This window comes from Lactuca virosa, chromosome 1 (genome assembly GCF_052849685.1).
Source record: "Lactuca virosa cultivar CGN04683 chromosome 1, Lactuca_virosa_CGN04683_v6, whole genome shotgun sequence".
In the NCBI taxonomy this organism is placed as follows: Eukaryota; Viridiplantae; Streptophyta; class Magnoliopsida; order Asterales; family Asteraceae; genus Lactuca; species Lactuca virosa.
In genome coordinates, this window is record NC_136426.1 from 210068107 (window position 1) to 210140195 (window position 72089).

At 37.0% G+C, this 72089-nt stretch overlaps 3 protein-coding genes across 7 annotated transcripts; all 3 read right to left on the reverse strand.

The window, feature by feature from the left end:
* Positions 1-30262: 30262 nt before the first annotated feature.
* On the reverse strand, positions 30263-34929 carry LOC145164413 (TMV resistance protein N-like). 3 transcript variants are annotated; one of them, XM_079083146.1, is made up of 6 exons: positions 34531-34929; positions 33533-34453; positions 33292-33457; positions 32860-33213; positions 32656-32724; positions 30263-30947 (listed from the first exon to the last, which is right to left on the reverse strand). In XM_079083146.1, exons 1-5 carry the CDS (start codon positions 34819-34821, stop codon positions 32657-32659), a joined length of 1800 nt encoding a protein of 599 aa, XP_078939272.1. In that variant the 5' UTR covers positions 34822-34929; the 3' UTR covers positions 30263-30947; position 32656. The 3 variants fall into 3 exon arrangements, with proteins under 3 accessions (XP_078939272.1, XP_078939259.1, XP_078939266.1); XM_079083133.1 differs by having other exon boundaries at positions 32860-33457; XM_079083140.1 differs by having other exon boundaries at positions 30263-30965; positions 32860-33457.
* LOC145164429 (disease resistance protein RUN1-like) lies at positions 34855-45322 on the reverse strand. 3 transcript variants are annotated; one of them, XM_079083156.1, is made up of 3 exons: positions 45169-45322; positions 38529-39182; positions 34855-36073 (listed from the first exon to the last, which is right to left on the reverse strand). In XM_079083156.1, exons 2-3 carry the CDS (start codon positions 39059-39061, stop codon positions 34855-34857), a joined length of 1752 nt encoding a protein of 583 aa, XP_078939282.1. In that variant the 5' UTR covers positions 39062-39182; positions 45169-45322. The 3 variants fall into 3 exon arrangements, with proteins under 3 accessions (XP_078939282.1, XP_078939277.1, XP_078939280.1); XM_079083151.1 differs by having other exon boundaries at positions 45115-45322; XM_079083154.1 differs by having other exon boundaries at positions 45089-45322.
* Positions 45323-50269: 4947 nt separating this feature from the next.
* Positions 50270-52237, reverse strand: LOC145126987 (PKS-NRPS hybrid synthetase cheA-like). Its single transcript, XM_079062248.1, has 6 exons — positions 52205-52237; positions 52058-52115; positions 51764-51913; positions 51069-51449; positions 50539-50979; positions 50270-50460 (listed from the first exon to the last, which is right to left on the reverse strand). Exons 1-6 carry the CDS (start codon positions 52235-52237, stop codon positions 50270-50272), a joined length of 1254 nt encoding a protein of 417 aa, XP_078918374.1.
* Positions 52238-72089: the final 19852 nt, after the last annotated feature.

Sequence of the window (72089 nt, forward strand, 5' to 3'; positions counted from 1 at the left end):
CTATGCTTATGCCTATGTGACATCCCCATTTTCACGGCCAGAAAAGACCGATTCTGTTTATGCTTTATAAAAATCAGAGTACCTCTTTTAATAAAAATGTTGTGGAATTTGTTCCCAGAAAAACATGATAAATATGTTATCAAAGCATTTCTGAAGAAATGTATTTTTATTCATTTTAAAACATTTGGGATGTCATCGTCAATACAAAAACATATGGATAAACAGAACTTACATTCATTATCACTAGTGATTTATATCTCCTTAATCTCTCAGTGTAATGTAACTTCATATCGACACCTGTGATATAGATAAACTTGAGTGGGTCAGGTTGGGAAACCTGGTGAGTACATAGGGATTTCAATCCCACAATGTTATATCATATATATAATTTAGATCTCACAAAATATACAGCTTCTCCATATATATAATCAACTCTTACCCCCACCTCGTCAATCCTCACAACGAGACTATCCATACTCTCAGACCATAAATTTTACCTCTTATTCCTGGATCTAATCCACGCTCTCGGATCTATGATTGTGCCCATTCCATACTCTCAGATTAGGGACAATTGTCTATGTCTAAATCCATACTCCCGGATTAATGACAGATAACTATGTCATGTCCATACTCCCGGACTAAGGACAACTGACTATGTCTTAATCCATACTCCCGGACTAGGGACGAATAATTATGTCTAACCCATGCTTTCAGATCAATGACATGTTTAAGGGTTCTATTCCTCGTGTATATCTCACTCGTACTCATAAAGGAGGAATTACCCAATATTCCTCATAATTAATTTTAGGTTTACTCTTTAACCTAAATCATTATAAATAACCAGGTATGTTCTTTACCACGTAATTCAGGAAACATCAAATAACTCGCACATAAACATATATTTAATACTTCAACAATACTTGTATTAAAATCATGTTCGTGAAAGGGACTATGCACTTACCTGATAAGGTGGTGATTCTGAATTCAGACAGAGCTTCGCTTCTTTAAAAATAATTTCCTTTGACGAAACCTAGTATTATTACCACTAGAGTTTAGTCTAATACTCACCGAGACTAACTAATAGTCTTGCTATTATTACTATTATATAAGCGTTAACAAAATACTTTTCACCCACTATGTATATACAGGGGTGGACATGAAACACCGGAGGGCAGGATCATTTTGGCATATAACACTTCTGAAATCCAGCAACCCAAGCGGCCCTTCAAACCGGATTCCCCGTACCGCGAGTGGTTAAAAAGATATTATAACGACACTTATATAAACCCTAATAATAGCCCAAATAATTATTATAAGGTCCTAATAACGTTACTATATTTAAATAAAAGCTATATTAAAAATAGCGTAGGCGTAGCTCACTTACAGCGGGTTTTTATTAAAAACCGGGCTTCGCTGGCCCAGCGTTTCCGAGCCGAAAAGCTCTTTTTCTCGGAGCCTTCGGGAGCTCCGGGGCTTCCTTCGGGTGCTAGGGGGTACCCTAGGCTTTGGGGGGTTGGGGCAGGTTTAGAGAGATGTTAGAGAGAGAAATAGAAGTTGGAAAGGTGTGGAAAATGAGCTGCCTTCGTAGCCTTTTTATAGTCGAGCGAGGCCTCGGTACGCTGGGCTTACCTCGGACCTACACTGGGCGTAAGGGGGCACGCGTCATGATTCGGATGGAGTAACATGGCTAGGCTTCAAACCGCATACGAAATAGACCGCACAGCGTACCATATTCGTACGCGAGGCGTACTTTGGTACGATGGGCGTCCGATGGTACGCTAAGCGTACCCCTCGCACCAGCTTCGTGTTTGCCATCCCTACTTCAAAAATTCATAACTTTTGCATACGAGCTCCGTTTTTGACGTTATTTATATACACGCGTAGGCGGGACCGTACTCTACAACTTTCGTTTAGAATCCGTTGGCTAATTTTGATTTTATTTTTAAAGTTATATTTTTAACAGGCCGGGACATGAATAGTCCGTTAAAAATTCATAACTTCTTCATCCGACGTCAGTTTTCGTCTGTCTTTTTACCGTTATCCTACTATTAATGAGATGTTCGATTCTCATTTAGGTTGTGTCGGCTAAAATCGATCGATCTAATATTCGAACTCCGGGCTGTGTACCGCTAAGCCGAAACATAGAAAAATCATAACTTCCTCATACGAAGTCAGATTTGGGCGTTCTTTTTATGCATGCTCTCGATTTAATGAACACTACGACTTTCGTTTAGATCGCTAAGGCTAAAAATTACTCTATCATAAATTCACTATTTACGTCCCGTAGTGTCGTGCCGGTTCTGTCGCGAAACTTCGACATGTCATAACTTCTTCGTTATAACTCGGATTTCAGCGTTATTTATATGTACGAAACCCATGTGACATATTCTACAACTTTTATTATGATTATTCATTCTAAATAATCGTCTATCAAAAAGTCGTTTTCGACACTTATTGTCTCTAAATTAACTACCCAGATTTACGGGCGTTACAGCCTATGCCTAGGATTGAATGTCCTAGCTTCAATATCCAACGAGATCGCATGATCAAAACCAAACTCCCCCTCAAAATGATATCGGTCTTCAAATGCGCAAATGAAGACCCGAAGCTTCAAATACACAGGCTTCATTCTCCCCCTTTTTAAAATCAAAAAATGATTATAAAACCAATTAAGGGTGAAAAGCGCCCGAGGAATAATCTTCACATAACTCCCCCTTGATGTGTGCCAAAAATGAAAACATGAAAAACTTGCATTGAAAAACAATCATGAAAAAACTTTGAAAAATTTCCAATTTGTGAAAAATTTTGACTTTTGGGTGAGAGTTGCAAAAATTTACAAAAACCGGGTAAAAACTGTCACTTTCAGAATTCTGCATGAAGCCGTTGCGCCAAAAACAGCTTAAGATGCGAAACTCTACCCCATTTTCAAAACTGGGCATAAAGTGTAAATTCGCATTAACTGCAGCGGATGAACTCGTAAAATTCTCCATTTCTCAGCATTGTTAGCACAATTTCGAAGTTGGGTAATTTCTGACAAAATATCATAATTGCAGGACTAAATGAGAAACCTTCGGTCCTCTTTAAAAAATTTTACTCCAAAGTCAAAGTTGGACCATTTATGCCACTTCGTCAAAAGTGAAGGGACCAAAATCAAAACTTGTTTGTTTTCTTCCCCAATTCACTTCGTTATACAAGTAACGAATCCTACACGCTTTGCTTTTAGTTTCAAGAATTCGTCAACGAAGTGGGTATTTTCCTCAACAACGAAACGCCTTCTTAACCAGTCAGAGGCGAAGCCATTCGAACACTGAATAGTTTCTAAAACATTCAGCTTCGTTCTTCGCTTTTCATTACAGTTTGACTAGCCATCGACATCAAAATTTTGAGACTCCAAAAAGGACAAAATCGAATAATCGATCCTTCGCTTTTAGGCTAAGAGGAGTGGAGATGTTAAAAGCATCGCTAAACTCGCTAAGTCAAAATGCATACCACCCCCTAGCACTCGCTAGGGGGGAAGATAATATAAGTTCCTCAAAATTTTAACGAGAGAGGAGAGAGACAAACTCCTTTTTTTTATTGGTCGAAATTCTTCAAAGTGGATTTACAATTCAACAAAATTCAATCAGCCCTCCTCCTTTTTATTAATAAATCCGATTTTTACCCTAATTTAATAAAAATTCAACTTGTTACTAACCTTTTTTTATTAATAAATCTCATTTTTACCCCAATATAGTTTATATTATATTAATTGTTTGTGGTTAAAAAAAATAAAATGCGCTTAATATTTGTGCGCAAAATATATTAAAATAAAATAATTTAATTAAATTAAAATAAAAAAATAAAAAAAAATAAAGTGCTAGGAGTGTTACCACTCCCTACCAAATGATAAGATTAGTTGTTAAATGTTCAAAAATGAGGTGACACTAAAAAAAATATGACATGGCAAGGTGTTAGGAGTGTTACCCCTCCCCCCTTAGCCCTTAGCCTTAGCCTTCAATCTTTCACAGACTTCGCTTTTCAGTAACACAATCTCATGTCGATTTCAATTTTACAACTTCAGCCATATACACACACGAACAACTTCAAGCATATATGACATTGACGAACCATCGACTCAGACCATCTAGCATCGAACCATCGACAATCGCTACGGTCTTCTCAATTCAATTCGTTAACAAAACATCAATCAAACTGACCATCGATTCGTTATTCTCTATTCGTTCCCAACTATCAACAATCGACTTCAAATCCTTGAAATCAAAATCAACTCAATGTCTCGAATCAATAGTAAGGAGCCCACGATATCGATGTTCTGTAAAGGACTTCCAAAATCAAGCTTACGACCATTGATTAAAATCAACATCGACAACGAAAATCTTTGGCCTAAGAACACCCATCGACCAAAATTGGCATCGCAACTTCAAGCGATTCGACCATCGACCAACAACCAACAACCAGAATCAAATTCGATTTCCAGAACTTCTTCCAATTTCAAAGGATTCGACCATCAATTCGTCATTTATGTTCGTCACCTTGACATAAAAAACAACAATAGATGCGAACTTCAAAAACAAGCAGTCCAAATCACTTCGACATCAAAGTTCGATTCCACACTAAAATTAACACAATATGTTGAAATCCATTCTTCTCAACATCAAGACTCCATATTTTGAAATCATTGTTGACCACACAAAGACTTCAATTTCCAAATCGACACTCAAGTATCGAACAACACTCATCTATTGTGTTGGACATCAAGAACATCGAATCAACCAATTTTCGAAATTGAATCCCAAATCAGACTTGTTTTTTACATCCATAACCTCAAAACAACTTGTATTTAACCAATTTCAGCCTTTAATTCACAAAATCATCACTTGAACATCGACTTTGTGTAACACCCAAATTTTCAAATAATTTTTCACATTTAAAAACACACTTTCATTCATAATTATTATAAAAATATCATTGTTTCACATAATCAATTCATAACATCACATCCCAAGATCATAATATGTAAAAGCTCCTCATGTGTGTACTGATCAAGCCGGCGCCTTCCCGCGATCCTCACTGGTACCTAAAACACATAACACAACACTGTAAGCATAAATGCTTAGTGAGTTCCCCAAAATACCACACACAACACATATTAGCCACTCGAGGCTATAACTTTTTTTGACCCTCTGGTCAATGTGTCTCAGTGGGACCCTCCAGTCCCATAACTCTGTGGGCCCTTTGGCCCTAACTGTGTGGACCTTCCGGTCCTAACTCTGAAACTCTATAACATACATAGCACAAATCACATAGAAATCACATCATGCAAAAGCTTACAAAATACTCTGTCACATAACTCTAATTACCACTCTAGGTAAAGTATAGTGAGAAGACTCACCTCGGGTAACTCGGTAATCTTGAACTCTGTAAAATCTGGTCTAGCATCCGCCTAATCATATGAAATAAACACTCTAAATCAATACATCTCTCAAGGCTAGACTATTCCCTCTCTTAGTACTCTCAGAAGGGTAAAAGACCATTTTACCCCTCTCATGGCTCAAAGACCCTAAAGTTGACCAAACCCTAAAAGTCAAAAAAAGTCAACTCTCCGGGTTACGCTGCGCGTACCAAATATGTACGTTGGGCGTACCCGGCGTCCTCACAAAAACGGGGTGCACGACCCCTTACGCCGCGCGTACTGGGATTACGCCCCGCGTAACTCCCAGTTTCAGACTCTAAGCTCTTGAGGTCTTAAACAGTTAAGACCCACGTCCAACTTCTAGATCTGACCCTTTCTAAGCCTCTTAATCCATAAAGTTGGTGACTTTAAGCCTTTGCATGGCTGGAAAAGTCACTAACACCCATAACATTCCATTTCCCAACTCTAGAAAGTTCATAATTCAAGCATGACCTCATAACAACGACCAAGATGGAATTTTTATGGATCTATAACACAAATAGCACTGAAATGGGACAGATCTAGGTCCATGGAGTACATTACACTCATAAAGTCTCCACCTTTGGGACTTTTAACCCTAGAAATGGTCCATGCAACATTAAACCAAATAAAGAGGAAAGTTTTGAACTTTATACCTCTAGATGAAGCTCCTTTCTCTGAAGATCTCAGATCCAAACTTGCACTTCAAGCCCTAGCCTCCACAAGCTCTTCTCCTTTCTCTGAAGATCTCAGATCCAAACTTTCACTAACACACCAAGACACTTTTAGCTCCAAAACACATACACTCAAGCTAAGGACGATGGAAGGCTCTCTCTTAGGGTTTCTCTCTGAGGGATGGTGGCTGGGGGCAAGACCATCTCATTCCTTTTATAGCCCTCAAGCCACAATTAGGGTTTTGCACCTGTGCCAACTACGCCCAGCGTAACCTGGGTACGCCTAGCGTACCTAGGCGAGTCCGCGTCGAACATAAGCGCATGAGTACGCCCAGCGTACTCATTTGCTACAATTTCCACTCAAGGGCTAATCTTGACAACTTGACAAAAGAGAAGGGTTAAATAGCTGTACCTGAATTTCGGGATGTTACAATTCTCCCCCACTAGAACCAGACTTCGCCCTCGAAGTCTCATGCTGTAAACAACTCCGGATGCTGCTCTCGTATCTCTGACTCTGTCTCCCAAGTCAGCTTAGACCCCCTCCGATGTTGCCACTGAACCTGAACCAGGGGCACCTCCTTGTTCCTCAGAACCTTGATCTTTCGATCCACAATCGCGATTGGCCTCTCAGCATAATTCAGGCTCGCATCCACCTGAATATCCTCCAGTGGTACCACTGCCGACTCGTCGGCTATACACTTCCTCAACTGAGACACGTGGAAGGTATCATGAATCCGGCTCAGCTCCGCAGGTAGCTCCAACCGATATGCTACCTTGCCCACCCTCACGGTCATCCTGAATGGACCGATGTACCGGGGCCCCAGCTTGCCCCTCTTCCTGAATCGGATTACTCTTTTCCAAGGGGACACTTTCGGGAGTACGAAGTCCCCCACCTGGAACTCCAGCTCGGATCGTCGCCGATCCGCATAACTCTTCTGACGACTCTGAGCCGTCAGTAACCTCTGTGTAACCTGATGTATCTGCTCTGTCGTCTGCATCACTATCTCAGTGCTACCCATCACACGATGCCCTACCTCTCCCCAGCAAATGGGAGTCCGACACCTCCTCCCGTACAACAACTCGAAGGGAGGCATACCAATACTAGAATGGTGGCTGTTGTTGTAGGAAAACTCAGCCAACGGTAAGTACGTGTCCCAACTTCCTCCGAAGTCCAACACACATGCTCGAAGCATGTCCTCGAGTGTCTGAATCGTCCGCTCACTCTGCCCGTCCGTCTGTGGGTGGTAGGCGGTACTGAAATGCAACCTCGTACCCAACTCCTCGTAGAACTTCTTCCAGAACCTGGAAGTGAAATGCACATCTCGATCCGACACAATCGAGATCGGTACTCCATGACGCGATACCACCTCCCTCACATACAACTCTGCCAGTCTCTCTTCAGAAGAGCTCTCACTGATAGCAAGAAAATGCGCGCTCTTCGTCAGCCGGTCGACGATCACCCAAATTGCATCGACACCCCTCGCGGTCCTCGGCAATTTGGTGATGAAATCCATGGAAATCTGTTCCCACTTCCACTGGGGAACCTCAAGCGGCTGCAACTTGCCATGCGGACGCTGGTGCTCGGCCTTAACCCTGCGACAGGTCAAGCACCTCTCAACAAACCATGCTACATCCCTCTTCATACAGGGCCACCAATAGTCCTTCTTCAGGTCCAAATACATCTTAGTGGCCCCGGAATGGATCGAGAACCTCGATCGGTGCGCCTCCTCCATCAAAGTGGTGCGCATCCTGCCTGCATACGGCACCCAAATCCGACCCTGAAAGGTCATAAGACCACGACTATCGGTAACAAACTCAGGCACCTATCCAATCACCCGCTCTCTCTTGTGGTTCTCCGGTCTCATGGCCTCTACCTGGGCCTCCCGAACAGTGTCCAACACCGGAGTCATCACTGTCAATCGCATACAAGTGTCTCGAATCGGGGCACTCTCCGCCCTACGACTCAGCGCATCAGCTACAACATTAGCTTTGCCCAGGTGGTACAGGATCTCACAATCGTAATCCTTTACCACATCCAACCATCTCCTATGGCGCATATTCAGGTTGGGCTGATCCATCAGTTACTTCAAACTCTTGTGGTCCGTGTATATGGTACACCGAACCCCGTACAGGTAATGGCGCCAGATCTTGAGGGCGAACACCACTGCCCCCAACTCCAGATCGTGGGTGGGATACCTCGTCTCATGAGGCTTCAGTTGCCTCGATGCATATGCTATCACATGCCCTCTCTGCATAAGCACCGCGCCCAACCCTGATATCGATGCGTCGCAGTACACCACAAAATCCTCCATTCCCTCTGGAAGGGATAACACCGGGGCTTCGTACAACCTCTGACGAAGAGTCTCAAACGAGGCTTGCTGCTCAGGACCCCACGAAAAAGTAATGCCCTTCCGGGTCAACCTGGTGAGAGGCACGGCGATCTTGGAGAAATCTTTAATACATCTCCTATAATAGCCGGCCAACCCCAGAAAACTCCTGATCTCGGTGGGGGTTCTCTGCACCTCCCAACTCATCACCGCCTCAATCTTGGCCGGATCGACCAATATCCCATTCTGATTAACGAGATGTCCCAGGAACTGGACCTCTCGTAACCAGAAATCACACTTGGAGAATTTGGCGTAAAGCCTCTCCGATCTCAGAACTCCAAGGATCTCCCTCAAATGCTCCTCATGCTGCTCTCTGGATCTCGAATACACCAATATGTCATCGATGAACACGATCACCGATCGATCCAACATCGGCCTACACACCCTGTTCATGAGATCCATGAACGCTGCCGGTACATTGGTGAGCCCGAAAGGCATCACCACGAACTCGTAATGCCCATAACGAGTCCTGAACGCCGTCTCCTGGACATCCTCATCTCGCACTCTCATCTGATGGTATCCAGACCTCAGATCAATCTTGGAGAACCAAGACGCTCCCTGTAACTGATCAAACAGATCATCAATCCTCAGCAGTGGGTAACGGTTCTTGACCGTTAACTTGTTCAACTCCCGGTAATCAATGCACATTCGGTGTGAACCATCTTTTTTCTTGACAAAAAGGATTGGCGCTCCCCATGGCGAGCTACTCGGCCGTATAAACCCCTTTCCCAGCAGCTCCTGAAGCTGCGAGGATAACTCCTGCATCTCTGGAGGTGCAAGGCGATAGGGCGCCTTGGCGATAGGCGCTGCCCCCGGAACCAAATCGATACGGAACTCCACCTGCCTCTCGGGAGGCACACCCGGCAACTCCTCGGGGAAAACATCTAGGAACTCACGCACTATCGGGACCTCATCGACCGACCTCGGTCTCTCTGCACCTACCCTCGTATCCACCACATAAGCCACAAACCCACTACAGCCCTGCTGTAGACTCTGCCTCGCTCTCGCGGCTGAACAAAATGCCGACCCAGAACGGGTACCCTCGCCATACACCGTAATAACTCCCCCACTAGGGTCTCGTATGGTCACCAGCTGTCGCTCGCAGTCGATAACCGCTCCAAATCTGCTCAACCGGTCCATGCCCACGATGACACAGACATCTCCCATAGCAATCGGGACCAAATCAATTGGAAACTCAACGCCGAAGATCTCGAGTACACATCCTCGAATCACATTAGTGGCATACACTGCTCTCTCGTCAGCTATGGAAACTCGCAAAGGTCGACTCAACGCCTCTCGATGAATACGGATGTGCTAACTAAAGGCTAACGACACAAAAGACCGACTCGCACCCGAGTCAAATAACACCAAAGCAGGTACAGAACACACAAGAAATGTACCTACGCATATCACAATATAAGCATAACACCATAACTTCAAAATAAACAGATGAAAGAATACATACCAGCCACAACATCGGGTGCTGCGCGGACCTCCTCCGCTGTCAACTGGAAGGCTCTCCCGTGAGCCTTCGGCGCCTCGGCCTTCACCGGCCGACTCTCCGTAGCTCGAACAGCAGCAGGGACAGATCCCTGAGAAGCTCCCTGAGCTGATCCTCGTAACTGCGGACACTCGACCTTCCGGTGTCCGGTCTGGTTGCAGTGAAAACAAACTGCAAACCCCTTGGGGCAATCCTTGGCCATGTGCCCCTCCTTGCCACACTTGTAGCAAGACCCTGCTCTGCACACTCCCTCATGACTCTTGCTGCACTTGCCACAAGTGCAGCCCTTCTGGTTCCCTGATCTCGAATCGGCGGGCTTAGCCCGCTTGGCAGCCGGCTGGGACTGTGCCGGTCGCCGATTCCTCCCCTGAGACTTCGCCTCCTCCCTGGCCTGAGTCTCTAGCTCAATCTCCCTCTTTCGGGCATTTGCCTGCAGCTCGGCAAATGTCTGGTATGTCGAGTTCGCCACGAACTCGCGGATGTCTCTCCTCAAAATACTCAAATATCTGCTCATGCGTGCCTGCTCGGAAGACACGTGCTCAGGGCAGAACATCGCCCTCTCATGAAACATCCTGGTGATCACTGTAACAGACTCGGTACCCTGCTTGAGGGTCAGAAACTCATGGGCCAAACGTTCCCTCTCCACCGGGGGAACGTACTCATCTCGGAACATAGTGGTAAACCTCTCCCAGGTCACCGCAGCGTGCTCTGCAGAAGTGAAGTGTGCTGTCACAAACTTCCACCAGTCCTTCGCTCCCAAGCGAAGCTGGTTCAAAGCGAACCGTACCCTCAGATGCTCCGGACATGAACATGTGTAGAAGCACCCCTCAATGTCAGAGATCCACCTCATCGCGGCTATCGGATCCTGAGTCCCATCAAACTCTGGTGGCTTCGTGTTGCTGAACTCCCGGTACAGCAACGCGTCACCCCCCTGTGGCCTGGCAGCAGCAACGGCTGGAGTGGCTGCAGCAACAGCAGCATCAGTAAGAGCAGCATACCGCTCATCAAAAGTCTCAATCAGTGTGGTCTTGATAGACCCGAACATCTCTGGTATCTCAGCGCGGATGGCAGTAGCCACCTCATCATGAATCATCTGGCGGAGCTCCTCATCGCTCACACCCCCCTCGCTAGTCCCTGGCTTGTGGCGTGTCCCAACCATGATGTCTCTCTGAAATACAACACAAGATATCAGAGACTCACTCGAGTGTACACACACTCGATATCCCACTCCTACTTGATCCCTGGTACCCTAAGGATTCTTACTTGGGCTGCACACTGATCCGGTGCCTTCGGTAGTACGGGCCCAATACTACCGTCCACACCGCATCAATATTCACCCCAAGTCCTCCTCCTAGGGTCCCAAGTCCCAAGTACTCTACTCTCTCTATACATAGTCTACTCTCTAGCAGATCTCTCATAAGCTCCTCGCTGCTATCTATTCACTCTCAAGCATCCCCTAGCAGCAAAATCCCTAGGCTAAGGCATCATACATCAGGCCACTCTAGTCCTAATAAGAATACCTAGCCTACTCTAGCATGCATATCTTATCATAACATATCTCATAACTCATAATGTAAGGGTATTTTGGGAAATCACCGTTCGGGCGCTGGCTGATCGTACACACTTCTCTGCTCTGCTCTTTCGAAAACTTTTTACTCTTGGGAAAAATTTTGTGAATTTTATTTTGAAAATCTCTCAAATCCTCAGTTTGAGTTCAGATACGCCCGAAGGTGCACCCGAATCCCTCAAACCAAGGCTCTGATACCAACTTGTAACACCCAAATTTTCAAATAATTTTTCACATTTAAAAACACACTTTCATTCATAATTATTATAAAAATATCATTGTTTCACATAATCAATTCATAACATCACATCCCAAGATCATAATATGTAAAAGCTCCTCATGTGTGTACTGATCAAGCCGGCACCTTCCCGCGATCCTCACTGGTACCTGAAACACATAACACAACACTGTAAGCATAAATGCTTAGTGAGTTCCCCAAAATACCACACACAACACATATTAGCCACTCGAGGCTATAACTTTTTTTGACCCTCTGGTCAATGTGTCTCAGTGGGACCCTCCAGTCCCATAACTCTGTGGCCCTCTGGCCCTAACTCTGTGGACCTTCCGGTCCTAACTCTGAAACTCTATAACATACATAGCATAAATCACATAGAAATCACATCATGCAAAAGCTTACAAAATACTCTGTCACATAACTCTAATTACCACTCTAGGTAAAGTATAGTGAGAAGACTCACCTAAGGTAACTCGGTAATCTCGAACTCTGTAAAATCTGGTCTAGCCTCCGCCTAATCATATGAAATAAACACTCTAAATCAATACATCTCTCAAGGCTAGACTATTCCATCTCTTAGTACTCTCAGAAGGGTAAAAGACCATTTTACCCCTCTCATGGCTCAAAGACCCTAAAGTTGACCAAACCCTAAAAGTCAAAAAAAGTCAACTCTCAGGGTTACGCTGCGCGTACCAAATATGTACGCTGGGCGTACCCGGCGTCCTCACAGAAACGGGGTGCGCGACCCCTTACGCCGCGCGTACTGGGATTACGCCCCGCGTAACTCCCAGTTTCAGACTCTAAGCTCTTGAGGTCTTAAACAGTTAAGACCCACGTCCAACTTCTAGATCTGACCATTTCTAAGCCTCTTAATCCATAAAGTTGGTGACTTTAAGCCTTTGCATGGCTGGACAAGTCACTAACACCCATAACATTCCATTTCCCAACTCTAGAAAGTTCATAATTCAAGCATGACCTCATAACAACGACCAAGATGGAATTTTTATGGATCTATAACACAAATATCACTGAAATGGGACAGATCTAGGTCCATGGAGTACATTACACTCATAAAGTCTCCACCTTTGGGACTTTTAACCCTAGAAATGGTCCATGCAACATTAAACCAAATAAAGAGGAAAGTTTTGAACTTTATACCTCTAGATGAAGCTCCTTTCTCTGAAGATCTCAGATCCAAACTTGCACTTCAAGCCCTAGCCTCCACAAGCTCTTCTCCTTCTTCTTCACTAACACACCAAGACACTTTTAGCTCCAAAACACATATACTCAAGCTAAGGACGATGGAAAGCTCTCTCTTAGGGTTTCTCTCTGAGGGATGGTGGCTGGGGGCAAGACCATCTCATTCCTTTTATAGCCCTCAAGCCACAATTAGGGTTTTGCACCTAGGCCAACTATGCCCAGCGTAACCTGGGTACGCCCAGCGTACCTAGGCGAGTCCGCGTCCAAAATCAGCGCATGAGTACGCGCAGCGTACTCTTGAGTACGCCCAGCGTACTCATTTGCTACAATTTCCACTCAAGGGCTAATCTGGACAACTTGACAAAAGAGAAGGGTTAAATAGTTGTACCTGAATTTCGGGATGTTACACTTTGACTTTTTCTCAGTTTGACTTTTCGAAGTCAACAATCAACAAACAAGAAATTGATGATTCAAACAACAAAATTTAGATCAAAACATGATCAAGGTCGGCCCATATGGTAGGGCAAGCTGGGCGATGGCCCCGGGCCCAACAACGACTAGTTTTAAATATTAATTATCAATTTAATTGTAGCTCATGTGGTTGAGAGGCGCAGTGCCTTCCATTTTAAAGAGAATGTCTCTACTTCGAATCTAGTTGAGTATTTTTTTTTAATTAATGTCAATTTTTAAACAAGATTAAATATAAAATTAATTATAGTTTAAGAGCTTAAGATTTGTTGATTTTTAAGTGCTTTATACAACTTCTGCCAATTAAATTTCTATATTTAATTTTATTTGTTAAAAATTTACTTTTTGTTAGAAGACCTAAATTTAAACTTTGGCATTAAATATATTTTAAAAGTTAAGAGATAATCATAAAAATAAAAATAACCACATTATGATGGAAGATATACTTAAATGACTTAAATGACTCAAGTTTTATGGGTTTACTAAAATTACCATCAAATAAAAAATGAGCAATTAAGATTGTGTTGGTATATAATGTGTATTTATTCACATTTGCATAAAATATTTTTTAAAAACATCTCTCAACTTTTTAATTTGGAATGTTCACTGGATTTGGACTTGTCTTTGAATTTTCAGAATAGTTTTTTCTATTCAAAGTACAAAACATATATATTTTTTTTAGAAAAATACTTTTAATGTAACATAAAATTTGTCCGAAAAAGTTCAAAATCGAACCATTTTGGATTATGATTATTTCTACAAACGGCTCAAAAGTTAGTTATAAAGAGCTAAACTCATATTTATGATGGTAATTTTTATAATTATCCCTATTTATATTTTTTAACAAAGGGCCCCCTTTTTGGTTTTCGCCCTGGGCCTAAAATATGTTAGGACCGGCCCTGAACATGATTATCCAACTGTTCTTCATCACATTCATGTGTTCTTGATCAAGTTCATCCAAATCAAAAGATCAATTTGACGATTTCTTCACTTGAACTTGTATAAATCGATTTCATCATATTCCAAATCATATGAAATCGAATCCCATTTTCATATTAGCATTCAACATCGATCGATAAAAAAATGAGAAAACGAGATTAAGAACTCAAGAACAATCGATTATGAAGATACATGATGATTCGATGGTACAGCCATGAGATGTGTGTGTACATATCAACTGACGAACAACAACGTGAATTTAATCCACAATATCGGATCACGTGATCGAATTAGTTGGGCTTAAAAAAATAGTGATCGAATTATCATTTTGGTCACAATGAATGGATCATGAACAATACCGATCAATTGAAATTGGGCTTCAGTTTGGATCGATGAACAGTAACAAAAATTGATTGGGCTCAAGATTTAATCAAAACAAAATTAATGTTTGTTTTGGGCTTGATCTAAATTTTTTTTGTTGGATCAACCATGGGATTGAAATGGATTAGATCCAATAAAACAAACCGATCAAAAATAAAAAACGCAAAACACGAATCGAAATCATGGATGTTTTGGAATCGATTTGAGAATTTTAGATACCTTTTTTGATGATCCGAGTTTCATTTGCAAGGAACGAATCAAATTTAGAAGATCTTGGTTCTTTTGTTGAAACGTGAAAATCTCCAATTTGAACATTGTACCACCCATGATGCGTGTTGTACAACTCGTTCTTCGTGTTCTTCAACGATCCAAGAACATCTTCATAAGAACCATCATCACTTTTGGGCTTTGACTTCAAATTCAATGCAACACTTGGAGATTGCTGCTTTGGAACCCAAACTTGCTTCATGGATTTCGGATTCACAACAACATTTGACAATTTTTGTGAGTAAACCCGCTTGTTTTTGTGAGTAAACCCGTTTGATCTTCTTCTTCGTTTTCTTTCTCATCTTCTTGCATCTTGAAGATTTAATTTCAAGAACACATTCATTCTTGACAACTTCAACTTGACAAGTTTGAATCAAATCTTTTGGAGTATGATATTTGTGAATTTCTTGGATTAACGGCTTTCGATAAGGAATCATTCCTTCAAACGAATCGAAAGAACACGAAAGATCATCAGTTTGAACTCCAATTGAGCAAATAACTTTTTCATCTTCATGAAAATCAACTTGAATTTTCTTATCATGAACTTCAAGAACATCAAGAACATCACATTGAACTCCATAGTCTTGAACTTCAACAAACTGAAGAGCAAGAAGATCATTTGGGTTTTCGTTAAGAGAAATGAATTTCTTCTTAAACAAATCTCTTTCTTCTCCTTCCTTTTGATCTTCACAATGTGTGCATATGGACATAACGAGTTCGATTAAACATACAAACTTCGAAGGTGGTTGAAATATCAATCTTCTATGATCATCTTTCAAGCCTCCGTAAGAAACCATAATATCCCATGTAATCAATCCGCCTTTCAACAATAACCCATATAATTGATTTTCGTTGAATTTGTATTTGACATCTTCAATGATCACAACCCAAGAATCATAAGCCAAATACACCATAATCACAAAAACTTGAAAATTTTCTAGAGAGAGAAAGTGATAATCAAAGAGATCGCTAGAGAGAGAAAGTGAATATGAGTCAAATTCTAGAGAGAGAAAGTGGTACAAACAAGTATTCTAGAGAGAGAAAATCGAATTATGGAAAACCCTAATTTTTAGGGTACTAGGGCGACGTTGGGCATACGTCAACGTACGCGGGGAATACTAATCAGATGTTGAAAACCGTAATTTTTAGGGTTGAGCCCTATATAATCCCCCTTATAACCCGATTTCCCTCACCCTTTCAGCCTCTACCCTCCTTGAGACGATCTTGCAAGCCCTAACCCTTGTGTGTGTTGAGCTTGAGTGTGTGTACGTGTGTGTGTGTGTGTGTTCTTGGTGTTGAAGAAAGAAGAAAGGATTCTTTGAGAAGATTTGGTGTGGGATTCAAGCTTGTAGATCTAACATCTTCATCTCTTTGGGAAGCTCAAGAAGGTATAATGCCTTGAACTTTACTTGTATTTCTTAGAGATCTAGACATATGGAGTTTTATGAGTTTTGTCCCTTTTCTTGGCTTTAATGAGTAAATGCTACTCTAAGACCAAGGGAACTTCCTTTTTAGAAGATTTGAGTTGTGTTAAGTCATAAAAATGTTTTCTTGACTCACTTAGTGCTTGCATGCAAAGTGTAGAGGTATTTAATGGTTAAGACCATTTAAGAGGTTGGTTTTGGGTATTAATGATGCATGAATAACCATAAAGTTGGAAACATTATGGTTAAGAGCACCTTCTTGGACTTAGATCTGAAAATTGGACGTTGGGACTCAACGAATTAAGATCTTATTAGAAGGTTTGCATGGCGACCACGTACGTTGGGCGTTCCAGGGCGTACGCTAGGCGTAGATGGTCAGTAGCATTTTTCCTTGGTCAAGGACGGATTACGCTAAGTGTACAGCTAGGTACGCCCCGCGTACTCAGTCTTTTTGGTTTAGCAAGTTTGGGCCACCTTTTGGGCATAGATGCTTGGGCCCTTTTTGGACCATCTGGGTATTGGTGTGTTGGGCTAAGTGAAAGGATAGACTTTAGGGTGAGGCCCAAGTAGGAGTTTGGGGGGCCAATATGGAAATTGGCCCGAATCTGGGCCTTGAGTGATTACTTAGTTTTGGGCCTTTTTGGATCAAGATTTGGGCTTGGATCTTAGCCCAACTCGGGAAAGGGTAAAGTGACCTTTTACCCTAATTATGGACTAATAGTTAAGGTTTGTAATCCAATTATTAATTGGACGATTATTTTTTTGTGATAGTGTGGGGATTTAGTGAGCAAACAATAGGAGACTTTCAGTGTGATTCAGTAGTATGAGGTGAGTTTTCCTTACTGTACTTACGGGTCGAAGGCACCAAGGCCGGCCCATTGGTTTGATAATCTGATGTTCGTTGATATGCTGAGTATAGAATAAATATGCATGCTAGTTTGATATGCTAGTCTGGTAGTCCTGTAGGACTACCTGTAATTCTGTCTGATTATATGTGTATGTTATTATCTGTTATATGTCGACATATTGCATGGGTTAGGTTGAGGTGGTACTGCTCCGTGCGGTAGCCAACAAACCCTGGAGAAATCCAGATATGAGCTGAGGGCCAGGGAGGGCATGCCAGACTCATATTGAGGTCTCATGAGCATTCCAGATATGAGATGAGGGTTGGAAGAGCATGCCAGACTCCTACTGAGGGCTTAGTTGGTCGGTGAGCAAGCCATACATAAGCTGTAGGCCGAGGGCAAGCCAGACTTATGTTGTGGGCTCATGGGTAATCCAGTCTATTACTTGTGGACCCATTACATGTTGTTATTGTATATGCGTTATTTATTGTGTGTTGGTATTTTGGGGAAACTCACTAAGCTTTAGGCTTACAATTTTATATTATGTTTCAGGTACCTTAGCGGATCGCGGGAAGGCGAAGGCGTGATCGTGCACATCCTTGTGTTTGTTTTATGATTTTGGGAAAAAATCTGATATTAAACATGTTTTGAAAACTATTTTGTAAACAATGATGATTTATCGGTTATTTTAAAAGTTTAAATTTTTCATGAATTTTATGGATGTTACAACATTTTTTAGTATAAAATTTCTTTGTGTCAAAACCTGTAGAACTCACCAACAATTTTGTTGACGTATCTTAATGCATATATTCTCAGGTTATTTATAAGGTTGGAAGTGTTCGTACAAAAAATCCTCTAATATTTTTATCATACAATTGTGAACGCTGGATTGTTAGGCATGTGTAGCGATTTAGTAATAACTATTGTCAATGTAATTTCTATTTCGGTAATAATAGGAGATTGTATTTGTACTGTTCAATGTATGCTCAATAACTGTGATTATTGGTTTACGTCGCGCACCTTGGCGTTTCCGTCGTCAGCCGTGGGTGTGACAGCTCATAACAGTTTGACTCATCATATATTTAGGTTTGACCTAATACTTCTAATGTAGCTATGAAACCTATTGATACAAGTGACATTGTACAAATAGAATAAACAAGAATTATTAGTGGCATGATGTACCTCAAGAGTTGCACCAGACTTGACTTTGCTTTTGCAATAAGCAAACTAGGCAGATATACAAGTAAGCCAACTGATGAACATTGGAAGAGTGTTACAATAATTAAGTAACCTGCACCTCTTGCCTACAATATAAAAGATACCATATGGTAATAAAAGGGTAGAGTTATGTGAATTGGATATTTGACATATAAGATTTTAAATCAACCAATGACTTTTTGTTCACACTTGGTGGTGGAGCTAAGTATTCAAAGAAAACCATTATAGTTAGATCCAACAAGTAATATGAGCTTATAACATTTGATTAAAGTGGAGAAGAAGTTGTGGCTACATTTATTCTTAGAGAGATGGACTAAACTAGTTTTTATAATCTCTATCCATTGTGAAAGTCAATCAACGATTAGATGAGCACAAAGTGCTATGTATAATGGTAAGTATCGACATATAAGTCAAATACATATTACTATTAGACAAGTTCTCCCAATTGTAATGATCTTTATAGACTACGTAAAGAACAAGGATAACATTAGGATTCGCTAACCAAAGAGTTCAACATAGGGTTGGTTACAAGATCATCACGAGTAATGATACTAAATCCCATGAACGAATAACTTATTATGAAGGAAAACCTAACCTAGTTGACTAAGATCCTAAGATCTATATTTTCAATAGGATAACCTAATTGTATATGACATCAGTGAATCACTCTGTGGGTGGACCCCAACCTATTCCTAAAGTAGATAGTGATATTAAAAGGAACTTGTCCATAAATGTATCTCAAGGAATGGGTGAAAGGGTAACACCTACCTATCATATTTATGGTTTAACTTCTTTTTATCTACGTATCTTGAAAATGTTTTATAAATTATAATTCATGCGGGGGATTGTTGGAAACATTGGTTTAACCAATTTTCAAATATAGGGGTTTCCCATTTTAGACATGAATTTTTAACCCTAAACATTATTAAATTGATAAATTTTTATATATTTGTGTTGGTACCTTAATTTTGGTACATCACGCGTCTAAAACAGAATTAGCATGAATGAGATTAATCTGTAAAGTATAGTAGTTAATGAATATTAAAACAAGTATTTAATGGGTTTAATCCAACGCACGTACGCGTGAGGAAGAAAAACAAATGAGTTTATAAGTATACAGGCTTCTAAGCCTTGTAAGACTTATCTGAAGCTCTCTATTATGTGTAAGGGTGAAAATGCCAAACAAAATGGCATGGTTCACTAAAATCATGTCCATTAAAAGTTCAAGGTGTTTTAGGTGATATTGTTTTTGCATAACAAAAAATTTATTAGACTTTTCAGTTACAAAACATGCATTAAACAAAGTTTTAGTCACAAATTTTCAGTTTTGATTTTGTGATTAACAAGTATCTTTAATTCTTGTCCCTTACATGATTGATGTAAAATTGATTTATGTAAACTTCACTATTACAAATTTCTCTCAGCGTAAACAAATGTTTGATTGTGAAGAAATTTTCGTTTAAGAAATAATGTTAAACACATGTGTTAACATTTTATGATCTCTTGTTTGTTTTTATACACTATTATAACATATTTTGCTATATGTCCTTTCATCCAATCCAAGTTTAAGATTTAAGAAGGATATTGAAGTGTCATATGCCAAATCAATCATAATATTGGGATGTATCAATAATAGATTGAATAACTTAGAATGGTTAAGTGTATGTTTGTCTGTTTAATATTATGGATATGCTAAATATGTTAATGGGCCTAACGCCAGAGTTTGAGAACTAGATCTAGACTTGGAGGAACTATATATTATCGTATATGCCTATGAGTTTATGTACTCTTTATAGAAAGTTAAATGAGGTTAAGGTTTCAATTATATAACCTTTTTTGTATTTATAAATTCTTTATTTGTTCTTTCATGTATTATTTCTCTATTTTTTGGTTGTTGATTTGTTGTTTGTCAGTGATTTGTGAGTTAATCTACAAAGTTACATTTTAGTTCTGATGTTTATATGTGTTTGAATATTTAATGAACTAAGTTGCGGTTTACCATTAATGAATATAACGTGTTTCATGAACATAAACACACTGAATATTTACAACTAAAACAAATAATGAATTTGATTGAACTAAAGGTCATTAAGTGCTCAAAATCACCGAAGTTGTCGTGTTCCCAATTACGTGAAGTAGAGGTGCACAATGCGGTTGGGCCGGGTCGGTTATCAATAGGTCTTAATCCTGATTTTTTTAGACTGAGTCGGGATTTCTTTGGATCAGATCAGACTTCAATTTGATTTTTTCCAAGACATTGATGCTAATAACAATTGACTTGGAGAATTTGGAAAGGAGTTTAAATGCTTTTTCTTTGTGGAAATTTCCAAGAATTTAGTACATATGATTAACTAGGGGAAAGGTCAGTGTGAACACAAGCACAAGGATATTCTACTTGAAAAAAGTTTTACAACCTATACATATATGATTGGAATTAAAATCAAGAAATTATTATATATAGTAATTACAAAAGTTATTATGGATCAAATCTTGATGATAAATGTGGGATTTAAAAACCTTGAAGTACTTCCTTTTAGACAACATTGGTCTTTGTGTTTGATAAGTTTCCCTTTTCATCTATGATTAGCACCTTTATAACTTTCTTAGTTTTTACTGTATACAATGCAACATACAGTTGTATGTGGGTGAACATAGCTTTTTACAAGAATAACCCAACTCTAGAAAGAGATTGACCTTGGCTTTTGTTGATCGTCATTGCAAAAGAATGTTCCAAGGGGAATTAGTTGCAGATGAATTTGAATGCCATCTATTTATCATATGAGTTTAAATAGATCTTGGGTATGAACTTTTGACCTCTAACATTATTTCTGAAATGATTTCAGTTTTAATCACACATGTTGATAGGTTGATTACACGCATGTATGTCCAGTTACATAGTCTAAGAGTTTCACCAATATTGCGTAGGAAGATTATCGGAGCCCCTACTTTCAACTTTAATTCATTATTGGGTATTCCTGAAAATTTTATTGAGTTTGAAATATGAGGTGAGTACAATGCTTTAGTCACAAAAGTGTACTAATCATAATTGCACAATTTCTGTGAATTTAAATATTTCATGAATCACCCGACATTTGATTAAGCATATACTCAATTATCTTGTCTACTTCTTCATTTTTAGGTTCCAAAATAGCATGTTGATGAAAATAGGTTCTAGTTTCAGCACTTTCTAATTCTGATAAAAAAAGAAGGATACACAAAATCAATAATTGCCTTAATAGCATCACAAACACCTTTAATCAACATGCACTATGGGATTTAGATTTTTGCTTGGCCATCATTATCCTCACTTAGGACACCATCACCAATGTTTAGTATCCATTATGCAAATTGTCATACTTCACTGACATGTTTTAGATTATAATGTGCTTGTAATCATATGTTGACAGTCAACTTTAATACAATACAATGACACGATAGTTTTTAAGAACTAAGAGATGCATTTATAATATCTTTCCTACTTCCTCTTGGTACGACATGCAAAAAGAACAACTTTTCCATGAAATGGTGGAACATTTCTCCCTTTGTTCGTAATCCTAAAATATCAGGAAGGGTATGATCTAAAGCTTCTACATAATGTTTATTCTTTATCGCAAACTTATCCCACATAATCAGTATTTTGTGTTTTACAAGTTGACATAGGTCGTTGTTAATAGGATTGGGACACATTGGCTCTTCTTCAAGATTACTTGGAATTCTAAATCTTGAATATGTTGTATTCCCTCCTGAAAGCAACAGTGAAACTATTCCACTTCATGCAACAATAATCAAAATATGTCCTCGGGAACATATACTTGTAGATAAGTTCCTCCAAACATATGTTTTTCAATTCCACCATATCCATAAACGAAAAACATTTCATACTATGTTGCCAAATTCATTTTATTATATGTAGCCAAATGTTTTTTTGATTATATGCTACTTGACTCTAAATTAAGATATTTTTAGTTAACAAACATTTACCAACAACTGGATATGGCATATCAGGGAATCTATCTAGACTGATACTATTTCTTTTCTTAATATTTTCTACCTCGATCAGTGCATTATTTTCAATGACTTCATCTAAAACTTCCACGCATATAAAAGTAATAAAAAGTGTATCATATATCGAAATTTTATATCATAAAAGGATTTAGAATATTAATAAACGTCAATACAAGACATTGGTATATATATATATATATATATATATATATATATATATATATATATATATATATATATATATTGAAATTTCAATATATTGTTACTTATGTCTTCAACTGTCAATTTCCATGTTAAGTTCCAAACATTAGCAGGCTTTGAAAGACTATATGTCAACAAGAATGTGACAAACAAAAAACACAGATAATTACCGGTTGCCTAATTACCTGGCTCCCTTAATCCCTTAATTGCTTCAATATATTCTCTGTCATCGTGCAACAATCTAGTTGATAACATTTATCCTTAAAAGAACCGTAATCATTGTCATTTATTGACCATAATTCATTGTAAGATCTTGCTACTATTTAACAATATCCATAAAAAGTATGCATCTCCTAATGCTGGAAGGACAAGTTGTATCATTCCAATTGCAAACCCTCTTTCGCTGAACATTCCATTTTCTTACATTAGGATTCCAAACATATTTCATTGGAAACTGAACATAAGTAAGTTCTTAAGCTTTTCAGTCTTCTTGGTTGCATTCCATCCAAAACTTAAACATATAGAAACCAACAATTAGTTGTGCATCTCTTAAATTTTCATAACCATCATACACTATTGGTTGTTCCCATTCTAAATGAAAAAAGAGTCTTTCAAAAGATGGAAACTTATAATGTATATCAAAACTAAAAATCTATCATGATGCTTCACGTGAAGATACATATATGCAATAATAAAATTATTTTATTTCATCTCTTTCCATTTCCGCCATAACATCTGTTGATTTTGTCCTATCTTGATAAATTATAACATTTACACGATATGAGCCTTTTGTGATATATTAAAAAAGGTATTTAATGGATCCTACTCTATTTCACTATTCAACATTAATATGAGCTTGATATCACGTGAGCAAATAGTTGTTGTATGGTACAATAAATATATTGTCAAGGTTTCTATCATTTTAGGACAAATTTGCAATCATTACGATGTCTATAGACAGGATAACCATTGGTATTGGGTATCTATTTTTGTGTGATCACAAACCTTTTAGAATTTTTTTTTCAAGACCCTACTGACTTCATACATGAAGAATGTTTATTGGCCAAACCACAAGGACCATGAACCATAAAATCACGCAAAAGATTGAATAAATCAGGTTCCGTCTCTTGGTGTAAAAGTTTAGCTAAAATGATTTTGTCAGTGTGATCTCCAGCCTCATCTAGGAAAACACAAATATGAGCATGTGGAAGACCTCATTTTTGGAACTCAATTGTGTACAAAACTACAAGACAATGAATAATAACTACATTAACTTAATAATACATTATCGTTCGATTTTTGAGTGGTGATTTAAACTAAATTTAAAAATACTTTCTTTTAGGCACCCAAATATATTCTTTTTTCTCAAACCAGATATAAGTTTATCTAATTTTATGTTGAAAATGCGTGAAAGTATGTCTGGATGGTCTTCATCATTCAAACTTTTATTAGTTAGGTAATGTGTAATTTAAGGCCATTTTGGGTTGCATGTAAACATAATAAACAAATTAGGATAACCAAATCATTTGCATAATTCCATGGCATCTAAGTAATTATGCATCATGTATCACGTTCCTCATGTGAAAGAGGAAGGAAACATCACTCTTTTCCCTGTTGAAGAAGCATCAATTTCACCGTTATCTAAATATTTATGTTATTTCTCATATGAACGACATCTTAAATGGGGTTGTTGTGTTCATATATTTGTTAGAATCTTCGACTAAATCATTGTATATGCATCCAGCAGAAATTTTTGCAACAAACACTTGCAATAAAGAAGAAGTGAACATTCGTCTTGATGTTCTTGTATTCAGTAAGAGAAAGTTTCACTCATTGTCCACCTTGTTTGCTTTATTGAGACAAAAATGACACAACTTTGTGGCCAATTTTTGTATCCATCATCTTGATAAGGAAAAAACAATGAACATTATAATGGTGTGTATGATGGATGTAGTTTATTAATACGTTTTAACAGTCAAGATTTCGTCTCAACAACAATATCTATTTTATGGATAAATGTGTTGAAATCCCCAACAATCAACATGGCTACCTCAGATGATATACGAAAATTGTATACCTTGTTATTGTGTCATGTTTATGTTGGGTTTTTATTCAAAAACTAGTTTCAAAAACATAAGATTTAGGCAACGGAAGACTTGATAATTTGAATAACATAAAATAAGTTTATAAACTACCAAGGATCTTCTTGCAAAGTTTGGGAAGAAAACAAGCACCAAAGTAGAAGATGGAGAAAATTACAACCTTTGTAGTTCTTTAGATCCTCCTGGGAGGCTGGGAAGTTGATGAAGAATGTAGAACTTTAGAGACACCAACAATGAATCAACTTGATGTGGAATGCTAGTTCTTTTTTATAAAACTCTTAAGACTCTTAAGTTTTATGTTCTTATCAAAATAAGAACGTAAAGAGAGCATAAGCAAGAGTGTGATCTTCAAGTCTTCAACTAAAACTAGAGAGAAACACACATACATACATAGTTATGATTTTTTGCATGAGTAGTGAAAGAGATATGACAGCCTCACTTTATATAGAAAATCTTTGGTCCATAAGTTCTTAACACTTTAAGAACCCATACCCCTAAAGCCTATGTGTTCCCCATACTTCAAGCCACGCCTTTCTTTTGAATAAATTAATCAAAAGACCATCACTTCTTATTTTAATCATATTGTCCATGTTTATCCTTTTAGAAGAGTGTTCTTTTCATTAAACAAATGAAAAGCCCATACTCTCTTTTGTCTAGCCATATTTCTAAAATATGAAGGTAAAACAAGACAAATGCCTTTTATATTTTATAAACCAAGTTTATAAAATATAAACTTTAACTTTTTGGTAAAAGACAAAATAATTTATCTAGTCCAAAATGTTGTGCATGACTTATTCATTCATACCATATGAATTATATATATTGTTACTTGCTAATGAAAATTATTATTTCCTAGAAATAAACAATTTCCAATTTAATTATAAGATTTTATTAAATATTTATTAAAATTAGTTTCTAATAAATAATCAATTATATCAAGTTGTTGTTAGTGTGACCCTTTAGTATCATATGTTAATTAGCAATATCACTTTAATATGATTATTGAGCATACTAGATCTTTCAGTTTAGCAACCAACCTGAGCTTAATGTTTGCAAATTTATTACCTAATCAATCTCTCACCATCCTGTAACTTTTATCGGTTCATTATTGTTATAAAAATTATCCTTAAATTTTGAAACCAACACTATATCAATCTCATCATTTCCATTGGATGGTTCATCTCACTGTTTCCTACATAAGTTACTATAGTGTTATATACAAACCCATTGTGTAAATCATAAACCATAAAATTGTAACTGATCATGCAGTTTAGTCAATTTAAAATCTCATTAGTTGTATCATATATGTATAATTGAGCAAATTTTTGTTTATTATGGGTGTGAGGCAATAGGCTATCATCGCTATGGTAATTTTGACCTTGAATTTGATATGTATAAGGCCCTTTACCTTTGTTCCTAGAAGTATCTACTTTTCCACCCATACATGTAAATTCAAAAATCATGTTGTATCCCCTGATATTTTCCATAAAGTGTTTTCCTCTTATGTCATTAGACTGAAATAGTTGCTTCAATTATTCAGGAGGATTTTCCAATTTCGGTATCATCACTTTCCCATAAAGACAACACAAGCCAAATGCATTATGATGTTCCCTCTAATATCGTCTTTTCGGTTCATTATTATTGGTTTGATTTATAGCACACTTATTACTCCGCACCACCTAACTAACATGAGATGTTGATGGAGCTGGAATGTTCACCGGTTTTGTACTCAAGATCAGTAAAGACATTATGTAGATTATCAAGAAGATGTATACATCCATATGAAAAAGAAAAATAAATAAATTTTTTTATACAACGTCCAGTCAATCTTTTAAACTTAAATAAAAAATATTTATTCGATTTTTTGTATAGCTTACACTCTTTCTCGTCATTTTGTATTTTCATATGTTTACAATGGTTGTTATGTTGCTTAAGTTTATCCAAATCAGATATCTTTCCTACAAAAGTGTACAAAATTGGATTTTCGTATGTTATAGTCTACTATTATAAATAGTAATGAACTTTGTTTCAACACTATAATCATCATATAAAATAGTTTGTTGTGTAATACACTTTAATCAATATATGACATGTTTCTTTTTGTATCACGCTTACTTTTAGCTGCCTTTCTAGCAATCTTTGTTGTGGACTTTGTGGTGAAGTATTCATTCAGCCTACCTATTACCATATAAGTCTCAATTAATCTACAACTAAAATTTGTCATATTTTCACAATTTTAACTAAAAACAAAGTGTAAAAATTTCACATATTATTCACATGGTAAAATATAAATATCCTTAATCAGTTACCTTCACCTTAGACGCTAGTTTGAGTATACAAAACAATATTATCTTTTAAAATCAACCACTACAACCTATTTTATTTTGATACTCAATGACTTTAGCAATCCTGACTTTACGTGCAAGGCCTGCTTCATATTTCCTTTACCAACATCCATTGATATGTTTCCTGACACACACAAATTAAGTATTTAACATTTAAAAGCAACTATAAGTTTTCGTGACCGACATTATATTTAGGATATAGTTTGTATAATCTACTTTGAGTCATAATTAATCCAATCACTTTTTTCTCTAACCATGAAGCGTTTTAGTCTGCTTCTTTCTGATCTTACGTATTCTTGCTTGACGTGCAAGAGCTGCTTTGTGTCTCCTCATAACAACGTCCTTTGATCTACCTATTTCCATAGAAAGTGATCGTTTTAATAGATAATTTGTACAAAGAACTGACCAATTTGTCATTAAAAACATTTAAACTAAAGATAACCAATACATTACATCTTAATTCAACAAGTTTCACTATCTAATAAAACCTAAGCATTATATTTGTGTTAGTCATACCATATTATCTATACTCAACCATAAAATGAAAGAAAGAAAGCAAATAAATACATTAAGATGAAGCAAAAACTTCATATGATTAACAATCATTTTCTCACCGAATACTTCTCAAACTACATTTATCTATACATTTTACTTAAGGGATGTAAAATTCTAAATATAAGTAAACCCATGATTCTTCAATAATTCTGAACGTCGTGTACCTCCCTAGTAATTTATTTAAAATAATTCCAATCTCCTTATAAAGCTACATGAGTAGTTTGTACTCCGGTCCTCTTTGTACTATTTTGATAACAATGTAGGTTCATAATAAAACTTTTTTCCTTTCGGTAGACATATATAGATTTTTTTCAAATGGGATTGAAGATCATAAATTCTAACAAAACTTGCACGTATTCCTTGACAATATGCACCAAAACCAATTTATAATCATGTTATATCTATTATATTGTGTTTTCTACATCTGTTGGAGAACATCGAGACAATGTACGTAACGTACGTATTTCATATATGTGTAATCGTGTAGTGAAACATTTTGCATGTTCATCAATAGAATGATCATTAGATCTAACGTCATTAGCTCTTCGAAAAGGAAACATATTCATTTCCTACAAACAATATAATAAACACATATATAAAAAGAGATCAACACTACACATTTATATATAATAGTCTTGTAACTTGTTTAACTTATGATGATTATATTTTTTGTCCTTTGAAACTTTAACTTCACGCTCATTATCATTGTGTTCGTGTCCATGAATGATTTCCCTTTATAATGAATAATAAAGTTGGTTTGCCTCTTAATGGTGACCTTTTGATAGCACTAAACGGAAATATTAATTTCTAGATTCATATTATCATTACATTTGCAAATTAAACTCATTAATTATGACCTTTTGTGACCCTTCAATGATTTGTCTAAAAAATGTACGTAAAAATCGTCTACCTTTACTTACAACCATGTTCTGTCACAAATATAATAATAAATAACTATAACAAATATTAATATTAATAATTAATAACTATAAAATAAAACAATATACCTAATACTATCACTTCTATTTCATTGTTCACAAATAACATACAAAAAACTAATTACTCAAACATACAAAATACCAAAATGTACTAGATATATTAAAAACATCATCAAAACAACCTAATTACTAACTAATTTTCTGTGCCTAACCTTATCAGCTCCATTTTGTGTCAATCTTCTTATTCATAAGCTCAAGTAATATTGTCAAAGTAGCCGTAATCCGGGTATATCTTCCTCTTGATCAGAGGAGATATAGCTCAGCATTGAATCGAATGTTCAACAGGTCAAAACCTTCTACATTTGTTAAAAGTTTCATCTTATCTCTTGAGTCTTTAATGGTCTCATACACCAACTCAATTAGAAATAATATCATATCCATATCCCTTTCAATACCTTTTCCCATTGATCTAAGTATAGGGCTCTTCTTTGTGTAGTTTGCATCATTAATAGTCAAAAAATGTCATTTAGTAAGGTCTTGGCTTGGTTACCCTATAAAAGATGCAATGACACCTACTAATGTTAGGTTACAAGATTATAAAAGTGATACGACTTATAAATACGATATATACATGACACACAAAAAGAAGTCTTTTGAACTTCCATTTCAAATACAATATAGATGGTTATAATTAATTACTACTATTATAACGACGCCAACCTACTAGCCACAAAATCACATATCGTAATCATAATTATGACATCAAATTAAAATTGACATATTGCAATAAGTTTAATTATAGATATACACAATAAATTTAGGAGATACACCTACCAAATATTCATTATTATCTTTATGGATATCTGTAACTTTAAATATAAAAAGACTACCCATACAACTCCATTCTTAGAAAAAAAAAATCATTTGTTCTCTCAAAACAAAATCACTAAAAAATCATTTGTTCTCTCCACTATTTCCCATTTACCAATTACCATATTCAAAAGGGAAAAATTATCAAGAAAGAAGACATATGTGTTTCATCCTTCACATTAAACAATAGACCCCTGAACCTTCGCCTTGTATGAGGCTAGCTCACTGGAGCGTTTGTGCGATGGTGCCGCCTACTTCGAGATGTGTTTGAAAAAAATATCAAGAACAAAGGCATATATGTTTCGTCATTTGACCAATCCATTATGTGTTTCATTTTTTGACCAATCCATTGAACTTCCATATCAGGCTCCTTTGAAAAATTTATTGAAATATGCGTTTCTTCCTTTCAGTACTCCATTGGACTTTCATATCACTCTCATGAGTACCATAAACACACTCCCTTGTCATGATCAAACAAACAAACAAACACATTAAACCAAAACGATCACAAAACTCAATTAGCTAGCTAATACGTACGGCATATTGCCTCCAAAGAGGAGAAAAAAGAAGATTCTAAAGACATATCAGATAACTACCTCATGTTGATGAATTACAACACCAGCATGCACACATATTGTTTCCACAAAGCGGAACAAACCGGATTATGATTTTTTATACAAACGAAAAAGAACATATCAACAACCAATGATAAAAAGAATAACAAATCAATAAAAAACTCAACAACCAATACACTATCCACATAAAGCATCATAAACATATTATTTGTCGAGTAGATTGTCAAACACACCTTATTTATACACCCAAGAAAGACCGGTTACAAAGGAAAATGGATGATCAAACATTGCCAATAAACGAACAAACAAACAATGTAATGGTAGGCCAGCGAACAACCATTCCGAATCGAATGACACATCAGAAAAGGACCCCTTACCACGGGCTATTTTTCACAAATAGTGTCAAATTAGCCATGCCATGTAGTCATGAAATGTGAAACTTTCGACACCTAGAAAAAGTGTTCTTATGTTATATTGAATAACGATTACTTAACTAAGTGGCAACTTCGAGTAACAACAGCAACCATGAGCCAAAAGGTCCTCCAAGAATTTGTTATTGTGTTGTACAGTACAATCTAGCGATGCACTTTGGCTTTCTGGTGCATTTTCAATAGATTCTGATAATTGTTCTTTTGCCCTCCTTTTGGATACCTTCTTGTTTTCTCAACAGCTCTCATCTATGGTACAAGTTGCTTAAGGTACAAATTGGATCAACGCATCAATGAATTTAAAGTCTCTATGCTCATATTTCTTGAACGTGAGATTCCTACGTGACGTGGAACTTGCCTCTGTTGTTGGCTTGCTGCGACTCCGGGCCTAAATATATATTTTTTTCTTTTATCATCACATACAAAAAAATAATCACAATTAACCCTATTGTACCTTTGTAAACACTAAAAAACAAATCAACAGCCGAATAAACACACACACACACACATATTTGCATATTAAGGGCCAAAATTAGTTCAGAAACTTAATGATCCTGGAAAAGAAATACACATCTAGAGTTCATATAATAAATTCTAAATAATTGTTGGGTTTGTACATATACTTTGTTCTTTAATAAAACTAGGACCTTGTGTATGTTTCAACTTTCAAGTGTAGCAACACTGGTTTCCATGTTGTTGTCTGCACACTAAGTGGAGAAAACTTCTCAAGGGTATGGTAATGAGGGTATGCACCAAAACAATGATAATGAGGGTACCTTGAAAAAATTGGTATAATTGGTAGATTTAATCTACATCAATGCCATCCAAATTATAAATCAACTTTCATTTCTTCATATTAGAACATTTTTCAAATTCCACTGCTATAATTTGAAAAATCTACCCTATTAAGAAGAATAAAAGTACAATGCTATAATCACGTTAATTTTTTCTAAGTACAATGCCTTACTATGATTAAAATTGAAAGTATAATGTTGCAATAGAAAGAAATGGAAGTAAGATGCAAAAAAATAATCCACAGATAATTGAAAGTACGTTGCTGTTTCTTGCATTTAGCCTTAAGTTAATTGTTAGATTAATTCATTTGCCTACAAGAGGACTGGGAACTGTAGGAGATAGAACACACATGCTAAGTTGTGATTGTTGTTGGTGTACTGAATAAAAAACAGAAAAGACATGCAACTCATCGATAGTAAAAGGTAGGAAGCATTTTTATCAAATTAACACTATGCAAAGCAATAAACATGTAGAGCAAGTAATTTTACCCCCTTGCAACCTCTTCATACGTTCTTTTTGCAGTACAAGTGAATGTGAAGTTTTTATGTCAAAATGAATATGGTTTAAATAAATAAAGTTGCATATCCTCATTATCATGCTCCCAAGGATTTTACCCTGTAGGTGATTCTTTTTATAATACGTTGGATATATTAAAAGACATGTTCTTGTTCATTTTTTTCCTTCAAGAATGTAAATTACTACACCAACATAAATTGGAACATTCAGCTTTCGCATTATATTGATTAGCTCTTAGATCCCTTTTTTCATTGTATGATTGTATCTTGTAAAGTTTTAGTCAAAATTTAAAGCATCTCAAGCATATAGACGGATGGAAGCTTAAAAGGAACTTGTGTAGACATCGAACATACAAGAGGTAGATAGCGGCTTTTTTAGACACATAAGTTCATATTGGAAAAAACTTATCAGGAAGTGCATATGTAACTTGTTTTTTCCTTCTAATGATTTAAATATCTATTGGTAAATTTTGAGAATAAGATCAGTTTATTAATGCAAAGAAATGTGTCTTATGATCAGCTACGTAGTGCAATGGCCTATGTTTTTTGGTGGTGGGGGGGGGGGGGGTAAATATAAAATATGTATAAACAGAATGCATCCAACCGAGTATTGGATAACTTTTGAACATGAACACTTGGAAGATCCAACTTTTTGAGAAAAAAAAAAAACACTAAAAAAAGAACCTTCAATGTCATTAGAAAACATAAAAACAAACCTAAAAGACAGCTGATTTGTTTGTTCTTATATTATGCGACAGGAAAAGGGTTTTTGGGATATAAAAGTACCTTAGGGCCCATCCTCAGGTACACGACCAGACTTCCTTTGAGAGAGAGCTATGAAATCCACTTTCTCATCTAATGAAAAGAAATAGATTAAAGATTTGAAATTGATTGCAGAAAACCAAAGTATGAATTATTTACCATCAAAACTTTATCATTTTAGTATCTATCAACTCTAGATAAAATGCAATGCATAAGAATGATATCTACCTTTAAATTGGGCACCATCTCCACACAGATAATCTATATCCATGGAAGACCGCAGCATTCGATCTTTGCTTAGGATGTATTCTCCGGTTGTTAACTGAAATCCAGAAAGATCTCCACTAATGATGTGATTCCATGACTTGTAATAACTCAACGCATCTTCTTCTTCTTTATCTATGTCTTCATCATCATACACAAAACTCACCCCACACTCAATTCTAAATTTATAAGAAAAAACATCTGGTTTCTCCCTCAGGATAGTAATAGTAATGTGGTCACCATATTCCATCTCATTCATCCCAAACATCCAATGACTTAACAATGACACACACTCTCCATTGGTATCGAATACACTGCCTATGTAATTTTTGTATATCCAGGTGAGGTTCTTTGTAAAATTATTAATTTTGATCACCGGTAAATCAACGACAATACCTTCTCCTAATTTTGTCAGCATATAGCAGCAATTTAATCCTGTGAGCTTCTTTGGAGATGATGGGACTGTAAATGATATTGATGGCCCAATGCTTTTATTTGTTATCCAATTCGGCATCTCTTTATCCCAATAACTTGTGCTGAATATTCCAAACTCATAATACATCTGCCAAATACAACCACCTTCATTAATTATATATACACACATATTCACAAGGACATATAGCTAACTAGACCAAACCTGTATTTCAGATTCCTCTGATTCTCTATATTCAACAGAAGTTGTCGTGTGGCTTCCATTAAGGAAGTCTAGGTTAGTCCAGCCCAAACAATGTAATACCTTTTCCTCAATAGCTGCCATTGGTTGGATTTTGACCATACCTTCAAATTCAAACGATGAAAGTGCCAAGATCATATGTCCGAGAAAGAACTGGAGTGGGGACATTTGTCGATCAAATACAACTTTTTGTAGCAAAGGATTATTAGAATGAGAATCAAGGTTCAAATGTGTGAGTGTATGTGGAGGATGCTCGACTGACGTAAGCATATTACAATTTTTCATACCAAGTGTCTGAAGCCTAGGAAGGCTTCTCACACAACTAGGTAGGGAAACAATAGGATTTTCATCTAGATTTAATTCCTTTAACATGGCTAGGCAACTGAAGTCCAATGGAAAAGATTCAATGGACAAATTATTATTCTTAAGTAACAGGCTTACTAAATATCTCGGTAAAGAAATCGCAAATAACTTTGAATAACTTGGTATAGCCTCCAAAACAGTGGAGGAAGAGGTTATTGTGTTTGTGCCAATGTTGTTAGCCTTGCTCATTTCTGGTGAATCCATACCTACATCTTCTATTCTAGATTCACCAAGATTACAACCCTCTAGCAAAAGTGTTTCAACCTTCTTCAACATGCCTATGATCCTTGGAAGTTTTCCTAGCTTGTTGCAGTAGCTTAGATCAACGACAACAAGTTCAAGACATTGCTCAATTGATTCACAAACATCAAGCATGCCAATACAACCTTTAAGTATTAATCTCTCAAGTTTAGGGATGTGGTCAAAACCAAGAAGACTCTGAAGCTCTTCACAGAAACTTAAATTAAGAATCTTCAACGATCCAAGCAAACTTTTATCTTTTGAGCACGATCCAGTTAATTGCTGAAATTGAGATAAGTTAGAATAGTAGTGAATTTTATCAACTCAAACTAGAAGAGTAATACATGAAGATAAGTTACCTTTGGCCTCTTATGAAGTCGTTCTGGATAGCGATAACAAATCCCAAATGATTCAATATTGCTATATGACATGTCAAGTGCAACCACATTCTCCATTGGTAAGTCTGAAGGTAGAGACTTCAAAGGGAACCCATGCATACACAACCATCTTAATTCTTCTGGAAAGTTCTTGTAAGAGCCGGTTATTTGCACATAATTGAGTTGTAAAAGCATTAATCTATCCATCTTACTCAATGCATCTGTTTTCAACTCGATTGGTCCATGTAACTTCTCTTTCTCAAGCATTCCCATGTCAAGGGTGAGGCCTAGAACATTTTCCGTACCCTAACAAAACAGGGGATGCAAAAATAGTTTCAAAATGTTAGACATGTATATAGAAATACAAAATGCTTTAAACAAGTATACATGACATCTTAGCTTTTTTTGTTTCAACACGTTAAATGACTCATAGCCCCATATTCGACTTCGTTTCCAAGGCTTGTAAATTGATTCCTCACGTACCACAAATCTTCCCATCTCTTGAACCAATTCATGCATCATCAATTCATTATTCCATCCGATACTAAGAAGGCATTTGTCGATGAGATTAGTGATCCCAGTTGTTGTTTCCATATCACATGCCTCTAATATTGTTATGGTATAATTTCTATCCATTCCAACAAAAATACAAGCAATATGCTTAAACAAGTCCTTTTCATTTTTTGATGACAAAGAGTCAAAGCTCGTTTTTAAGACATTATTTATAGGTGAATCATTTTCTTTCTTTAGTGTATCTATGTACCCCTCCCAATAAGTCACATCTCGATTATGTAGAGACCTACCCAAAACTTTAAGAGCCATTGGATGTCCTTCACAATACTTCACAAGTTTTTCTGACACCTCTTCATAACCTGCCTCAGGATCATTGCACATAAATGCATGATAACACAATAGTTTTTGTGACTCGGTCTTAGATAAGCCTTCAAGCTTGTACTGTGCATACTTAGGTTTACAGTTCGTTTTGAATAGTGAACAACTTTTTGTCAACCATGCATCCTTTGTTGTTATTATGATTTTGGTTCCAGGATGAAAACCTTTACTTCCAAGTAACGCATCTAACTGATCGAGACTACCAATATCATCAAGAACTAGAAACACCTTTTTACGGGCCACTACATTCTCTATCATTGAGGTGTATATAGAATCATCAAGAACTTGAATAGAACTTGGTTTTGAAATGTCATCACATAGTTGTTTTTGTACATCAAGCACCCCATTATATTTTTCATCACATTTCCTACTAATGTCTTCAATGAAGCTGCTTGTGTCAAATTCATGAGAATGTAATGCATAGATATATTTGGATAATGATGTCTTCCCGATCCCACCCATACCCAAGATAGTGAGTATATCTGTTGTACATGAGGATACATCTTTTAACCATGAAGTGATGAAGTTAATGGAATCCTCCATCCCAATAAGTTGTGGTAGTGGAAACCTTGAAGATATACGTAATCTACGGAAAATGTCCTTAACAATTTCATCAATAAACTCTACCTCAAACCTGCAATTTGATTTTAGTAAAATCAAAACATAACCCAAATAACTACCATGTCATACTGTAGATTTAATTTTCAAATGAACCAAATCAAAATTATATCATATTAAGCTATTATATAATTAAGTTTTTCATGTCATAACTATTATCGTATTTGCACTCCTAACCATGCATGTAAGCATTGAACATACAAAGTCACAGTTATCATCTATAATAAGACCAGAGCCACCAATGTAATACAAGTTTTCATTAACAGAGCACCAAAGCTCATTGTGTTTCCACAGAACCATCGAACTTAAATCTCAACATGGTTTTGCATGAATATGAACACAATGTCAGTGAATAGTTATAACTTAATCTTTAATACTTACAAGTAAAAGCATTAATATATCATAATAAAAGATGATATAGTTTGAAGGTAGAATAATATAAAAATAGTACATGCATTACAACTGTTCAAAATTATGGTTTCTTAATTAAAATCATATTCATATAAAATCATTAAAATGATCTATCTACATGAACTAATTTTGATAAAATAATAGATGCATTGGACATGTATTAAAATTAGCAGGATAGTTTAATTTATTTATTTATTTATTTATTTTTGTAAGAATAGTGTCACTTTCCAATAAGTTTGCAAAAATGTGGTTGTTAGAATACTATTTGCAAAAATTGTGATCTTGACCGTAGTATGAAAAACGAGTCTGATTGTATTTAGGGTATGATCGCTGTTAGGATCGTAGCATCGTAGGTAGGATTGTTGAATCAGGATCCGATCCAATATTACTTTCCCTTGAAATTTTTTATTTAAATTACATATTTGAAAAAAAATGAATTTTGCACTTTATGTCTTTTACCCAGCTTTTTACCCTTTACCAGTTAACATTTATCATTTTGTATTGTGAGTTGTGATTAATGTTTTGAAGTTTTTATAGTTTTTGAACGAAACTAAATTTTGAGATATTTTTCATGTTTTAAAATTATAAGTTAAAATTATGTTTTATTTTGTGGGATCTTAGGATCCCGATCCCAATCTTTTAAACCAAAAAACGATCATATGTAGGATCTCGATTTTGACAACTTTAATGGATTCCATATAGTTTCACTTCAGACCCGTATCATTGTTTAGGTTTACCCCTTTAAATTAATCGTATGTTACCTTTGTATCCTTTATATTAAATTACATATTTAAATATTTACTTTGTATCCTTAATATAAACAATCTTATTTATATCTTTATTATATTTTTATATTTAACTTTTATCTAAAATATATGGAGTTAAATGTTTATATAAAAATTTTAATAAACCATAACATTAAAGAATCTCCTTTGTATCCTTAAATTAATGCAAAAAATAAAAAAAAATACTATTAAAAATATACCCATAAAATATATAATAATAATAATAATAATAATAGTAATATTATTATTATTATTATTTATTTATTTATTTTGATATTTTCAAAGAAACGTCATATAAATATGTTTTTAGTCTATAAAAGTTAACTTTTTAACTAGAAAATACTTATTTAATATTTTTATTTCTTTTGAAATATAATAAAAACCAATTTAATTATTATTTTTGTTAAAATAAAGTGAAAAAATGTTACTTATCAACTATATGGCAATTTTTGAAGAAGGGTTTTTCTTAATTTGTTTAACCTAATTTTTATTATAAATTTTATGAACACTTTTATCAAATTCAATTTAATAATTTTGATAAATCAACAAAAAGGAACTTTATTGATAAAAATTATATTATATATTTTAAATCTCATTAATATAAATTATCATCGTCATAAAAATTTTAAGGTTGAAAATAGACAAACAACATCTAGCATAAATGACTCTGTTTATATAAGCTTCATGACCAATTCTATTATTATTATAAACAATTGCTTTTAGTATTACTATTATTTTAGTAACCCTCATTAAAAATATATATAATAAATAAGATAATTAATATTAATTTAGTTTTATTAATTTTGAAAAATAAACTTATGATTAGATAGTATTCGGTATGATTGATGTATAGTAATTAGTTTGTGTTTAGTTAACACATAAAACAATATAATTTGTATCACATAAGCACTTACAATAAAAAAAAAAATTTGAAAAGTGTTTGATTAGATAAAATAAACAAACTAATGTGTTTCTATTGAAGATGACTTGAATATGTTTATTTAGCCCCGAGTAATAATAGAGTAATTTTAAATGAACTCTGCTCCCCCAACTACTTGAAGTCAATGGTAGAAAGGTAGGGCCATGACCCTATATATTTTTTCAAAAAGAAATCTAACAGCCCTACCATTCTTACAAAATTAAATGTATAAAAAAATATGCGTATTTGATGAATATGACGTGTTGAAATGTATAAGGAGAAGTTTATGTTGAATTTTCATGTGCTACTTAAACAATATTAAAGGAGTGTGGAAATATGGGTAAGAATGTAGTTACCTGCCATTTGCATCCTTCCCTTTTAAATTAGCAACTTCTCTAAGTGCATTATTCCAAAGCTCTATCTTTTGAGCCCATTGACTTTTTTTACGTGAATTTGTCTCTGCATGCATCTTGTCTCTATGCTTAGCCATTGCATCTCCGAAGCTATTTTGTTGCTTCCTAACATGGGTGGGCTCCACATGATAAAAGATGGGGATTACAATATAGTTGGATGTCATACGTTGCTGAAGGATTAGCACCAATTCATCAAGACACCATGTTGAAGTAGCATAATTCTTCGACAATACGATAATAGAAGCCCTAGATGCTTTAATCGCACTCTCCAATTCTGGTTTCAGATCTTCCCCTGTTTCAATCTCTTCATCATCCAAAAAGGTAGCGATATTGGCATCCATGAGGGCATTATAAAGGCGATTAGTGAAACTATGACGTGTGTCAACACCTCTAAAACTTAAAAATACGTCATATATATGACCATGAGTTGATGAAGAGGATGAAGATCGTTCTGAAAGTTCAGAGAGAACAACCATTATGAGTTATGGGTGATGGTCCTTCACCCTTCCCACGATTTCTGTATCTCAATACGCTATGATTGTTGGTTTGATCGCTTACGTCTTGTGTCTCAATCACAAGATCTCATACACATCGTCCCTACAAAATATCCAAATGATTAATACCTTACGCAACATAAGTCTCATCAAAGAATATAACCTCAACAATAATACCTTATAGTCTTAAAAATAATTTTTTTAAATAACAAAACAACAGTTTTCATCTAAAGTTAAGTTAAACAAACCTAGAAAAAATCAACACCAAATACCATTCTAGAAACAACTACAAGATCCACTATTACATCCCAGGAAAGGAATTGCAAAAACGTATTGGCAATTTCCAAATTTCACTAGACATGAACAAATAAGTAAAATATCCAAACGCAAGAAACAAAAAATTTCTTGCAATGGTTGTTTGTAGGACCCCGGTATTTTGCAAGAACAATCTTTTCCAATTTGAATATATCCATCCAAATGATATGAATTTGAATCTAACAAGTCACATCGTTTCATAGCTTTTGATTACAAAGTATGTACTACATGAAACTTTGGGGTAAACACACTTTATACACAAGTATATAGATATCACCTTCAATTTTGAGATACATCTTTCCAAAAACGATCTAATGACTTAATTTGCTTTGTACCCCCCTAGAACATGACTTCAAGTTAGCAAAACCCCACTTTTAATTACAATGCCCACATGGAAATACTATTAAATGGATGAATCCAAGCACATAGATGAGAAAGTGGCTAAAAGCAATTGCATCTGAAAGTAGATATTATCCCTGGTTCATGTAAGACAACTGACAGCACAACTAAAACAAGTAGTGCTACAAAGGTGACTCAAGTGACAAGTGACATAGGCTTTGACCAACATTATAGGTGTTAAATTTACTTTTTTTTTTTTAACGGAAGGGTTAGTGGTTAGAAGTTAGTATCACGAATTTGTCAATGCATGGATTAAAACTCGAAACCTCCAATCTAAGAGGCAAAGCCTCTACCAAGTGGGCTAGTCCCACATTGCCGTGTTAAATTTACTGTTAATATCATAAAAGACTATCATTTAACTTTTTTCTGGATTAAACCTCAATCTATTTTAATTTCCTAAAAAAGTCTTTGCGTTTTTCTTTTAATTTTTTCCAAGTTGGCCCTTTTAATAGATTTACAGGTTTTAGACAATATTTTTCCAAAAAAACCCTTAACTTTCTTTTTTTCCTAAAAAAACCCTTTGATTTTTCCCTTTTTTTCGGAAAAAAAACTTCACATTTGAGAATTTTCTTTGGAAAAAAAGCATAGGATTTCTTTTTACAGAAAAGCACTAAAAATTTGAGGGGTTTTCAGAAAAATAATTGGAGGATTTCTCAGAAAAACTTTTGTCTAAAACCGGATGACTATTTGGAATAAATTGAAAAATGAAAGGTCTTTTTTAAGAAAAAAAAAACTGAAGTTAATGTTTAACATGAAAAAAAACCAGATTATAAGGTGTTTTGTGATATTAATCCTTAAATTTTAAAAAGAAATCCATTATCAGTTTGCAAATAGGATAATATCACTATAGTCCAACCAACTCTTCGGTTTTGATTTAATAGGTCATTTATATATTTTATGGTATTCAATGTCCCTAAATTATTATTTTACGTCATAAAAAGAGGAATGACTCCATTTTGAATCCGGTTTCACCGATTACAACTAATCCAAATGACTTTTATTTTTCAACTAACTATTAGAAATTACCTATTCCATGTGGCTTTTTTCTTTTTCTTTTTTTACTATTAGAAATTACCTATTCCATATGGATTTTTTAAAAGGGAAAACCCCAAATACGCTAGACCTATTATACCCAACCTAACTAAAGCATACACCACCATTTCCTACAAGATGTCATGGGTTGACTCGTTCTACAAGTTAACATCGTGTGGCGCTTAGCGTACTTGTGGCTAAGTTAGGCTAATTTATTTCCTTATGATATATTAACGAACTAGAAAACAAGCAACTAAGGCTAAATACAAGGGAAACAAGTAGGTATATTACTTCAAAGTCTTTATTTTACAAGGCAACTCTTGATGGATAGTACCAATAACCTCTCTCCTATTTACATGGCTTCCATATTATTCTAGACCATTCTTTGATGTCCTAGACAGGTCTAGGACTTTCTTGGTTCTTCAAACATGTTCTGGAATGTTCCATACTCTTCCATGGAATTCTGTTATGTTCTAGAACCTTCCAATATCAGCATCATGGAATATTGGGTAGATTCTCAAGTTGGATCCTGATTTTGTCATGCACTGACATGTATCGATCCCTTGAACTACATGGTTTGGTACTTCATGCCTCTTGAATTAATCGTTATGACCACGAATCGTTTTTATGTAATTCCTTCTTAATAGTTATTGTATTGTACTTCTTTATCTTCCCAACCTTCTTGGGACCTTTGTCTAGTTACATGGTTGATAACGTTTGGGTAGATTCTCAAGTTGGATCCTGATTTTGTCATGCACTGACATGTATCGATCCCTTGAACTACATGGTTTGGTACTTCATGCCTCTTGAATTAATCGTTATGACCACGAATCGTTTTTATGTAATTCCTTCTTAATAGTTATTGTATTGTACTTCTTTATCTTCCCAACCTTCTTGGGACCTTTGTCTAGTTACATGGTTGATAACGTTTGGGACCTTTTTCTACTTCTTTCCAAAGATACAATATGAATGATTGAACCTTTAGGTAGCGTTTGGCACACGGAATAGAACTGAACTGGACGGAACAAATCCATTTAAAATGGTGTTTGGCGTTGATGGAACAAAAAGTCAATGGGACAAAAATGTGGTCAATGGGACTAAAATTTGTAAATTTAGTCCCACCCAAAAGGGTGGAACCGAGTTGGACTAAATAAAGCCATCTTTACCGAGACTAAAATACCCTCGTCTTCTCTACTATCCTCTAATCATTATGCAACAATTATTTTATCTATTGCCTCTCTCGATACGTCTATTTTGGTCGTACTTCATGAGAATTCTACATTTTCATCCTTTCTGTCTTCGAATTCCAGTATCTTCTCAGGGCATACCCGATCCATGAGTTCACCTGATACGATAAAGCTGCTAAGTGCATCAATATCTTTCCAGAAACCCTCAAAGCATTTGGTCGTGTGCTTTCATGCGCTTTATCATTCAACAAATCAAACAGTTGACTGAAATCATATCTAACGGAAGATGAAATTTTAAAAATCGATTTAGGTTGTAACAGAGGGCGATTACGTTTTACACAATAATCGATTTAGAAGAAAGGAAAGGGTGAATATGTTTTTACAGTCACCTGCTTCCTGTTGATGTGCGATTTGTTAGTGAATCCTCCATGGTTGTAGTTTCTATGATTTGTTCCGGAGTCTTTAACATGTTTTCAACTTGGGAATTGTGCTTGAGGTTTTTTAACAGCCCATCGTTTGATTTTTTTACGAAGCTCACTGTGTTATATATTTGACAGTAGACCCTTTGGTATTTTTATGTTGCCGACCCATTATTTATAATCATACAAATTTGTTGTTGAATCAAAAAGTGTATAATTCTTTTTGTTGGAATAGAGGTTTCATTTTGATTTATAACACTCGAATTGAATTTGAAAATAAACATACCCAAATATGCTTCTACGATCTAAACGATTTATTACAGATTTTATTAGTTTCAAAACAACGTTTATTGTTTTGTGATATGTGATATAAGGATAATGTGGTAATTTTGACGTGTCATTCTATTATGTCCAAGTTTTACCAAACGCTAAACAAATAATTGTGTCCTGTTCTGTTCAGTCTAGTTCTGTTCAGTCCAGTCCACTTCGGTCCATGTGCCAAACGCTGCCTTAGTGATATACATGGTATTGTCATTTTCGAATGGCATACTCCATCTAGGAATTCTATTCCTAATACCATGATATAGTTGTCCATGGGCACATTTACCACGTTAATGGTGCCTTCACATTCTACCATTTTCATGGGTATTCCACGTCAAACTCCTACGATAGGATTGGATGGAGAGTTGCATTATATTCTAAAACATTCTACTATTTTCTAGGATATGCTAGACCCTTCCAATGTCTTCTAGGGTATTCTAGAATGTGCCTCTATTTTCCGCAACATTCTATAATATTCCAAAATTTTCTGGTACGTACTAGATTTTTCTTGAGCATTCTTTATTGTTGTAACGTTCTCTGGATGGGCCTGGAAACATCCGGAAATTTGGTATGTGACAGGAACTCTTTATGTTCTCATGTACACAATGATGCCTAAACCTTAAACAACGATGTTGGTCGGTGAGCAATACCCAACTTGTTTCCTGTATTTTGAGCAATACCCAACTTGTTTCCTGTATTTTGATTCACCTTACTCTTTTTCTTAAGAGAAACAATTTGGGTGTTTGTTCTACTGGGTTATGTAACAACAATAAACTAGTTTGTTATTAATTAATTGTGCCAATAAATGCATCAGTTACAAAATTTAAACCAAGGACCAAAACTGTCAAGTTTAGCAAAAACGAGGGTTGCACGAACCGAGTTTTCATACCGCCGTAGCACGGGTATGAGTTGGAGTAAAACCATATATACAAGCTTGTAAGTCTATCATAGATTCAAGCCTATAAACTTACATGAGTATGCTCTTTCTACCAATGTGGGACTAATTCTCACACCCACCTCACTTGCTAACTTTTATTCTCGAATACCCATATTTGAGTATCGATATCTCATTCACATATACTCCGTTTTGGATATACAATATATCGTTTCAAATTTCTCATGGAGAAGAACACAAACTCACTAAGAGTATATTATATATACAACATATGTATATATTTATATATGTCTAAAGTTAGTAAAAATATAACATTTATACTAAAACTTCTAACAGTTTATCTAGTCTTTTGGTAACTTTAGTGATCACCCACTAGGTGTTCGATGTAATGTCAAAGAGAGATGCAGGCATCTCTCACATGGTGGAAATGGGTGGCTGGCGACATGACCATATATACCTTGGAAATAGAGGAAATCTATAGATAAAAATATGCATATTGAAGTACCTAATGATCTTTAATGTTCCCTTTCTTTCATACATACTAATAAGGGAGAAGACAATTTTTTGTAAACTCAGTCACATGAAGAAAATCCTTCTAATTCACTTTCCCGTGTCTTTATTTTTATTTTTAGAAAGAACATTAGTATCATGTTCTGCATACTTATAGTTGAGCTTATTATCACCACAATGGGAAATAAACAAGCATCAACGCTTTGCATTGTCACTTTTGTTTCTAGAATCTGCATCTTTGTAACAATGGAACACAAAGAGAAAAAGGGTTTACATATTGAAGGGCGGCGGTGGTGGATGGTGGAGAGTAGGTTAGGAAGAAGGTGATGAGAGATAGTGGTGGTGTGAGGTGGAAGATAAATAATAATAATAATAATAATAATAATAATAATAATAATAATAATAATAATAAAGTGACTTTTCATGGTCAAAGGCCACATCATGCCATCTCATTGTCACGTGGACACAAACAACGGTAACCGGTTAACCCCTTTACATTTTAAATAGGGACATTTTTTACACTGATTTTCATAGTTTAATACCCTACAATACTAACAAAAATACATGAACGGCATTTTCAACCAAAAGTCAAGAGTACATGGGCTCCAGTGACTTTATCCCTTGCAAACAAAGGGTGTATACATTAATCGACATAGATCTAGACTCTCCACTAGCAAAATCCTAATTTTATTCATAGAATATAACGCCTAAAAGTTCTTACAATCTGGCTTCAACAGATCAGTAGCATATTTACCACCCAATTTATCATTTTCAAATACTAAATAGAGAGGAGTTAACCCTATGTAGAAAAAATCAACAAAAGTAATTCAAATAATTGAAACCGCAATCAGCTGTTAATGAACAAACAAATGATTATGATCTAATTTTATGATTGATAAGATAAAATAGTGTAACGACATGTAAAACTAACTTGTAAAAATGTGCCGACACAGTTACCTGCATACAGAATGATAACCAGACATGAAGCGAGAGAATAGAGTAAGAGCCAACCGCAAAGCGACAGTGAAGGATGACAGGTGAAAAGCACAGAGCGGGCGGAGGTGAGCCGGCCTGTAAATGGCGAGTGTCGACGATGAAGGAAGGTAGACGAAAGATGGGAGACGAAATCTGTTTGAGTAAAACAGAATCAGAAAAGAAACGAATAGCTATTGCACTGAATAATTGATGCTTTATTCAAAGATTGCTGGGCTTTTAATATATTTTAATATGGCCCACAAATATAAGTCAACGCCAACGACCAAAATTTGCACATTGGTTGATTCAAAAAAAAAAAAAAGAATTAGTCTTGCGGAAAAGTAAACACGCGGCAAAACCCGTCAATCCCTCCTTTAAACTAATTATAAGAATTCTAGATGTTTGGATCCATAAATTGTTTTAATTGGATTTTGAATATGATTTGGATTTAGATTGTTTGTATTTAGATGGATTAAAAAATAAAAATCATTTATGTTTTATAATTTTGTTTTGTTTGGAATATATTTATCCTTAATAACATAAGTGTCTTCTTATTTTTTGTCTTGTTTATTTTATGAAGACAAAGTTACAAAAATGGATTATGTGTTTAGTAAAATGTCACTACTACTTAAGTTTTTGCATTTTTTTGATGGGGATTATCCTAGTGGTTTAAATTTATTGTGTTGTTTGTCCCCAGCCTAGGACTTTGTACTTGGCTCAATTGTTTGTTTTTGAACATGTACATAGGTGAAAAAAGCAATTCCTCAAAATCGGATCTCATTAAAGTTATGGTTTACTTATTTTCTCTTTTTTTTTCTTTTAAATTAAAGTTAGTTTAAAAAAATATAAAATAAATTAAAAATCATATAAAAGTTATTTTATATGGGTCAAGGACCAAGAAGTAGAAACCATAGGGACCATTCGTGTAATTTTAACTAAAATTTATAATACCTTGAAATGTAAAATTAAAACCCTTAAAAGTTAAACATCGGCAATATGTAGAAAATCTGAAATAAGATGATTAAGATCATCATTACCAAGAATCGTTAAATTGATAATCTTGAACTATTAAAAAGAGATTAATGTTAATCATGATGAGCTATTAATCTTGAACAATTAAAAAGAGATTAATGTTAATTATGATGAGATCTAATAGCGACTCTAGATACGATCATTGAGAGTTAATGGATACAAAACAAAAAGTAATCTAAACCCCTAATATAAAATTTAATTCTCAAGAGAGAATATGTAACATCCTAAAAATTATGATAAAAATTTCTATAAGTCATCAAACATAGTTTCCAAAAGTCATAATTATAAGTCGAGTGTTGATATACACACTCCACTCTAGTCACACTTTAATCTAGTCTATAAGTTATTATAGGTTATTATTTACTTAATCATTTGACTAATTTTTACTATTTATTAACTTATTATAATATAATCATTTTATTAACTTTATTTTTCAATTATTAATTATTTCTTACAATTAATAATTTCTATTAATCTTATTATTATTTAAATAATAGTGTATAAATAAATAGTAATAAATATGACTTTTTTTCTATCCACGTCATATTTTTTTAGGGTAAAAATTTTTAGTCTTTAACTTATTATTGTGATTTACATATGTTAATACAACTATTTTTATTTTAATTGGACCATTTATTCATACTATTTATTTTGAAAATTACATTATTATTGTTAACATTATTATTTAATCATATATTATTATTAATTTTCAACCTTATATTTTTATAAGATAAATAAGACAACAACGATATAAATTTCAAGAAAAATATATTCTAAACAAATCCTCACCAATCTTTTTCTTTTAAATTTCAAATATTACATAGCAAAAATTTGAGTCAAAATAAGCAACAACTAATCATTTATAGTCATAAAAGATCTTTCAGTAGGTTTCAGATGCTTATAAAATTCTAGCCGCGACTTATACATAGTTTGTCATTCGGTTGCTGACTGGGCTTTGTGGCGGATCCACAATGACGCAATAGGAGGCATTGGGTATTCTCCTTCCAATTGTACCATCATATAATGATTGGTGTACACAAGTGCAAATGTAAGGACCCGATGATTTTGAAACTCTCTAGGACCTCTCTAAAGAGGAAAAAAAGTTACGGGCCCTTCAGTGGTCAAAAATTAAACGATCACACCAAACTTGTTGGCTATCAAGATGCCTGTCTCAGGCATAAGCATCCAATGTTTTGTTGGTGCTGACTTAGTCTTCGTAAAGAAAGACAATGAAGTAACTACTTCATCGCATCCAACGAAAACTCTTGCATAGTCGTCATATGAACTCAATAACTCATCTAACAATTGTTGACGGATGTAAAGCCACTGATCTTCACCATATCCAAGACAAACGGCTACTGATCGGAAACCACAATTTCCATCACCCAATACATTTTGTATATGTGTGATGTACGGATGAAATATAGATGGAATTTCATCCAACAATGAATTATGTCCCAATGGTGGTTCATCGTTCAAGTCAATCTTGTATGCACACTGGCCTATCCGATCCTCGTTCAAGTCTGCCTGGTATGAACATTGCCCTGTTGGTTCCTCGTTTAAGTCTATGTTGTATGAACATTGGCCTATTGGTCCTCGTTTAAGTCTATGTTGTATGAATATTGGCCTATTGTTCCTCATGCGAACCCATGAAGAATGAACTATGCCTGGCTGGATCATCATTCAAGTCCATGAATGATGAACTATACCGTGGTGGCTCCTGATTTGTGACATTCCCAAAATCACGGCCAGAAAAGACCGGTTTAATTTATGCTTTTAAATAAAATCAGAGAAATCCTCTGATTAAAAGAGTTGCGGAATTTGTTCCCAAAACAAAATATGATAAAATAAAGTTTATCAAAGCATTTCATCAAGAGATGCGTTTTCATTATATAACAATATTCGGGATGTCATATTCCGATAAACAGACCAAAAGCATAAACAACAAAAGATAGACCAAACAACAGTTACATATAACAACTGGTCTAATAAACAAAATAACTTGATGATTCATCCATCTTATGCCCTCGCGCCACTACCTGTAATACAAATAAACTGAGTGGGTCAGGCTTGGGAGCCTGGTGAGCATATAGGGTTTTCAACCCACAATAAATAATTATATTTAATTTCACCAACAATCCAACAATAACCCGATTACCCATTCCCGTTATCCTCACTTTACGTCCCTAAAACAACATCTATCTCAAGGGACCTAATCTAGGAATTTCATCGGGACGGACATTACTGCAAAGGGGTTTCCTCAACAGTAGATGTCCTAAAGGCAACCATGAGGGGGATAGAGTACACCGGTGAACACATCGTTCACAACACCTACAGGTTATGAACCTGCTAGCGTTCCACAGGACTGTCTAGAAAGAGTCTGTGGTCGTTATCCATACTCCGCTGAATAACTAGATCAACAACAACAACATCGAGGCCTCTCATCTGTTTATCACACATCAACTATCTACCCATGTTCTACCCAACATATTTAGTAGATAAAAATATATATTTTTATACATAGTTTAAAACTTGTATAGCATTCTCATTCAATACATATTCCAAACATCAGATGAGGCACACACACATAACACGTATTTCATAGAGAATAAATCATATCTATGAGATAGAAGAAAGTGAATATACATTCACACACATAACAACAAAATATACACATAACACGTATTTCGTATAAAATACTTCATAATTATGCGTTAGAAGAAAGTAACTACACACTCACTTGATCAGAAGATGATCAGACAGCACTGCGGCTTGTAGAAGTAGTATTCTTCGGTAGATCTGGAAGATCTTCACACACCGGGCTTCTCGCAGGCAGAGCTTCGGCTCGGAAACTCTTTTCTTCTCGGGATCTTCGGGCTTCGGGACTCGCTTCGGGTCTCGGGATGAAACCGGGGCTTCGGGGGTACTTCGGGATGGCTATAGAGGGTATGTCGGGAGTGGGAGAGAAGGGATGGAGCAACCATAATCGGCTGGCCCTTCAAATCTATTTATAGGGCAAAATTAGCCCTTGCCACGTCGTGGCACCTTTTTCACGTCGTGGGCTTGTTCGTCACTGCATGCGTCATCGCAAGTTGCGTCTGGGGGACTCCCGGAGGCGTCAGAAGACTTGCCACGTCGTGGCACTGCTTGCCACGTCGTGGTATCTGACAGTTTTGGGGTTTCGCGCCCCGAACTTCAGAAATTCATAACTTTCGCATAAGAACTCCGTTTTCGACGTTCTTTATATCGACGCGTAGGTGAGATTATGCTCTACAACTCTAGTTTAGACTCCGTTGGCTAATTTTGACTTTATTTTTAATATATTATAAATATATTACTTATATATTATTTTTAGTAGGCCGGGACAGGAAAACTCCGTTCGAAATTCATAACTCCTTCATCTGAACTCCGTTTTCGTCTGTCTTTTTATCGTTGGACTACTATCGACGAGATCTTCGACTCTCGTTTAGATTGTTTCGGTTAAGAATCACTCGATCTCATATTCGAACTTCGGGCTGTACACTGCTAAGCCGAAACTTCAAAAAATCATAACTTCCTCATACGCAGTCAGATTTGGGCGTTCTTTTTATGCACGCTCTCGGTTTAACGTATTCTACGACTTTCGTTTAGATTACTAAGGCTAGATATCGCTCTATCTTAAATTCGTATTTTACGTCATTCAGCGTCGTGCCGGTTCTGTCGCGAAACTTCGACAGGTCATAACTTCTTCGTTATAACTCGGATTTCGGCATTCTTTATATATTCGGAAACCTCGTTCCAACTACTACAACATTATCCATAGATATAGGTTTTATCTAATATTTCATTTTGACGCTTATTATTATTCTTAATTAAATTAAGACACACAATTAAGCACATAACACATAATACTCAAATAATACACTTCTATTATTTCAAAATGGGTTACAAAGGTCAACCTAGACTATCACATCATCATTAATGCCTGGCCCAGAAACACGGGCGTTACATGATTTAAGTCTGAACAACTGTATCTGTGAGGAGCTTGACTTTGATGTTGGACACGCTTTACTTTTGGGCGTCTACAGTTATTTTTCTTAACCGAAGGTTCATTGATCAAATTTGTTCATGGATCTGTTATCTCCTCCATTCTCCTTAAATAATTGTATTTGATATGATCTGGTTGATAGTTGTATATTTCTTTAAACCTTTGCATACGATGATCAACATTAAGATCACCATATTCCACAGATATAGAAGGCGTCAAATCAAGCTTTCTCCAAAAAGCATCAACCGAATCTAATGGAATAGGTGAACCTATAGTCAAACAGATAAAATATCATAAAGTGGTTATAAGTATAAAAATGTCAATTTAATTCAATAGATTAAACATACCTGTACCGACATACATCACAACTTCGTGAGCACATGGTAATCCAAAACATGTCCGCAATTGACATCCACAATTCTCAGGAGTTGGTACAAATCTTTTTGACCGATGAAGCTCTTCCAAGATTTTATCCATAACATGCACTGAAACACGTTTTTGCAGTACTTCGAATATCCGATCCTTAAACCTTGGCATATAAGTTATTATGCAGCGTGTGAAAGTTTCTTTGATAGCGGTTTCTTGTGATTGTACAACTTTTTCAATAACACGTATGAATTTGTCCAAATCACATTTCGCAGATTCCAGGTGTTTTTTCAGCTTGGCGTGTTGGCTCTCGACTCCGTTTGTTGTTGAATTTCCAAAATTGACATGTTTGTTGGTCCACAACGATACAAATCTTTCAGCATACTTCCCCAACCAAATAGTATAAAGATAATCAAAAACATCTAAAAGGTGGAAAAAAAACAAATTAGTTTGAATGAATTAATAATAATTGTTAAACAAATTAAGTCTTCAACAAATATAAGAATAATACCTTCATGTTCAAACAATAATGTTTGAAGGTCTGCATAATTTTGCATATATGCATTTAGTGTTGGAGATTCGACTAACTTTGTCCACTTTAGATGAAAAGAATTCCAAGTCTTTTGTGGTTTGATTCGTTGTCTGCAATGCTTTGTTATATCGTTGAATATATGCCACCTACAAAGTAAATGATTACTTTGTGGAAAAACATCTTCGCATGCTTTCATCAATGCCAAAACTCTATCAGTGACGATAACACGAGGACAAAAAGAATCGTTAATCGTCAATTTCAAACAAGTCAATGCCCATATATAGTTGCTCGTTTTTTCATTATGCATGAATGCAAAGGCTATGGAAAACGTCTTGTTTGTAGAAGTGACACCAACAATTTCTAGAAAAGGAAGATTATACTTGTTTGTTTATATGTAGCATCCATCAACACCACATATGGAAATGCTTTCCATGTCTTTAATGATGTTGGATGAATAAAAAATAGATCTTCTAACTCGTTAGTAATCGTGTTTACACGATACTGTAAGTTGTACCCTTTAGTTTGCAAAATGTGCATAACATTCTGCATCGGGGTTCTACCTTCTCGCCGAGATCTCCCTAACTTCTGGACAAAATTATATATAGTTATCAATGAAGACACATTATTTTGATTTTGCGCTTTTAGTGTTGGCAAAATATTTCGCGGTTTCACACCCAACTCTGTCAAATCTTGCAGCAAACGAGCTTCTTTATTCGACAAACGCATTGCAAAAGGATGACCCTCCATGTACATTGATGGTTCGTGATTGTGTTCGTCACGTATGACCCTTAACTTCCAACCATCGTGTGCCTTCAAATACTTTCCTATCAATTTGAATGGACAATTAATTTTTTTTGTTTGCGCATCTTTATTACTGGCTATACCACCACGATCACAACCAAGTACTATTTTAGAAATGAAGTCCTTAGTTATTGTCTTTGATCGTTTTTACTAGACGATAACGTAACCTTGTGAACGTGCCACATTTTGCACCCACATCATTAAATCCCCACGAGATCTAAAGACCTAACAATTGAAAAAAAACTCATGTTAAAAAAGTGAATAAAATACATCAATTAATTACACATAAGTAAATAATAAGATTAGAGATATACTTGGTCTGTTGAAAATTTCGAAATATTCTCCATTTTTTTCCGGCAAAAATAAAACAACAAAATAAAAATATTAATTAATAACCTAAATTTTATTTAAAAATATATATTATTAATAACCTATTTTTTTTTTAAAAAAAACTGATTAGATAATAATATTTTTTCAAGCCCAATAGTAAAATTCTGAATATTTTAAAAACCCAAAATCTTAGTCCAAAATAAGCTTAATCCAATAACAACCCCATTTGTTATATATATATATATATATATATATATATATATATATATATATATATATATATATATATATATATATATAAAAGTAGGTTCATGCGAAAACTTAAATATCTTGCGAAAACGCGAAAACGGATTTTATCTTATAAAAATCAAACACAAGTATTATAAAAATTAAATTTATTAGCAATAAATTTAAGATAATAAGTTTACATTGGATTGTGTTATGATAATATAGATTTAAAGACGGTTTTATCAACTATTTTTTTTTCACGTCCTTAACCACTTTTAAATTCATGTTTTTATAATAAAAATGTCAAAAATCATGCTTTGCTAATATGAAACAATTTCTGATGCATAATCGATTATCATCATGTAGTTTAAAGTTTGGATGGATTATTGTCCAAAATATAAGGTTGAGGTGCCACAATCTTATAGTTTTTTCTTGCTTTCACGTTTTCGCAAATTATTTGCATTTTCGCATGAACACTCCCCTATATATATATATATATATATATATATATATATATATATATATATAAATATATATATATATATATATATATATATATATATATATATATAACCCTACTTTCCCTTAAATCAATTTCTATATCACGTTATCACCTAAAGTTTCTGTCTCTCTCTATGTTGTGTTGCCGCCAACAAGCCAAGCAAGGGAACTCAAATCAATTTTTTCCGCCGGAGCACTGCAACCGCCAACCCGCCTCCGTCGGAGCTATGCACCCACATTCTCATTGTACCAGATTCGTAGACGGGTTTTTGGTGGCCACAGACTTACAACACCCGATTTGGGTTTTTTTCTTTTGGTATCACACTGTTGCCGGGTAATTTTACCACCGACACCGCCATCGGATGGCAGCCTCCGGCGAACAATAACTCCGACGAACAACATATAAATGAAGATACAACTCCGACGAACAACATAGAAATGAAGATACAAATGAAGATACGAAGTTCGAAAGAGACAACTTACCATTTTTCGACGAACAACGACTCCGACGACTATTTTACGACGATCTTGTTTTGATTTCCGGTAGCTTTTATTAAGTTTACTGATTTTGTATTAAGTTTACTGTATTAAGTTTGTATTACTTATAGACAATGTAAATTTAATTAGTTATGGTTTTTTATGTTTTCATTCTTTGGAAAATAAAAAATTATATGGAAAATAGTGGATAATTTTCTTGAACAAAAATGTTGGAAACAGTTAAAAAACCAATAAAAACTAGTCAAACATTCCAATGAAAAAGAAAGTCAAAAGTCAAAATAGCTTGTAGCCTGGAGTGTCTAGAGAGTGGAGTGTAAAAATAATAAGCCTTATAAGTCTGAGTATCCCCAAATCCCCAAACATTTATTATCTTACCAATGTGGGATGGAAACAACTAGTCACTTAGCAAAAAAAAGCTCAAAACCTATGACTCTATAAAAGAAAGCAATGGTGGAACATCTCTAATACTATGTTCTAACAAATATAATTCAATGTTTGTATTTTGAAAGGCTTCCCTCAAATTCTATTAGACTTTTGAATGTCTCAATTTTTAATTAATATTGTAACACCCATAAAAAAATCACAAGAAATTTAAACTTTTAAAATCAACCCAATTCATAAATTGTTTACAAATCATAGTTTTCTAAACATTTTTCCAAACATCAGAGTCTCCCAAAATCATAAGCCATAAACAAGAGGATATGTACGGTTACGTCTTCGCCTTCCTGCGGTCATCCGAAGTACCTGAAACATAACCCAAAACTGTAATCTAACGCTTAGTGAGTTCCCCCAAAGTACCAACACATAAACATATAACGTATACCGTAACATCATGTTGGGTCAAATAAACCATTAGGTTGGAATACCTCATGCCCAATCAACCATCGGGTTGGAATACACTAGCACCAATGAACCATCCGGTTGGAATGCCAATATACAACGGGTCCTTTCATCCTCGAGATAGAGTACCCTCGGTCCCAATCAACCATTGGGTTGGTATGCCCCCGACCTGTTGGCTTATGCAATAACAGCAAAGCCTCAGCCACCAACCAAATATGTAACATCCCGGAAATTCAGAAGTGTAGTTGAAGGGCTAAAAGTGTAAATAAGAAGTTTGACTCGGCGAGTCGACGGATAGACTCGGCGAGTCGAGTCGCGTTACGGGTCGCGTGTTAAGTGACCAACTCGGCGAGTCACATGGGTGGACTCGGTGAGTTGGTGTTGTATGGAGAAAACCCTAATCCCGGGGGTTGTGCCCTATATAAAGAACATACCATCCCTTCTTCAGCCTCCTTACCACCCTTGAGAGCCTGAAAACCCTAGAAATCGAGTGGAACTCTATTGATAGTGAAATTGGAGCTTTGGGAAAGGAAATCTTGAAAAGGGAACTTGAAGACTAAGGGATTTCAGCAAGGGAGTGGTATAGATTCGAGGTCTACTTCAGTGGGAGCTTGCATTGGAGGTAATAGATCTGTTCTTGAGCTTTTGTGCATTTAGATCTATCAATTGTGGGGTTTTTGGGGCATAAATGAGGTCCATCTCGAGTTTGGTGTGAGATCTGAGGTTGCTACCTCAGATCTAGGCTTGTAATGACCCAAGCAGCCATAAAGTGTATGTTCAAGAGATGTAGGTGAAGTTCTTTTGTCCCAAACCTTAGCCCAAGAGTGTTTTATGCTTAGATCTCTTTGGATTCACGTAAAGTTTGTCACTTTACGTGATGGATGGGTTGTAGCGGAGTGGATCTATTGTTTGGAGCCCCTGCATGGTTTGGAAAGCCACTGTATGGATTAAGAACTAGAGGTACTCGGCGAGTCACATGGGTGAACTCGGCGAGTTGGATGAAGATGGGCAGGAACTCGACGAGTTGGAAGAACAACTCGGCGAGTATGTTGAATGTTGCCTTGGACTCGGCGAGTCTGTTCTTGGACTCGGCGAGTCTGGTCGTGGAGTCCTAACCTTTTTGGTTGAGCTGTGAATCGGTGAGTCGAGGGACGACTCAGTGAGTTGAGTGAGAAAGGACTCAGAGTTTGTTGGACTCGGCGAGTCTTGGGGCGACTCGGCGAGTTGAGTCGTGGATTGGGAGTTCTGAGTATAGGGACTCGACGAGTCAGCGGGTTGACTCGGCGAGTAGAGTCAGTCAGGAAGGTTGACTTTGACTGAGGACTTTGACTTTGACAAAGAGTTGACCAGTTGACTTCCAGGGGTATTTTGGTAATTGTTGGCATTTATTTTGAGTTTAGTGTCTTGGTGTTGGCTAGTGGTGGAGATCGTGTCAGTGGTCGGAGCAGCTTGGTCTTATCTTTTCAGTCGGCAGTTGCAGGTGAGTTATCGTCACTATATCGACAGGGTCTACGGCACCAAGGCCGACCCTTTATCGGATGGAAATCCGGGTAGTTGTTGTTATGTTATTGCTTTGCTATGTATGTATCCTGGTAGTTAGGATGGTATGTGTTAGAGACCTGGTTAAGCTCGGTACCCGGGATAAAGGGTAATGTTATGCTAGTGACCGGTTAGGTCGGAATCCTGGTTAGGATGTTGATATGCTATGTGATCTGTTAGACTGCTTGTCTGGTTAGAGATTGTTATATGATTATATGTTTATGTGCACATGGTTGTTGGACTGGGGTTGGGTTGAGGCGGGTCCTGCTTTGTGCTGTAGGCCAACATACCCAGGGCGGACCGGATATTCCGAAGGCCCAGCGAGCGGTCCGGATAGGCTGAAGGCCCCGAGAGGGCGGACCAGACGTGCCGAGGCTCGGAGAGTGGACCAGGCCGACTGAAGGCCCGGTGCGGGCGGACCAGTCATACTGTAGACTCAGAGAGTGGACCAGGTGGATTGAAGGCCCGGTGCGGGCGGACCAATCACACTGTAGACTCGATGTACATGGCTAGACTTGGAGGGTGGACTAGGTGGACTGAAGGCCCGGTGCGGGCGGACCAGTCACACAGTAGACCCGATGTGCGTGGCTGTTCTATTTGTGATATGTTATGAGTATGTTATGTGTGGTTGGTATTTTGGGGGTAACTCACTAAGGTTGTGGGCTTACGGTTGTAGTGTTATGTTTCAGGTACTTCAGGAGATCGTGGCAAGGCGAAGGCGTGATCGTACCGCTCCTCATATTTTATGATTTTGTGATATGATTCTGGGGGAGACTCTGATGTTAAATGAATTGAAAACCTTTTTGTAATAACTTAATGAATATGGGTTGTTTTTGAAAAGTTTAAATTGGTTGGAATTTTTAGAGCGTTACAAGTTTGTATCAGAGCCTTGGTTTGAGTGAATTGGAGAAACATTCGTGTGAATCCAGTCTCAAATCAAGGAGAGTTTTCAAAAGAGAAATTAAAAATGCTTTTCAAAATGAGTAAAGGAGGACGCGGAGGTACGATCAACCAGAGCCAGTAAGTAACCCCAAAATGACATACAAGTTCTTTTGATTATGTGATATGTTAGAACAGCATGCTAGTGATAGGCTAGGGATCTTCAGGGATTTGCATGATAGAATTGCCTGATTTTATGATGCCCATTAGCCTAGGGTCTTTCTTATATGAGATATGCAGCTTTTCCTCTAGGAGTGAGGTTTGAGCGGAAGTGTGTATATGTGGATAGAGTGTTGTGATGATACTTGAGACAAATATGGGTAGGTGTGGAAGGTAGTATGGGCCCGTACTACTGAAAGCACATGACCCATACGCATATCAAGGAAGTCACAACTCTCTAGGGTATCGGTTATGAGATAGTTCCGCGGGTGGATATGTGATGTGTCTAAGGGTCTCGTTGGTGTATTGCAGTATGGCGATTACGAGACGTATCGGGACAGGATCCGGTTCGAGATCGGGATCAGGAGAGGACGGTCAGGGTGGATCAGTGCCACCAGAGGTCATCGGTCAGATGAGTACGGACGAGCTGGATGCCAGGATTCGTGAGATCCTGCATGATGAGGTTGCTGCTATGTTCCGGGCCGAGTTTCCGAAGATGTTTGGGTCGATCAAGACCGCCATGGTTAAGTACTTTGATGAGCGTTATGCAGCTCTTGCGGAGACAGCTGTCGCGGCAGCTACAACGGCTGTAGCAGCGGCATGGGGAGGACCCGGTCGAGGCTTTCAGTATCGGGGCTTCGATAATACGAAGTCCCCTACTTTCGATGGAGTGCAGGATCCGATCGTTGCTATGAGGTGGTTGTTAGACGTGGAAGGATGTTTCTTCACGTGTTCATGCCCTGCTGATCAGAGGGTGAGGTGTGCTCTGAACCTTTTGAGGCTCGGAGCGAAGGATTGGTGGAGGTTGACCACGGGATCTTATTCTGACGCGCAGCGGGCTGCGGTGACTTGGGATCAGTTCCGGGAGATGTTCAGTACCCGTTATGTTCCGCAGGTTGAGAGAGAGAGAGGTTGGCTCAGGAGTTCCTGGAGCTGAAGCAGGATTCAGAGACGGTAACAGAGATCACCAGGATGTTCACTGAGAGGGCGATGTTTTGCCCTGAGTTTGCTTCGGAGCAGGCTCAGATGTCCCGATATCTGAGTATGCTGAAGAGGGATATCAGGCAGTTTGTGTCTACGTAGAGGTGCGAGACCTTGCTGGAGTTGCAGGAGGCTGCTCGGCGGCGTGAGTTGGAGATTGAGTTACAGTTGCGAGAGCAGAGGCAGGCCCCGGTACAGTCGCAGCCGGCGCCGAAACGGTCCAAGACCGTTGATTCCAGGTTGGGAGGTCATTTTAGCCACACTTGTGGGAGGTGTGGGAAGGGTCACACCGGAGTTTGTAGGTCCGGTGGTGCGTGCCGCAAGTACGGGAGGGAGGGGCATTACGCGAGGGATTGTCGTCAGTCAGCCTCGCTTCAGGATATGAGGATTTGCTACCAGTGTCACCAAGTTGGTCACATGAGGGCCAACTGCCCACAGCTTGCTACAGGACCGGTGCAGGCTCCAGCACCGGCCACTTTGAGGATTACGGGTGGAGCGGAGCCCCCGAGGGCTCAGGGACGCGCATTCCAGCTTACAGCAGAGGAGGTCAGGGCAGAGCCAGATGCAGCTGCGAGTATGTTCCATCTTGTTATCTTGTTATTTGTGTGGCATGGTGAATCTGTTTGCATTGTTCTGCATGTTTGTAGTATGATTGAGGATCTTAGTAGTTAGGAGTTGTAGTTAGCGTTCAGGAGGACTCTTGGTTGAAAGATAAAGTTTATGATCTCGTTGCTAGGAATAGCAACTACGATGCGATAGGCGTTCAGTTGAGAGTCAAACTTCCTTGGAGTTCGGGTGTGCGATGGCGGAAAAGTTATTCAGGGAAGGTTACTTACCCACGAGGGAGTTAGTTCATGGATAAGAGGGAATGAATAGAGTAAGGGCGATTGAGCTACGCCGGTTTTGAGCACCGGTGGTTGGTAGTCAGTGCTCTAAGTGGGGAGAATTGGAAAATTCTCAGGAGGATCGACAAGCATTAGGGGTTGATTAGCTGTGTGGGAGTCAGCAGTGTTTCAGTCAGCCAAGAGTGTGGACTGGTATGAGTAAGTGACAGACAAATGGGGTGGGGTACAGACCAAGGTTTTCGGAAAAGGTGATTGGTTGTTGTGAGGCCTAGGATTAGGCCGGGATCTGAGTAGATGGAATGGAGCTAGAGTTCGGAACCCCTAGAGGGCTAGAACAGACTACATGGGAGAGATTCCCGGGAGGAATAGATCAATGTGATGTGCGACAGTCTTTGAGCGGTCCGGATGGACTGAAGGCCGGTGGGCGTACCAGTCAGGCCGAAGGCTCGGGAAACGGTCCAGACAGGCTGAAGGCTCAGGAGGGCGGTCCAGACATGCTGAAGGTTCTGAGAGTGGTCCAGATAGGTTGAAGGCCCGTGAAGGCGGTCCAGTCAAGCTGAAGACTCTGTATGTGATAGTGGACTGATATGAGGAGAGTGAGTAAATGTGTCGCCAGGCAATAGTAATCGATATGGTCTGGCCCCAAGTTTTAATCATGATGATGAAGTCGATTGGAGGTTCAGGGAACAGTCCAGACAGGCTGAAGGCCCAGGAGGGCGGTCCAGACATGCTGAAGGTTCTGAGAGTGGTCCAGATGGGCTGAGGGCCTGGGAAGGCGGTCCAGTCATGCTGAAGACTCTGTATGTGTTAGTGGATCGGTATGAGGAAAATGAGGAAATACGTCGCCAGGGAATGATGATTGATATGGTCTGGCCCCAAGTGTTGATCAAGTTAGTGGAAAGCAGTGCATGGACTCGAGAGTCCTTGCGAGCAGATTCAGAGCATGTACGATGCACGGAGTAGTGGTTACTCTACAAGGGATAGTGTAGAGTGGGGTGTGAGCACCGTGGCACTTGTCTGAAGTGGCAAGGTTGGCAAGTAGATTTCCTTGGACAATGAAAGGGAAAGATATGTAACTCCGGGAGGGAGTGTTGGTTCACGGAAGTGAAAGCCGTAGTGAGAATGGATGATTGAGAGTATTTCAATTATGGTTGTTGAGCACTGTGATGATACCACTGGTATGCAAACACATCCGGATTGGGTGTCTGTTGAGGTTGCGGATGATTTCCCGGTGGTATAGAACCAGAGGAGTTCGGAAGGGAGGCAAGGATGGAGCCTTGGATTTTCAGTATGGTTGTGATCAGGAGGTTATGTATGTAGCGGTAATTCATCCTGGGGATGTTTGGAGGTATCGTCAGTGTGTCGGGTTTTCCAGCCCGAGGATGTTAGAGCAGGTTCAGCATGTGTATGTGATTGCAGAGGAGAGCTCATGGGAGTTGCTCAGGAGCTGAAGGATGTGTCATCCTGTTAGCGCGGAAAGAAAAGAGTTGGATTTGGGAATGGAAGCGGGATGAGTCCCATAAGTGAATTCGATAAAGGTCATGCTAGTCAAGGAAAGGGATGGCAGTTTGGTACCGGGTCAGGACCCGGTGGTTCAAGGTGATGCCTAGCTTTGTGAAGGGCAAGTGATGGTTGTGATCTGGGGTGGTGAATATATCCTCGGGGAATCATTGGTTAAGGAGGGTTGTTAGCAGAGAAAGAAGTCGGTGGCCGGCTTGAAGCAGTTGTCGTGACTCTGTGAGAAAGAGTTGGGCTTTATAGGGGTTTGATAGCAGTGTTTGGAAGAACCTGAGTTGATTGAAAATTCGGAGTCCGCAGTGCGAGGGTTGGTTCTGAAGTGTATGCAGCAGTAGGCTTCGAGGACGAAGCCTAATTTAAGTGGGGGATAATTGTAACATCCCGGAAATTCAGAAGTGTAGTTGAAGGGCTAAAAGTGTAAATAAGAAGGTTGACTCGGCGAGTCGACGGATAGACTCGGCGAGTCGAGTCGCGTTACGGGTCGCGTGTTAAGTGACCAACTCGGCGAGTCACATGGGTGGATTCGGCGAGTTGGTGCTGTATGGAGAAAACCCTAATCCCGGGGGTTGTGCCCTATATAAAGAACATACCATCCCTTCTTCAGCCTCCTTACCACCCTTGAGAGCCTGAAAACCCTAGAAATCGAGTGGAACTCTATTGATAGTGAAATTGGAGCTTTGGGAAAGGAAATCTTGAAAAGGGAACTTGAAGACTAAGGGATTTCAGCAAGGGAGTGGTATAGATTCGAGGTCTACTTCAGTGGGAGCTTGCATTGGAGGTAATAGATCTGTTCTTGAGCTTTTGTGCATTTAGATCTATCAATTGTGGGGTTTTTGGGGCATAAATGAGGTCCATCTCGAGTTTGGTGTGAGATCTGAGGTTGCTACCTCAGATCTAGGCTTGTAATGACCCAATGAGCCATAAAGTCTATGTTCAAGAGATGTAAGTGAAGTTCTTTTGTCCCAAACCTTAGCCCAAGAGTGTTTTATGCTTAGATCTCTTTGGATTCACGTAAAGTTTGTCACTTTACGTGATGGATGGGTTGTAGGGGAGTGGATCTATGGTTTGGAGCCCCTGCATGGTTTGGAAAGCCACTGTATGGATTAAGAACTAGAGGTACTCAGCGAGTCACATGGGTGAACTCGGCGAGTTGGATGAAGATGGGCAGGAACTCGACGAGTTGGAAGAACAACTCGGCGAGTATGTTGAATGTTGCCTTGGACTCGGCGAGTCTGGTCATGGAGTCCTAACCTTTTTGGTTGAGCTGTGAATCGGTGAGTCGAGGGACGACTCGGTGAGTTGAGTGAGAAAGGACTCAGAGTTTGTTGGACTCGGCGAGTCTTGGGGCGACTCGGCGAGTTGAGTCGTGGATTGGGAGTTCTGAGTATAGGGACTCGACGAGTCAGCGGGTTGACTCGGCGAGTAGAGTCAGTCAGGAAGGTTGACTTTGACTGAGGACTTTGACTTTGACCAAGAGTTCACCAGTTGACTTCCAGGGGTATTTTGGTAATTGTTGGCATTTATTTTGAGTTCAGTGTCTTGGTGTTGGCTAGTGGTGGAGATCGTGTCAGTGGTCGGAGCAGCTTGGTCTTATCTTTTCAGTCGGCAGTTGCAGGTGAGTTATCCTCACTATATCGACAGGGTCTACGGCACCAAGGCCGGCCCTTTATCGGATGGAAATCCGGGTAGTTGTTGTTATGTTATTGCTTTGCTATGTCTGCATCCTGGTAGTTAGGATGGTATGTGTTAGAGACCTGGTTAAGCTCGGTACCCGGGATATAGGGTAATGTTATGCTAGTGACCGGTTAGGTCGGAATCCTGGTTAGGATGTTGATATGCTATGTGATCTGTTAGACTGCTTGTCTGGTTAGAGATTGTTATATGATTATATGTTTATGTGCACATGGTTGTTGGACTGGGGTTGGGTTGAGGCGGGTCCTGCTTTGTGCTGTAGGCCAACATACCCAGGGCGGACCGGATATTCCGAAGGCCCAGCGAGCGGTCCGAATATGCTGAAGGCCCTGAGAGGGCGGACCAGACGTGCCGAGGCTCGGAGAGTAGACCAGGCCGACTGAAGGCCCGGTGCGGGCGGACCAGTCATACTGTAGACTCAGAGAGTGGACCAGGTGGATTGAAGACCCGGTGCGGGCGGACCAATCACACTGTAGACTCGATGTACATGGCTAGACTTGGAGGGTGGACCAGGTGGACTGAAGGCCCGGTGCGGGCGGACCAGTCACACAGTAGACCCGATGTGCGTGGCTGTTCTATTTGTGATATGTTATGAGTATGTTATGTGTGGTTGGTATTTTGGGGGTAACTCACTAAGTTTGCGGGCTTACAGTTGTAGTGTTATGTTTCAGGTACTTCAGGAGATCGTGGCAAGGCGAAGGCGTGATCGTACCGCTCCTCATATTTTATGATTTTGTGATATGATTCTGGGGGATACTCTGATGTTAAATGAATTGAAAACCTTTTTGTAATAACTTAATGAATATGGGTTGTTTTTGAAAAGTTTAAATTGGTTGGAAGTTTTAGAGCGTTACAAAATATGTACACATATAATAGATAAACATATAAACAATCTACAGATACTTAGGCAGATCTACAGATCACTAAGCATAGCATCATCCTATATATCAGGATACCAATCTAACAGATCACTACAACACGATAACATACAATCACATAACAAGATATCTAATCCAATCAGATCCATGGCTAAAATACCCTCAAGATTCATAAAGTTTCCAACTTTATGACTTTGCATGTCCATTAAGAGCTTAACTCAAATTGTTAATCCATTAAGACCTTCTAAATGATGCATGGAGCAAAACCAACCATTTGAAACCCATTTTATGACTCAAAACCCTTTCCAAGGGCGTGAATGGACAGCTTAATGGGTAGAGATGGGTAGATAAATGATGATATAGATGATAAGAGATGAAAGATGAACTAGAAGATGAGAGGCCTTGAGTTAAAGATGATATGGTCATCTAGTGGAGTATAGATGGCGACCACAGACTATTATAGACAGTCCTGTGGAACACTAGTAGGCTCGCAACTTGTAGGTGTTTTTGAACTAAGTGTTCACCATGTGTACTCCATCGCCCCATGGTTGCCTTATTGACAAATAGAGCTAAGGAATCCCCTAAGCATTGTCGTCTAATCTGAAGATAATCCTTAGGATGGGGCCCTTGAATTAGATGCTTTAGGGATAGAAAGTGAGGATAACAGGAACAGGTAATCAGGTTGAATTATTTGATGAAGATATATATAATTAAAAGAATTTAATTATTGTGGGTTGAAATCCCTATGCGCTCACCAGGCTCCCAAGCCTGACCCATTTAGTTTCTTTTATTACATGTAGTGGTACAAGAGCATGATTGTAATGATCAGATGAGGGATTTATGGATTATAAGCCAATATAACAATAAATGTTTGTAAGTCCATTATTATTTCCATTTGTTCTTATGTACTGTATTGACGATGACATCCGAACGTTTTTAATATAAGTAAAATACATTTCTTCAGAAATACTCTGATAATAGCTTTATCATATTTTTGGGAACAAACCCGCAATATTATTCTTGAAAAAGGATAGTATGGTTTTAAATAAGCATAAATAAATCGTTCTTTTCTGGCTGTGAAATTAGGGATGTCACAAAAATAAAAATAAAAAGGAAGTTGGGAACAATACCAAAATAGGGGAATAAAAAGATATTGGAAATAACAATAATAGAGAAAAACAATTAGACACAAGAATGTACATGAAAAACTCTAAATCCAGAGAAACAAATTGGGTGTGTCTCAACCTCTTGAAAGTATTGACAAACACTTTTCTACACATGAAGTGTATTGATTTGGATGCTTTTAAACCAAAGCTTAGGATTATATATATATATATATATATATATATATATATATATATATATATATATATATGGAGTCTCCCAAACTTTTATCATTTTACTAATATTGGATGGGAACAACTAGTCATTTAGATAATAATAATAATAATAATAATGTTGGGTCAAAAATATGGTTTATACTTTGCTTTTCTAATCATTTATTGTTTTTATTATTTGGGTCAAAAATAGTATAGGATTAATTGTAGCTTGGACCAAACATTGGATTATTTGTATTTTGGGATTGGCCTTAGGTCCATATATATATAGGGTGAGGAGTGCATAGGATGAACATAGATGAACACATAGAATAGAGGAGCTTAAGTGTGTGCATTTGAAGGTGTTCTAGAGAGAGAGAAAAGAGAGTGTGTGTAAGTGTGTGTGAATCTTGTATCCGGATCTTCATTCATATCAATACATACAAGATTCATCATCTTCTTCTTTTCCTTCTCTTCTATTTGATCTGACATCATCCGTTTGATTGGGATTCCGCACCATGAAACAGATCTGAGTGATACACAAACAGATTGGGGACTTACAATTGTATCAGAGTTTGGATTGTATCACTCATCTTTGTCAGATCTGGAGCCGATTTGATCTTATTTTGGAAAGATTCTTGCGTTGTTGGATAGATCTCTGAAAATTAAGGGGGGTTTGTTCTTCGCGTTTTTCGTAAAAACGAGTTTTTGATCGAGTTTTAGAGCAAAAATGGTGAAAAACGCCGTTTTTTTTGCGATCTGCAGCTGTGTTTACGGTCTTTGAAGGGTTTACGGCCGTAAACGTGTTTACGGTCGCCAGAGTTTACAGTCGGCGGTTTACGGTCGCCGGTTTACGGCTCGGATCGTCTGCGCCTCGGCTCGGTGGACGGTGGATTGCGGCTCGGTTCGGCTAAGCTGCGGCCTCGTCTCGTTCAGCAGCCACCTCCGGTTCGTTCAGCAGTATCGCTTGTTCGTTCAGCAGGTTCATATAAAAAGGGACGCGAAGTTGGGGTGCCGGGGATCGAACCCGGGACCTCTACGTCATTGCCACAGCGCGTTTAACCAACTCAGCCAGCCAATCACTTGTGTCTCACCTTCGAATTTTTAAAAAGGGACGCGAAGTTGGGGTGCCGGGGATCGAACCCGGGACCTCTACGTCAATGTCACAGCGCGTTTAACCAACTCAGCCAACCAATCACTTGTGTCTCACCTTTGAATTTTTAAACTTAACATCTCATTCTCGCATCCAAGTTTCGCAATTTGACAAAATCAGCCCAAAAATTCAAAAATTTTATTTTTAAAATCCTTTTTCAACCCAAAAATTTTAATTTTTTAATTTTTGACTTTTATTTTTGATTTTTTCCTTAAAATTTTGACTTTGAGTTTAAAGTTTGACCTTTGACTTTAAACTTTGACTTTCTCGTTTGACTTTTAAATTTTCAAATTTAGCTTTTCGGTTTGACTTTTAAGTTTGACTTTTCAAGTTTGACTTTTGAGTTTGACTTTTTAAATTTGACTTTTGAGGTTGACTTTTGAGTTTTTAGTTAAAGGGCATATTTAAAAAAAAAAAAAAAAAACAATGAGTTCTTCAAACGTTCCGGTCACTAAAGTTTCATGTACTCCATCTTGTGAAACTACGATTAAATTTCTTCGGGAACAAATTGATTTATTAAAAAGAGAAGTTGAGGACCTAAGATATGAAGGATATCAACTCAGGAAAGGACAAAAACCCCTTAAAGCCCAGTTAGAATCTAAAATAAAAGGTTTTAGAAGAATTCAGGCAGAATACAGTGAAAAGTGTGAACTGTATGATTATGTTAAAAGACAAAATGATGCGCTAATTACCGAGCTTGATACATTAAAAGGACAATTTGAAGATGCAAATTTTAAATTTAGAAAATTTGATGGATCAAGCGAGGTAGTTGCCAACATGATTGATCATTGCATGGATTTTAAACGAAACCAACAAAAGGGTTTAGGATATGATAGTGTACCTCCTCCTTATAATCACACATATCAGTATCAACCCTTGTCTAAAGATGAGATTGCCAACGAACCATTCATGGTTTATGGCAAGCCATCTGGTTTTGTTTCAGGAGGTATTATTAATGTTGAAAGTACTAACGTTTCTACTTCCCCTGCAGATCAGTCCTTAGATCAGTCAAAGCACAGAGTTGAAGGTTCTGTTTCTGATAACAAAACTGAGCTTGAACCTGATGTTTCTGTTTCCAATGAACAACCTTCTGTTTTTGATGATAAAGTTGATGATACATCTTGTGATGCCTTTGATGCTTTTGCATCGGATCATGTTGAGTTAAATTTTTTTGACATATTTGATTATTTTTTGAAAATACTGATGTTCCTGTTTCTAGCACATCTACTTCATGTACAGGTAAAGTAGCAGAGGATGAGAACAAGGAGAAAACCACTGAACAAACCAACATCTCCTTAAGCCCTGAATCTGTTGCTTCGAACTCAGTTGCTTCTAATCAACCTGTTGTTGAGAAGTACAGGCCACCAATTCCAGTGAAACAGAGTGCCTATTGTAACTGTGCGTGTGGGAAAAGCAAGAAACAAGGCAAGGATACGCCACCAGGGGCAGGAAGAAACAATTTCCTAGTGAAGAAAAGGACTTGCTTTCACTGTGGAACACCTGGACACATTGCCAGACATTGTCCAAATCGCGCATACGTTCCCTACTATGCACAAGGCTGGCAGAACGCGCCAAGAGGGAGATACTCCAAAAGAAACCCCTCAAGGTCACGTTCAGACCATGGTGACTGGAACGCACAGAAGAGCAAGAATCAAACTCCAAAGGACAAGAATCAAAATCCCAAAGTCAAGAAGGAAATGCCGGCCAAGAAGCCCAATCCAAGAGATGCTCCATTGAAACAAAGACCGGTTAGGTCAAAGTCATCTCAACGGCCGACATCAAGATCAAAAGCAAGTACCGAGCCACCCATCAGATCGAAAAAGAAATGGGTTAAACCCAACTACAAATGGGTTCCAAAGGCTCACTCTCCCAAATCTTCTAACGACTCTAATATTTCTACATCTTCTGTTTGTGATAAGCAGGACATGTCATGGGAGAGAGTACCGTGCGTTAATGACAAAGGTCGACCCAGTTTCAAAATGGACTGGGTTCCAAAGACCAACTAATCCCGCTCTATGTCGGAGCAGCTATGGAGGCATATCATCAGACTTCGGTTTGTTGGTAGTGGCTGTTCCAGGCACATGATAGGGGACATCTCTCAACTGTACAACATTCATAACTTTGTTTGGGAGTATGTATCATTTGCGGGAAGGGAAGAAAGGAAGGGATCACTCATGGGGTTAGTGCTTAATGACATGAAGAATTTTTGGATCTGTTCTGAGATTACGCGTGCTGTTCTCAGACCTTCTGGATGCAGATTCAATCGGTGACTTACAGTTTGAGTTTTCTTCTCTATACTCCTGAGTTTTTCTTAAGCTGATTCACTTTAAAGACTAATTTTTGTTTTAGGATAGTTTAAATTTGCGCATTTACTTTCGTTTCTCTCCTATGCACAAATTTAGGGGGAGAAATAAAAACAAAACAAAAATTAGAAAATTTTAAGAAAATCCAAAAACATTAGAAAATCAGAAAATCAAAAATATGTTGGTTATGAAATGTTCTTGAGGGAGATGTTTTGGGAAGTGATATCAAGAATGTGATAACATGCAATCTGAGTCTGCGTAACGTACCCAAAGTTGAAGGGTCTATGCTTTGGTTTGATGCGCTGGTAGGCACGAAAGATTTTAAATGGACTTGACTAGGCAAAGTTGAACTTAAGAAATTCTTAGTCTTGACAAATCTTGACCTAGTTAGATCCGTTTAGCTTGACAATACGACGCTTGGATAGGTTGAGCAGGGAGATATATATGGGAATCTACTGGTCACATTAAAGAACCTGTACTTGGAACCGTGGATTAACTTTTCCTCGATGTGCGGATTCTGTCCTTAATTCCGGTATTGATGGGGCCGACTGGGGAATTCCGATAAAGTAGGTCTGTAGAAAATTGTTTTCTTTCTCTCTTACTGTTAGTCATATGTTGCCTCCTTTACGTGATTGGAAGAGATCCGACCTGGACTGCAACATATGCAAATCTATCTCTCTGCATATTATATCTATGAAAATCTTCCCATTTGTTAGCCATATGTTGTCTCCTTTGCGTGATTAACAATCCGACCTGGTACACAGCATATGCAACCTTCTACTTCTCAATCCCTCTAAAAACTATAATTAATAATAATCTAAATCTATCCTCTCTATGAATGATAGTCTGCTCACCTAAAGTAAGGAGTATCTCGGAAGTTCTTGATTATTGGAGCATATCAGGAAGCGGGAACCATGTTCTAGTACAATTAGCAATTGAACACTCACAGATTGTCTATAGATCTCGCTGCTCAATTTAGGTGGACAACAATATCCCTGGTCATCGTCAGCTGAATGGTCCTTAAGATATAGTATCTAGGAACTTAGGATCAGATATAGTATCTAGGAACTTAGGATCACTTTGTCTTGTAACTAATAGTATGTCCTAAATCTGTCATAATTTGTCGTGCTTAAGTGGACCATAATACCGGCGATCGACCAGACAAAGACGTGAATATGAAAGGTACCGACAAGTGGATTAGGGCTGTCTAACAACTTTGATCCCAAATCACTCTTAAAGTTAGATATCATTTTATTCTTGTTAAATTTGTTCATAGTTTTCTTCTAATTTAAATATTAGGGGAGAATTAAAATTTTTAAAAACCAAACGAAAATCAGTAAATAAAAATCCAAAAATAGTGTTATTTCTGTTTTATTTCTTTTTCAGAAAATATGAAAAATCCAAAAATATTGTGTGCTAAGTTTTCTTTTAGTTTTGTTTTGTCTTGAAAAGTGAATTCAGGTGAAGATGAAACTCATGGAGTTTGTGTCGAAGATTTCTGAGCCAAGGCTTCATCCGTGAGCATCGAAGAATTCTCATTCGAAGGAGCAAGAAATGAAGATTATTCTTTCGACATTCAATCTTTCAACCCCAGAAGCAAGGTGAAGCTGCAATTGAAGATTATGTGACGGATTGCATTGAAGCCTCCTCAATCAGTCTGCTGCTATCTTGAACATGCTGAAGTGATCCAGAAGTTTTGTTCTCTCTGACGTTCTCTCTGAAGATTCTCAAGCTGAAAGCGCTATCTTTCAAGAGTCAGTACGTCAAGCCTCCTCACCCAATGTGTGTTCAAAGTCAAATTCTGAAGAAAAGCCCAACTACTCAAGATGAAGTCATTCATTGAAGATTCATCAAGTTCATCTTGAAGTTGTGAAGAATTTGAAGATTAAAGTTGAAGCCAAAGCTCCCAATGAAGATTAACAAGAAAAGCCAGCTACTTTTTAGGGGGAGCTTGTAGGGCCATTTAAGAAAAGAAAAGAAAGCTATAAACCAAGGGGGAGATTGTTGGGTCAAAAATATGGTTTATACTTTTCTTTTCTAAGCATTTATTGTTTTTATTATTTGGGCCAAAAATAGTATAGGATTAATTGTAGCTTGGACCAAACATTGGATTATTTGTATTTTGGGCTTGGCCTTAGGTCCATATATATATAGGGTGAGGAGTGCATATGATGAACATAGATGAACACATAGAATAGAGGAGCTTAAGTGTGTGCATTTGAAGGTGTTCTAGAGAGAGAGAAAAGAGAGTGTGTGTAAGTGTGTGTGAATCTTGTATCCGGATGTTCATTCATATCAATACATACAAGATTCATCATCTTCTTCTTTTCCTTCTCTTCTATTTGATCTGACATCATCCGTTTGATTGGGATTCCGCACCATCAAACGGATCTGATTGATACACAAGCAGATTGGGAACTTACAAATAATAATAATAATAATAATAATAATAATAATAATAATAATAATAATAATAAAAAAAAAACTCAACACATATGACTCTATAGAAGCAAGAAATGGTGTAACATCGTCCGATACTATGTTCTAACAAATATAAATCAATGTTTTCATTCTAAAAGGCTTCCCTTAAAATTCTATTAGACTTTTGTACATCTCCATTTTTAATTAATGGATTATATAGGCTTCACTTTTTGGATAAGGTTTAACCATTTTAATTTTAAAATTTTTATGGGCATTTAATTTTACTTATTTCCTCCATAGATATATATATATATATATATATATATATATATATATATATATATATATATATATATTCATATATGTCATTCTTATTACAATATGCAATTATTAAGGTAGTTGTTTCAAACCTTACCATTTTTTGTAGTCACCATTTAAGCATATAGGAAGATGGTCTTTGAACCATGTAAGAATTTATGTATTAAGGTGCATACTTTTTTGTATTCTTGTATGTCATTATTATCAAAAAATGCCATGAGTTAGTATGTTTGTTGTACATATTGAAAAGAAGCAAGTAAATGCATTCTTTGTAATACTTGTGATTATGATAGAGAAACATCTAAGATGATGTAGAGATAATTCCTTGTTTGGAACGGTGAACCTACACTAAAATCGATATTTAGTACAAAATTTAATTAATTTCATTGATGGTTTGGCTCATTTGTTTTTCAATGTGGATCTTGATATATTATTTATAGTTTTTTTTATCTAAAAACAGAGAAGAAGTATTTATTACAAATTAATGAATTTTATTAACTTTTATCTTCGAATGACATTTGTTTTCTCCTACCCTAGGCCTAAACTATGCATGGAAACAATATTCATTTTCACGGTGGAAACTCGGCTGTTATGAACTGCTAACATCACTCCGGACTTGGAGGATCAAATGGTAGAAACCGATACACAGAAGACCAACAATTCTACTTGGGTCTTCATTTGGATGACGAGTAGCTCAATTATGCCCCAAAATTTGAGGTGGGAGGCCCAAGTAACACATATGGTCTAAATTTTAGAGGTAGGAGGCCCAAGTGGAACAAATGACGACCCAAATAATGATGTTAAGGGAGCAAATGGTGCACAAGGAGAACTGAATAATTGATAAAATAGAGGCCCAAATGTCCCAAATGATGTCCAAATGTTGGGGGACCAACTTTATTTGTATAAAGGTAGAATTCATTTTGATTCGTTTGTGAAATTATGACTATTGTTGCAAGCATATGGTCTTGTAATTAACATTATGGAAATTGAAAGTGTTATGCATGTGGCTTGGTTAGGAAGGTATTACTTTATCACAAGGATATTGGTTACACAGAGGGTACCATCTGAAAAAACGGTTGAATCAGGAAGGATTACTTGACGGTGAATGGTTATGTGTAAAAAAGAATTATTTTGGCGTTATATTTCTTTATGACATAGAATCCACGTGTACGTAGTTTATTTACATATCTTATATTTTGAGGAACAGATTCCATGTGTTTTTTCATTTATGACTTGTTGAGTTTGTAAAGATTGAAAGGGTTTTCATGATAATGAAATCTTCAAAGTTGAAAAGAGCATAAATGGTTTATGGAAGACTTAGGAGGGTCTTCAGATTATATTGTTGTAACACCAAAAATAGTCTGACTAATAAATTTATAAATGTTTTGGTAAAACTCTGTTTGATCATGATTGCATGTCACGATATTAAAACAACTATTGTGATTTTTTGCTTTTTGAAAAGTAAGGGTGTAACAGAAACCAATTCCTCCAAAGCACCATCAACATTTCGGTATGATGTAATAGCTTCTAGATAGAAAACATTTTCCATTTACCAATCCTAGATTTTCCAGGTACATGTTGAACTACATTAAGAATGAAGAAGAAAACCATTATATGTGTAAAATAAAAAAGAAGATGGGAACAACAACAAAATAGGGGAATAAAAAAGATATTGGAAATCAAATTGTCCATTATTGTTGACAAAATAACCTCAAAGATCCCCAACAACCCTCCAAATAA

Bases quoted from the DNA above. Each gene is read 5' to 3' on its own strand.
- LOC145164413 (XM_079083133.1), bottom strand. From the start codon at position 34,821: ATGGGAATGCTTGAGAAAGAGAAGTTACATGGACCAATCGAGTTGAAA. The intron at 33,458-33,532 runs GTTTGGTCTAGT...TGTATTTGGCAG, and splicing joins CAGAGGAATCTGAAATACAG to ATGTATTATGAGTTTGGAAT. The intron at 32,725-32,859 runs GTAGATATCATT...TCTTTTCATTAG, and splicing joins AGATGGTGCCCAATTTAAAG to ATGAGAAAGTGGATTTCATA.
- LOC145164429 (XM_079083156.1), bottom strand. From the start codon at position 39,061: ATGGTTGTTCTCTCTGAACTTTCAGAACGATCTTCATCCTCTTCATCA. The intron at 36,074-38,528 runs GTAACTACATTC...ATCAAATTGCAG, and splicing joins GGGAAGGATGCAAATGGCAG to GTTTGAGGTAGAGTTTATTG.
- LOC145126987 (XM_079062248.1), bottom strand. From the start codon at position 52,237: ATGGAGAATATTTCGAAATTTTCAACAGACCAA. The intron at 51,914-52,057 runs GTTACGTTATCG...TCAAATTGATAG, and splicing joins AAATGTGGCACGTTCACAAG to GAAAGTATTTGAAGGCACAC. The intron at 50,461-50,538 runs GTATGTTTAATC...GTTTGACTATAG, and splicing joins TGTGATGTATGTCGGTACAG to GTTCACCTATTCCATTAGAT.